Genomic DNA, 72,089 nt, shown 5'->3' with positions numbered 1-72,089 from the left:
CCAGCTCCTTGCGACATGCCGTTCCTCAGAAGGCCCAAAACAGCAACAGGCACTTCCACAAGAACTCTGGGGAGCTGAGGGTGAAGTCTGTAGTCCCTGAGACTTCAGCAGGAGGCAAGCTCTTTTCCAAGCCCTTGGAGATCCTTCACAAGTTGAAAGCAAAGTACACAAAGTTAATTTCTCCTTCCTTTGGCAGTAAGGCCACCCCTGCAGGCCAATCCCCAAAGCAGCACTTCAGCTTGGGAATAGTCTCTCCTCAGTTTCTTCAGGTTCCTCTCCTTAGTAAAGGTTTTTTCTTGTAGTCCAAAGTGATCTAATTTCATGGGATCAGGGTCCCAATATTTATAACCCAAAATCCTTTGTTCTCTGAGGGGAGAGAGGCCTCTGCCCAGTCCAAACCAGTTCTGAAGCACTCTGTTTACCAGACTTCTCCTTTCCTTTCATAGTACAGGGCATGCACATCAGACGCCCCACAGGAGGATGAGCCAGCATTGTGGAAGGCAAGTACAGTCCTGGAGCACTTTGTTTACAGGACTCCTTCTCTTCTTTCAGTGTGCAGGGCAGAGACATCAGCCGCTCCCCAGGAGGTGGAGTCAGCATTGTGGAAGGCAGGCACAGCCCTATTCAGAGTTCAGGTGCAATTCTTCCCTCCCATCTAGATGCAGATCTCTCTATTCACCACTCAGTGACTCATCCTGTCTCTCGGAATCCCCCAGCCCTGTCACTCACAAAATAAGACAAAGGAATACACAACCTAGGAGAGGCAGGCTTGAAAGGTTAGGCAAGCAAATACCTACTTTCTAAAAGTGGTATTTGCAAACACAGAATATTAAAACCAACTTCACTAAAAGATGTATTTTTATTATTCTGAGTTCAGGCATACTAAACTCGAATTTCTACCATGTTCTCCATTCTGGCCTATGGAAAACAGGTAGCCTTGCAATAGTGATAAAACAAAAATGGCTGTAATTCACTATTAGGACATGCCACACACATCAGGGCTTGTCCTACCATATACTGACAATGCACCCTGCCTACCATAGGGGTGTCTGATATGAAGAAAGGGGAAGGTTTAGGGACTGGCAAGTAGGTGCACTTGCCCAGTCAGCATGACAGTACCACACTGCACACAGGCTCTGCAATGGCAGACCTTAGACACATTTTACAAGGCCGCTTCTGTGGGTGGCACAACCAGTGCTGCAAGCCCAACAGCAGCATTTGGAATTACATGCCCAGGGCACACTTAGTACACTAGACTAGGGTCTGATAAGTACACCAAATAGCCAAACATGGAACCACTGATTAATACATTAATTTATAATAGGGAGATAATATGCACTTTAGCACTGATCAGCAGTGGTAAAGTGCCCAGAGTCATTAAACCAATAAAAACAAGTCAGAAAAAATACAGGAGGAAGGCAAAAAGTTCAGGGATGACCCTGCAAAAAGGACTAAGTCCAACAATCTCTAATGGGACTCTTTCTTCCATCCGTGTCAATGCGAGACAAGGCATCTACCTTTCCATTATTTCTTCGCGGCCGATAATTATTACAAAGTCATAATTGGCGAAATACAGGGACCCTCTAAGTTGGCATGGTGTGAGGGTTCTGGCAGACTTCAGAAACTGAAGATTCCGGTGATCGGTGAATACCGTCACCACATGTTTTGCTCTGAGAAGGTAATGTCGTCATTCTTGGAAGTCTCTTTGAAAGCGAGGAGTTCTTTTTTCCGAAATAGTATCAGTTATTTCCGCTGGTTGCAATTCTCTAGAGTAATATGCCACCGGATGCAACTGTTCGGTCTCTTAGTGTCTCTGTGAAAGTACCCCTCCGACGGCCTGTTCTGAAGCATCAGTCTCCAGGTAAAACGGTTGCGTAGGATCCGCATGCAGCAGAATTGGCGCAGCGGACAAACTCTTCTTCAGGAACTGGAAAGCATCTTCTGCCTCGGCAGACCATTAAAAAAGTACTCCTTTCTGTAGCAATTTAGTAATTGGAGGTACCTTCAGGGAAAATTCTTGAATGAATCTGCGATAGAAATCTGCAAACCAGATGAAGCTCTGTATTTCATTGACAGAGGTTGGAGGAGGCCGATTTAAGAACGCCTCATTCATTTTAGCATCCATGGTAAGACCTTGTGGAGCAATTACAAATCCCAAGAAATCCACAGGTTTCACTCCAAAAGTGCATTTTTCAAGTTTTACGTAAAGCTCGCTTTCCTTCGGGCAATGCAAAACTCTTTTGTCCTGTTGCTGATCTTCTTCTGATGAGGAATAAATCAAAATGTTTTCGATGTAAACAATCGTGCATTGATCAATGAGCCCCCTCAGTACATCATTAATGAAGTACTGGAACGCTGCAGGAGCGTTGCTCATACTGTAGGGCATCACTTGGTAGTCATATAATCCATACTTTGTTCTGAATGCTGTTTTCCATTCGTCTCCACTTCTCACACAAATTAAATGGCAAGCCCCCTGTAAGTCTAACTTCATGAAGATTTTGGCATCTTTCAGTTGATCTAGAAGAACTGAATCAGGGGAAGAGGATAATGAGTCTTCATTGTAATGTTGTTCAAGGCACAATGATCTATACACCTTTTCAGATCTCCGTCATGTCTCGGAACGAAAAATAACAGTGAAGAAACGGGGGACTGTGATGGTCGTATGAACCCGTTTTCTAAGTATTTCTGAATGTAATCTTTAAGATGCCGGTTTTCAGCTTCAGTAAGCGCAGTGCTGCATTAGGTAAACCCAAACATGAAGTCAGCTGATGCCGATAAGGAGTTTGACTCCCTGGAGTAGCCTTTTATGATCGAGACGTTTAGATGGCTTGGTATGTCAGGGAGTTTGAGATCACGTATGAAGCTGCTGGACACACAGCCTATGGCCTGCATTTACGTAAATGGGCTCAACTCAGACGCCATTCAGATCGCTTGGGGCACTGGGCTTAGTGTTATCATTTCTGATGTCTTCGTCTCAAACTGGAGGGTCGCTAATTTGAATCCTGGTTGGTGCACTAGGGAATAGTGACTTGTATATTTTTACAGTGCTGTGACGTCCCTGCCCGTGAGAGGCAGTACTTTGAATAGGAAAGCCAATAGTTTAAAGAAAGAATTAAACAAAATATAAAATAGGCTATACAAATTATAGCACGGGCTGTACAGAGTATAAGATCAGTCAAGCATAATTTGCAAAAAGAGAGAACATGTAAATTCGTACTGTGCTATCAGATGTTGCATTTTTAGTAACCACAATCATACTGTAGCTAGTGTTAACCTTGTTTTAAGGTTTCCATGAAAATACTGCATTAAAATAGTACTGGTAACACCCTCACAGTAATCTTAAAAAGAATTACTCTTTGTCACCATGAACCTCCAGGTTTGTTGCGCCCTCTGGTGGTCTGCTCCTTTGCCCGCACTCATCTAGTGCAGCTCGGTGATGCCAGCACAATTGGAACAACCTGGCAGGGCGCACACATCTCAGCTATAAAAGTCCTGCTCGTTGGGTGGCAGGAGCTGCCAGGCAGCAAGTATCCCGAAGTGAGTGTCCACATGCCAGTTTGTGGTTCGTGTTAGCAACCCAACCATATCAGCATACTACGATTCTTTACCGCCACCAAACAAGCAAACTGACCCAGGAGTTACAAATTAGCCATGTCGGCACCGGGCCATTGCTTACATTGATGGCCCCACCCAGGTCTCTGGCCCTCTGGACAGCTATCGAAACAGAGGACTTGCCCTTTTGAGAAGCTGGTAACCCCAGTGCTTTTTCGAGCAGTACTTTTATCGTGGCGCTCCATTTTACGCGGCCAACTCTCACCCCAATGGCCTTCTCAAATGATGCGATGTTTGGGTGACATTCGTTCCGCAAATTCCTGAAGCGTGCATAAAGCACAAGCCCGAAACCTATCAGCCTATATCTTCCAGGAACAACACGTAACGAGAAGAACAAACGCAGAATTCAAATGTTTTGATAGACCAATGTCATAGTCACAGTGTGATGCACTGTAGTCGTTCACCGTATTAGCAGGTCTTTTGTAATTAGGTGCTCCTACCTGGAGACGGTGGTTATGTGGTCACTATTATTAAGGGGTTATTGTCCGTCATTGCGGTACACTGTCTACCTTGATACTTCTGCTTTTCCTTAACCTTTGTGTTGTTCTAAAAGTACCCGTAACCTTTATAAGGCAAGTCGATAAGCTTTATAATGTTCTCTATCAGTTGTCGCTTTATACCCTTCTAGTAAAATATGCCAGCCAAACTTGAAATGAGTACACTTTGTTGTGAGAATAGCTATTGTTGCCGCTGATTTCTTTTATTGCAGCACAGCAATGCCTCTATTATAAATCGAACATTGATTATTCGAATAGTATTGATTTAATTCCAGAGTGACTTTTGCACCATTAAGGCGATAAATAATACCTCATTGGATCGGTTTATCCTGTTACTACTTTTCCCAAAGGTTGTTACTTGGCCACGTTACATTCTGGTAAATAGTCCATGAGAGTGGGCACTGTGTACCCCTCCCCCCCACGAGAGGCAATGTCTATGTGGTAATCAAACTCTCGTGTCATCGGTAGGCTAAGGGTAAGATTTATTCACCACTCACCCAACTGCACCAGGAACATAACTGTCGGGAACACTCCTGGCAATGCATCAACAACAACATTCCAGGGCCGCTGGAAGGAATCTTTAGTTAAAGAGGCATCACCACAGTCTGGGCCCATTTTTAAAAGCACAGCTTTAGGATGCTTGTAAATACCCCTGATCTTGGACATAAATGGGGGGAGAGGCATACATTTACTTAGAGATTCCTGAAGCGCACTATTTCACAAATTGGTAGCTCAGGGTTAAACACAGAGTCTCCTGGTTGCACAGTTTCCTAGTGCAGTAAACCACACGTGGGGTGGTGGAGATCGTGAGGGAGAGGCCGAGGGACTACAATCCCAGGATAAGGACCTGTATAGTGGCCCTGTTGAGAAGTAACATTTGGTGTCTATTTCCAGCATCTTTAGGTAAAGTGGTAAAGCCGGGATTAGATGTTATGTCTCCCCTCGGCCCCTCCTAAGATGATTGGTCTGTGTGTAAAGGCGCTTTTGTGTACTGCGTTCATGTGAGGTGCAGAGCCCATATCAGGTGTCTCCTTTGTATCTACGCAGCCTCTAAAGTTGTGTATTGTTCCATAACGTTAGTGATACTCTGCATTCTCTCCTCTCACTGCATGTCCCGTCGCTGCTTTGTAGAGTCACTCCTTTTATTGAAATTCTTTGTAAAGCAGATGACCTTTGTAGGATAATTTATAATATCTCTGACACCCCTTGGTACGTAATATCCCGTACCTGGCCCAAAAAAAAACTGACTCGGCATTATTTACTATATGGTATTACTTCCTTAAAATATTGCTAATTTTGCCCATGCTTCAGTCCATATGAAACTAGTCTTTGCCCTCCCACCCTCTTGTCCACACAGTACACTAGATCCCGCCAGCTATTACATGCTCACCTGCATCAGATTCTCCTAGTGCCTGGCATGTGTTAATGCATTGTTTGCATCAAATTCTCCTGGTGCTTGGCCTGTGTTATTGCATTGTTTGCTTCAGATTCTCGTCGTGCCTGGCCTGTGTTATTGCATTATTTGCATCAGATTCTCCTCGTGCCTGGCCTGTGTTATTGCATTGTTTGCGTCAGATTCTCCTCGTGCCTGGCCTGTGTTATTGAATTGTTTGCCCAGGATTCTCCTAGTGCCTGGCCTGTGTTATTGCATTGTTTGCATCAGATTCTCCTAGTGCCTGGCCTGTGTTATTGCATTGTTTGCATCAAATTCTCCTAGTGCCTGGCACGCGTTATTGCATTGTTTGCATCAAATTCTCCTATTGCCTGGCCTGTGTTTTTGCATTGTTTGCTTCAGAGTCTCCTCGTGCCTGGCCTGTGTTATTATATTGTTTACATCAGATTCTCATAGTGCCTGGCCTTTGTTATTGCATTATTTGCTTCAACGCTGGTGCCTGGCCCATGTTATTGCATTGTTTTTGTCAGATTCTCCTAGTCCCTGGCCTGTGTTATTCCATTGTTTGCATCCGATTCTCCTAGTGCCTGGCCTGTGTTATTGCATTGTTTGCCTCAGATTCTCCTCGTGCCTGGTCTGTGTTATTGCATTGTTTGCGTCAGATTCTCCCAGTGCCTGGCCTGTGTTATTGCATTGTTTGCATCAGATTCTACTCGTGCCTGGCCTGTGTTATTGCATTGTTTGCCCAGGATTCTCCTAGTGCCTGGCCTGTGTTATTGCATTGTTTGCATCAGATTCTCCTAGTGCCTGGCCTGTGTTATTGCATTGTTTGCATCAAATTCTCCTAGTGCCTGGCACGCGTTATTGCATTGTTTGCATCAAATTCTCCTATTGCCTGGCCTGTGTTTTTGCATTGTTTGCTTCAGAGTCTCCTCGTGCCTGGCCTGTGTTATTATATTGTTTACATCAGATTCTCAAAGTGCCTGGCCTTTGTTATTGCATTATTTGCTTCAACGCTGGTGCCTGGCCCATGTTATTGCATTGTTTTTGTCAGATTCTCCTAGTCCCTGGCCTGTGTTATTCCATTGTTTGCATCCGATTCTCCTAGTGCCTGGCCTGTGTTATTGCATTGTTTGCCTCAGATTCTCCCAGTGCCTGGCCTGTGTTATTGCATTGTTTGCATCAGATTCTCCTTGTGCCTGGCCTGTGTTATTGCATTGTTTGCCTCAGATTCTCCCAGTGCCTGGCCTGTGTTATTCCATTGTTTGCATCCGATTCTCCTAGTGCCTGGCCTGTGTTATTGCATTGTTTGCCTCAGATTCTCCCAGTGCCTGGCCTGTGTTATTGCATTGTTTGCATCAGATTCTCCTTGTGCCTGGCCTGTGTTATTGCATTGTTTGCATCAGATTCTCCTCGTGCCTGGCCTGTGTTATTGCATTGTTTGCATCAGATTCTCATAGTGCCTGGCCTGTGTTATTCCATTATTTGCATCAGATTCTCCTAGTGCCTAGCCAGTGTTATTCCATTGTTTCCATCAGATTCACCTAGTGCCTGGCCAGTGTTATTGTATCCTGCCCGCCCCATTAAAAATACATTGCATCCTGTGGCAATTATAAGGCAGACAGGATATCTGTCACGTTTTGATAATGCCTTGATGTATTTTGCAGAGTTTTACTCCGCTGAATTCCACAAAGTGCTGGGGAAACTCCGTTGCACTCTGCAGACTTCCGCTTGTGGCAGAGTTTAAGTTGCGCTGCGCTTACTGATTTTTAGTGCCAGGAGTTTAACCCGCACTGTAAAATCAGCACGAACAGCACTACGCATCACGCCAGAGGGCGCTGCTGCTTTCTGCCGCTCTAATTGATATTCTAATCAAATGGCAGCTTCATCAACGAGAATGGCAGATTTTAACACTCGAGTGGTCGCGACCTGCCGGGACTTCCCGCAAAGAGAAACCTCGCCAGGAGGAGGTCCAGCGTGCTATATTTTCTCACAAGCGCTCACCAACTTACCGTTGGCGACCCGCTTGAGAAAAGAACTCTGTTCTACATGGAGTTTTTTGGACCAGGAGTGGGCAAAACTTTGCGAGCTCGGCCGGCAGAGCGGAATTCTTCACCCACCCCTAGTTTTGAGGCAATAATCTGTTGGACAAACTCCTAACTAGGCCCTATGTCTGCAATAAGTGTTGTAGAAGTGAGATCCATGGCCTTGTGAGTATGAGGCAGTTATCTGACTTCTGATGAACCCCACAGAGTGAGTGCGCAGCCCAGGGACAGTAGGGGGGGCCGAAGGACAGGAAATTAGGTAAACTTGAATATGAGAAATATGGAAAGGTAGAAATGCCGCATCACCTGTGGATACCTGACACCTGCTCCCACTCTTCAAAATGCCCATCCAGTCACAAAGTGGCATCCTGGGCCCCAAACGGACACCGTCATGCCAGATGCCATGTAATGTTGGAAAAGGGGGAAAAAGAGTAGAAGGCACACATCTGCTGCGGGGATATGTCAGGTAAATTATTGGTTGTGATGGATTCTCTATAAGTACTAAATGACTGATATTGTTGAATATAAAATTTATATGAATCAACGTTTGTTTGCCTTATCTGCGCTTATAATGTAAAGGACGGGCCTTACAGTGAACCCCTCGCTCTGTTTTACACAAAAGCCCCAGAAGGAGCTGCATCTTACAGAACTTTATCTACTTTAGGAAGAACTAAAGACTTGCTTTTTAAAGTTGTCTTTCAGGCCAGAACCACGTGATGTAAACTGCATTAGTTTCAGGACGATGGACAGATGTTATGGCGATAGGAAACCCCCCTCAAACCACAATAATGTTCCAATCTTCCAGGTTAGAAGAAACCAGATATGCTTGATCCAAGGGAGCTGTTGAAAGTGTCAAAGGTGACCTATGAACAGCAGGTAAAGACAGGAGTTGGTATTTGAGATGATCTTAAGTGAATAGGAAAAGAATGAGAAGAAGTGTGTGACTGGAGTTACTTTTGTTGTATACTTCGTAAAAAGAGTTACTGGAAATTTTACAGCCCAGCCTGATCCATCTCTTTTTCTATACTCTACTGTTGTTTAAATGAAATCTTGACCATATGCGTCTATCTTAAGCTATACCTCAAGCACTTGGGTGCCCCGTGAGTTACTTTGCTCAGTTACTCTGTAAACATTGGTAAATCCCCTCCTTTTCAGACATTAATAAGATGTCACGTGATCAAATGAACTTTTAGTTAAATATCTGTGTATGATGAAATATTCCTTGCTAAGTTTCAAAAGTGATAAAGAAGAAGGGGGAGATTTACTAAGATTTTGCACTGTGTTTACGTCACAAAAGAGGCACAAAATGGCGCAAAATCTTTTTTCCTAATTTACTTTCCAGCGCTAAACGTGTTTAGCGCTGGAAATAACGTTAAAGTAATGTGACATAGCATTGTTTGGCATTACTTTGTGCCATGGGGGTCTGCCAAGGTTGGTGCATGAACAACAAAAAAGCCAAATTCTGGAATAATTTATACAGGATGGAAGCTTAAGTACAACATTGTTTCGCAAACCTTCTGACAGGAATAAGGCATTACATTTTTCCAGCAACCACCCTCGCAGTTTGAAACAGAACTTGCCCTTTGGGCAATTTCTGAGAATACACAGAAACTGTTCCACGAAGGAAGAATATTTCAAACACGCAGAACTTCTAAAAGATCGTCTTATTCAGAGAGGGTACCCAAAAAAACTTTTAAAAAATTCCCTCAAACGGGCATGGTGGACTCCTCGTGAGACATTGCTGGTCAAAAGGAGTAAACCAGACGTTAAAAGGATGGTATGTGTTACCACCTTCTGTCCAGCGTCAAATTTACACAGGAAGCTCATCACGTCCAACTGGCATCGGCTAAAGAACTTGCATGAAGATTTCTCAGTGCCACCACTTTTTGCGTATAAAAAGGACAAAAGTGTGGCCAATTACGTTGTCAGGGCGGCACTACCAACTACTAAGGCACCGACATTACAAAGTCTGTTCGGATTACCTCCGGCCAAAGGACACCATAAGTGCGGTACATGCACCTGCTGTGCAGAGACTATTGCGGACTCAGTTTTCACGTTCGATGATATCCATTGGAAACATGACACCTTTACTAATTGCAAGTCCAAGAACGTTGTATACGCCATTGTGTGCCCATGCCCTCTAGTCTACATTGGAAAAACAACGCAAGAAATCAGGAGTAGGATCACGCAACATAAATCGCGTATCCGCAGGGGAGTGGAGAATGCCCCTTTGGTCAATCATTGGGCGAAGTGTAATCACGCAAATACTGACCTCCGCTGGACCGTGCTGTCCAAAATTGAAAAAAATCCGAGGGGCGGCGATTTGGATGCCCAACTGTCTCAACGAGAGGCAATGCTTATAATGAGGTTTAACACCGCCACGCGGGGGTTAAACGAAATTTCGGAAATCTACAAGCCCACAGTCTAAGGTTACTATTATGACATCCATTCCAGGCCTGGTTTTGCTCCACCCTGCTGGTAGACTGACTTTGGGACTACATATCCCAGAAACCCCTGAGACCTGGTAACAATCAGGAAGTACAGGAACCACACTTCCACTCGAGGACTCGAGGACTCCAGCGGTTTCAATCAGTCAAGCCGCCTAAGGAGAAGGATTCATGCCTTGTTGCTCACACTGGTACGTGACCCCGCATTGCGGTTTGATCACAACAGAGGCGTTCAGCGCGCCAGACATCTAACGCGCATCTCGCTCCATTTTTGCAGGAAAGGAGCAGACGCATAACACAATTATTTGCGAGCAGCCAGCTGCACCACTGCGGGTAAGTACTAATGCTCCCCACATCGGCCCGCGTGTGTACAGAATGAAAGTTTGGGTAAAGTGTGACACACCAGTAATTGTTGTCGCGTTTTTTCTGCACAGCGGCTGTAATCACGTTTGTTGGGAAATACCACACCTTTGGGATACTTCACTGCCTGTTATCGATTGCGCTGTGACTATTGGATTAAGGTAGGAGGCTCCAGTGGAACACAGGGAGTTGATCCCTTCTTGTAGTTAGCTGTCTATGTTCTAGACACACGCGCTAAATTCAGCAATCTTTATTGTTTCAGAACCATTCGGTCCTGAGGAGAACCCCACCCTAATGATAGGGGTTTGAAACGCGTCGACCACCTTTCAGTCCAACGTCTGGTTACCCCTAATCTTGTTTTGTATTGATTTGGCTTCACGAGAGTGCTTGTGACTATCACAAACTGCAACAAATCGTCAAAATATGAAAAGAAATATTTAGGACTGATTTATTAACCGATGTTTGGACGCATTGTTTTTGTATTTCTTATTTCTCATTATTGTTTTCACTGTTTTGTAAGGAGTGTGCATGAATGAATGGCTAAGTATGCTTGAAATTGTATATTCTTGTATATATTGTATATAAAGACAGTTGTGCATTTTGTATGTTGTATTTTCCAAGCACGACAAATAGTGTGCTAATATGAAAAATGATCATGTTATAATTATGAATAAACCTTTATGGTGTTAATGACAAACAAGTTGTTTTTGCTTCAATCAAAGCAGCGCCCTTTGTATAAATTATTCCAGAATTTGGCTTTTTTGTTGTTTATTTAGTCTGGTTGGACTCAGCCTTTCTGAGTAAGGAGTCAAGGCCCTTTTTGATTCTTATAAGGTTGGTGCATGGGCGTTCCCGTGCAACCAGAAAACTAGGTGCAAGGAAGGAGAAATGCTTTCATTTCTTCTTCCTTTTCTGACTTTGCATGTGTGCTGCACTGTGCAACACGTATACAAAATGGTAAAAGCTTTCCCTCGTGTCGTGTAGTAATTTGTACAGGAAGGGTGTCCTTCCTGTACAAAACCCATGCTGCACTCACAGACACACACACGCTAGTGCTCTGGTGCTAAGGTGTGTGCATGGCGCAGGCCCCCTGTAATCAGTGCCGGCGCAAGGGAAAGTAAAGGAGAGAGCCATATCTCTGAAAATATGGTGCTCTCCTGTTCCCACTCGCGTAGCTAGGGGGGGGTGAGGGGGGCGCTCCGCCCCAGGCGACACCATTTTTGAGGCGGCAGCCGTCCCGTGGCACTGGAGGCCCGTTGCGCTGAGGCGGCCTTTAAAATGTATTTGGGATTCTTGGAACTAAGGAAGGAACACAGTGTCCCATAAATTATTAAGGCGGCCACGGCCGCAACGGGCCTCCAGTGCCGCGGCCGTGCTGGGGTAGAGTGCGTCTGACGTCACGTGACGTCCGGAGGGAGAGAGAGGAAGTAGGCAAGCGGCAGCGGGGGAATCTGAGGCTATGTGCTGCACGAGACTCAAGTGAGTCTCTCTCTCAATGGCACAGCCTCCCGACACGATGCGATCATCCGGCGATTATCATGGCGCAAAACAGATACTGCAGGCAGCTGGCGGGCTAAGTCAGCAGGGTGGCCAGCCAGGCCAGCGTGGCGCCCGAGGGCCGCCCGGGACGAGGGGCCCACATCAGCAGGCGCAGCCTGGAAGAACTGGGCTGCAGCAGAGAGAGAGTCCTCCAAGAACTGTAAAAGTAAGTGAGTGATTTAGTCGACTAAGTCGGTGACAGTAACAGGTGGTGCAACTGACATCATGCATGCAAAAAAATATTGGTAGCAAGATAAAGTGGCATTAAATGTATGTGGAAAATAACCCTGTGGTAATGAGGTAGCGCTTATGCAGTAATTTCATTCTTTTCAGGACGATGACGTAAGCAGAGAAACAGAAGGGGGTTCCCCACAGGGATTTGGATGGTCGGCAGGTTAAGGGGTTAAACAGAGCAAAAGATCAGCAATAAGAACCCTGCCGAATTACAATACGTGAGGTAAGCAGCACTGAACGACACTTACATTATCAACCTTCATTGTCTGACACGCCAAGTTTATCCAGCAAGACAAAAGCGTGCACTTTCTTAAAGGATATGTTCAAGTGCCATCAGGTAATTTGGGTCATCTGAAGAACTATTACGTGCTTGAACTTGTTCCAAACACGGATATAGACAAACTAGAAAAGCAGATTGTTTTGTCGCATTTAATAGTTTACTCCAAAATATGACGTTTCCTGAATACTTTCCTCTTAATACATTAACAATCTATACAAACTAAAATTGGGAGTTGTCGATTAAATAAAATTAACAATGTAAGAATTTCAGTTGCGCTGTGCAATAGGGATTAAACACTTAGACATGTTTAATTAAAGTAATCAGAAGCGTAATAGTTGCAACACACTGACAATATTTGAAAAGACACATGTTAAAATTGGGGTGCAACAGAGTAGTGTGAGATTTTCGGTAAAAGCAAAACTGACCAGATTCCAGCTTTGGCTGCCAATATTTTTTCAAACTCAAAAACGGAGCCTGCTGATGAGAGACCAGAGAATTCATGAAATGCTTGTAGATCCAACTTCGTTTGCTATGTTTGCCATACATGTATGTGCATGTAACTTGCATGATCGAGGTAACTATTAGCAGCAATACTACGTGTCTCTCGGACATCTTTCAAGTGCTCACCGTCCTTCCCCCCCCGGGCGCCACAAGCTCTAGCTACGCCCCTGCCTGTTCCCTTCCTGTCGCGCCACGCAGCGTAGCCTCGCAGGGGGAGGGCTGCGATGCATTGTGTGGAGTGTCGTTTACAAACAGTTAAACATTGTGAATTCTCATTCCATTATGTTTCAATTTAGTAATGCTAAATATCTTTACATCCAACAGAAAACAAGCCTTGAATGTATGAAATGACCATCAATAATGAAGCGAATGCGGTAAATCTTCAATAACAGCAGAATAAATGAGCTACGGTATTCAGGAAGTCATCAGCGCTGTCGGCGACAGAGGAACCTGCACACAAACTGACAGATCCCGGATGAAGCATCAAGGGCAGTTCAGTGATTGTATGAGTCTAAGCTGTGCACCTTCACGCCACAAGACGGAGAAATGACCTTCGGAAAATTAAGGCAACAACAATAACAAACCGCCTCCTGTATAAACAAGTGTCCAATATCATGGGATCGGTATGATGTGATTACCGCAGAGCTCTGTTTTCTAATATGTTGACAAGCCATCATTCCGTGCTCTAGGTGTATTGTAATCTCTTTCTGGCCAAACCACAGTAACCAGAGAAAAGCACAACAGAGCGGAGCCAAACAACTGACGGGTAAAGGAAAGAGGAGTTCTTCTATCTGAAATACAACAGACTGTCCCTATTTGCACCGGCCAGAAGGAAGATACATCTTTACCCGCAAGCAAGCATAGCCATAATCCAATCTAAAGGCACAATCGCCTACAAAGACACCTTCTACTTATTAGGAGTGTGGCAAATATTTGGTGGCTATCGCATTTTATTGTTAAAACAGAACAAACATGGAAAATACTGCACACATATAAAGTGTGTGAGGAAAACACAAGTGCTTTATCAGCCATGTCGGCCCATCAGGAAATGCAGTCATGGGATGTAGACAAATATATACCCGACCCGCAGACACTATCCAAGAAAGAAGAATCACGCACATACAGCAAGAGCTTTAGTTTGTCATCACTACTCAAGCTTCATCAGCAAACCTACACAGGAGAAAAACCATTCAAGTGCAATGAATGTGGGAAGAGCTTTAGTCACTTATCAAGCCTTCAAAGCCATCAGCGAACACACACGGGGGAAAAACCATTCAAGTGCAGTGAATGTGGGAAATGCTTTAGTCACTTATCAAGCCTTCAAAGGCATCAGCGAACACACACGGGGGAAAAACCATTCAAGTGCAGTGAATGTGGGAAGTGCTTTAGTCACTTATCAAGCCTTCAAAGGCATCAGCGAACACACACGGGGGAAAAACCATTCAAGTGCAGTGAATGTGGGAAGAGCTTTAGTAGGTTATCATACCTAAAATGTCATCAGCGAACACACACAGGAGAAAAAACATTCAAGTGCAGTGAATGTGCAAAGTGCTTTAGTCATTTATCAAACCTCCAAAGACATCAGCAAATACACCCAAGGGAAAAGCCATTCAAGTGCAGTGAATGTGTCAAGAGCTTTAGTCAGTTATCACACCTTCAAACACATCAGCGAACACACACAGGAGAAAAACCATTCAAGTGCAGTGAATGTGCAAAGTGCTTTAGTCAATTATCATACCTACAAAGCCATCTGCGAACACACATAGGGGAAAAACCTTATCATTGCAGCGAATGTGGAAGTAGTTTTCATGACTCTTCAGCATTAAGGATTCACCTGCGGATTCACACCGGGGAAAAACCATTCAAGTGCAGTGAATGTGTGAAGAGTTTTACTCAGTTATCAATGCTGCAAAGTCATCAGCGAACACACACGGGGGAAAAACCATTCAAGTGCAGTGAATGTGTGAAGTGCTTTAGTCAGTTATCACACCTTCAAAGTCATCAGCGAACACACACGGGGGAAAAACCATTCAAGTGCAGTGAATGTGGGAAGAGCTTTAGTAGGTTATCATACCTAAAATGTCATCAGCGAACACACACAGGAGAAAAACCATTCAAGTGCAGTGAATGTGCAAAGTGCTTTAGTCATTTATCAAACCTCCAAAGACATCAGCAAATACACCCAAGGGAAAAGCCATTCAAGTGCAGTGAATGTGTCAAGAGCTTTAGTCAGTTATCACACCTTCAAACACATCAGCGAACACACACAGGAGAAAAAACATTCAAGTGCAGTGAATGTGCAAAGTGCTTTAGTCAATTATCATACCTACAAAGCCATCTGCGAACACACACAGGGGAAAAACCTTATCATTGCAGCGAATGTGGAAGTAGTTTTCATGACTCTTCAGCATTAAGGATTCACCTGCGGATTCACACCGGGGAAAAACCATTCAAGTGCAGTGAATGTGTGAAGAGTTTTACTCAGTTATCAATGCTGCAAAGTCATCAGCGAACACACACAGGGGAAAAACCTTATCATTGCAGTGAATGCGGAAGTAGTTTTAGTAACTCCTCGAACCTAAGGATGCATCAGACAACGCACACGGGGGAAAAGCCATACAAGTGCACTGAATGCGTGAAGGCCTTTAGTCGATTATCAATTCTACACCGCCATAAGCAAAAACACACCGTCATTGATCACACGTTGAAATAATCCTCGAGGATGCATCAGAGAACGCACACGGGGGAAAAGCCATACAAGTGCACTGAATGCATGAAGGCCTTTAGTCGATTATCAATCCTACACCGCCATAAGCAAAAACACACCTTCATTGATCACACATGCAAATAATCCTCGAGGTACAGGGAATTCATCAAGATTTTAAGTACATTAACAATGATACTGATGCATCTGTGGAAATACAAAGGAGCAAACAAGTGCAGTTATTGGGAGATTAATGAATTACAGAAAATTATAACATTATAATTATTTGGAACATTCAAATACCAGATGATGTAAAGTAGATGATAGAAGACCCGGCTAGCAGGAAAGAAGAAAAACATAGATACTTGTAGAATTCTGAAAGTGTTTATTGTCAGCGATTGTTCATTTCTCTACAGGTAGGAAGAAACATGAAGCACCAGGAAACACTTTGGGAGACGAGCATAGTGTGGACTAATAGAAAAGAAAGGTTAGTTTTTATTGAGTGAAACAGAGTTATAAAGCACAACATCCAAGCACACCAGATCACACGACTGGTAAAAGCAACAGAATGAACAATGCTTGGTTTGACAGGAGTATTTTCAGCAAGATTTAGGGATTAGTGATAAAACCCGTAAATACATAACCCCAAAACATATGCACTCCCATGGTTTGTTCAACCAAAAAACAAACGCTGTTGTTAACACCTTCCATGCGGCCGCGATTTTGCAGAAGTGCGGCACTTCCTCAAAACAGGCGAGACAGTGCTGCCGTCGGCCAATGGCCGACGGTAGCATGGAAGGGGTTAAGAGTGAGCAGTGAAACTATACAAGTCACCCAATCAGAAGGATGGCAAAGAGGCTTTACTCCGGGGGAGTGACAAGCATTAGAAGAGCCAAGACAAGCTGACACGCAACATGCAAAATAAGCAAGCAACATTTGTCCAAAAATATCCTAGAATAAAAGTAGATATGAGCATAGTGGTTGTTCTCTACACTAAATAATACAAACAACTACTTATTTAGTACATGCCGTTCACTCATTTGTCCCTTCAAAGAAGAGTTCTGTTATTTTATTTTATTTTACAAAACATAAATGCAAGAAAGGCGGAGTCAGTCATACCGAGCTGTCTCTGGTGTTCCGCCAGTTCATATTTCTATAAACCTTACCTTAAAGAAGGAAGGAATAACACTATTACTCTACAAACGCTAAACTCACAAATCACTTTTAGGGGGAAGCAGTAACTTGGGTTACTTGCAAGTAATAGGATGCTCTGGGACATATCTCTGCAGCTTTCGTTTAATCATTGGCGTGAAAGACTATGGAATCCTTGTAGTTAGCCTGTGTACCTTTGAATGTTTAACAAACATATAATGATATTTACACTTCGGATTACATTGTGCTTTTGATGCAGCAGCTCCTTGTTTCCTACCAGTGTTTATGAATTAATTAGTTAATGTTAAAATACATTTTTGACATTGATGTATTCTTCTGAACTATAGATGTGTTGGTTTCATGGAATATACATTCATTCTAAAATAAATCTTAAGTGAATAATCACTCGCATTTTCATCGGGAGGTCTGAGGGGCCTGATGAAACACTATTGGTCAACAAAACTTCAATTGGAAACTACAGACACTCACAGCCAGAGGATTTCAGTCTGTTGACCACCACTTACTCATCCTCGCTGATCGAAATAAATGTAGTAGATCTGGCCCCCTACTACCATGTCCAGATGGACGGCTAGCGCGCTGAGTTCATCACAATTTGAAAATCAAGATTTCACGGTGTAAACTATAATTGCAAGACAATCATGTAAGTATTAAAACTGAGGGGGGAATGCCAAGTCCTGTGTGAACATGGCAATTACGCACCTCAAACAGGAGTGCAAACATTTATCACTTCAACTACATTGCACACACCCTCTCACCGGTGCTTCCATTTTACGATCCAAACCAGGCCATCAAAAATCATGCTTTATCCTACATTTAGTGGCGGCACTCCCAGATGACATGAGTGGGCAGTTTCTAAACTTCTTTGTTTAACCCCTTCCACGCTCATGAGTCACGCCTGTCGTACGGTCATGACGAGCTGAGCTCGTCATGAACCGCAGCTTTTTGCAAAAGTCAGCGCACAGCGGGAAAACCCGCAGCGCGCATGGGGTTAAAGCAATCAGGAGGAATCAACTTCTCTCCTCCTATCAACAAAGTATTCTCTGTAGATAATTCATTTGCCACATTACATTAAGGTTGCTACATATTTTCAACTGACTTCTATTTCACCCAACCTGTGGTCACCAATTTCACAACAAATCAATAAAACGTCTCCTCTGAGAGCATCACACCATGCATCCATGTCAGAAAAAATGAAACAATCTTCCACACTAGCAATGATACATTCCTCAACCTCATCCTGAACCTCCTTCTCGCTTGACTCTTCAATGAAATGGTATCTTGGCAAAAAATCTGCTCTTACGTTTTTTCCTTCGCAATAAGAATAACCGTGCAATGAAATTCTTGAATTTTTGTTGCTAGTCAGGCCAATCGTGTAGTTATTTCTTTTTTTGTAAAATTTTTGTGTAGTTATTTTTTTATGTTATTTCCCTAAATACATTTTTGACATTGATGTATTCTTCTGTACTTTAGATGTGTTGGTTTCATGGAATATACATTAATTCTAAAATAAATCTTAAGTGAATATTCACTCCCATTTTGTAATCTCTTTGTGATTTTCTTATTTCCCTAAGTAATATCTCCCAGGGGCTCGTGGTCAGTTCTTAAGTAAAACCTCCTTCCTCATAAGTATGGTTTGACCTTTATATGCCCCGCACACAACCCGACATTTCTTTCTTTATTACTGAATATCTTGCCTCCATGTCTCTCATTCTCCTTGAAGCAAAACCAATGGTGATTTCTTTTCCTCCATCTGCTTGTGACAACACAGCACCTGTACCATAGGCACTGACATCACTTGTTAGTAACGTTTCACACCTTTCATCGTATGCTTGAAGCGCTGCGGCTTCCTCTAGGCATCTCTTAATTAATTCAAAATTCTCCTGACATGTTGATGTTCATGCAAATTCCGCTCCCTGTTTTAACAATACCTTAAAGAATTCCATAAGCTCTGAACAATTCTTAATGTATTTGAAGAAAAACACGCATAGTCCAATAAATGAATGTCACAGCTCTTTGTCACTAGGATAAGGTGCACAGACAATGCCATCAACAGAACTGGGTTTACGTTCTACACCTTCACCTGACAGCACATGACCCGGATATGTGATCTTATTCACACAAAATGTGCATTTGTCCTCTTTATGTGACCCCATTTGCAAAACAGATAAAGCACGATCCACAGCTCTATCACATGTCTCAATTGTATATGTATGAATTAGAAGACCATCCTGAAAAACAAATACATGATTATTTCAGCAAACATCCGAGACATAACCATCTGAAAAACAGAGGGCAGTCCAAGTGGCATGCAGCAGAACTGAAACATTCCATAAGGTTTGACGAAAGAAGTGAGATGACATGATTGTTCATCCAAGACCCCTTGATGGTAACCCGCGCTAAGATATAATTTCGTAAACCATTTGGACTGACCAACAGCCATGATAAGATCTTCAATACATGGTGTAGGATAATTTTCAATCCAGATGGATTTCTTTTTAATAATACATTGTATTGGTTTTGTAAGCAACAACGTAGAACAGTGCCTCACTGCGACATACGATACAATTGGAGAAGTGTGGCTCAATGGTTAGAGCGGCAGACCCTGATGCAGAGGTCTAGCCCGGGACCAGGGTTCGATTCCCGCCTCGGCGGCTCTTGGATTCAATTTCCTCGGACCTGATAATTCTCGCCTCGGTGCCTATTCCAATCATGGAGTCCCACTCTGCGACTCTGGGCAATAGCCTGCTTAATCTCCACAACGGCCCCAACAGCGCTTGGATGCCTGGCCTCCACCTTGGCGGTGCCCAGGAGTGGACACCTCACAGGGAAAGCCAGGATGGGTTCCATAGCGATAGACGGACAGCGCCGGGACACTTCCGTTGGAGGTAGCTGTGCGCTTTACAAATGCTGGCATTTACATTTACATTTACAATTAATCACATTACCAGAATTGTCCCCCACAAGGCATATACTCGGATTGAACCCATATTACACCTCAGGACCTCCAACCCTCGCCGGTGTACCGTCAGTTCAACAAGCCCAACCATTTGCCTCATATGCGTTTGTATTTGGCCGGGCAGCCCCTTGCCTCGTACACTGATTTTTCTTGGATGGCGCTCCAGTCTACTCCTTTACGCCAATTCACAATGGATGGAGAAGAAGAGTCCTTCCAGGCAGCTGCGGTGTCGCTTTTGGCCAGTGATGGCCTTCCCTTGGAACAGTTTATATGCTTCGGGAGACGTCCATCCCCTCCATCACCCCTAGGAGAAGGGAAGGAGGACTAAGGGGGATCGTCCAGCCCAGCGCCTCACTCAGTACGGCTACTATCGAAACCCAGTACTTGGAGAGGGAGGCACAGGACCAGACCATGTGATAGAGGTCCACGGGTTCGCCTCACAACGGTGGCATCTTGGGGTCAGGAGTAAGCCCACTCGGTGCAGTAGAACAGGGGTGAGGTATGCGCAGTGGAGATAGTACATTTGAGTTAGACGAAGCCTGATATGGTTAGTGTCCTAGGGGCCGTCAATACATTTCTCCAATCCTTCTCCTCCAGGGGCCCAAGCCAATGTTCCCAGTGAGTCTTGAGGGAGTCTAGGGTGGATGGGGAGTTGTTTATCAGAGACTAGTAGATTTGAGACACTCCCCCCTTTCCCCAGGTTGCCCATGAGTAGCTTGGCTTCCAACGGACTGAACTCTGGTATTGCAGTATTGTGAGGAATGTGAAGAGCAATGGTGTGTTGGAGGTACTGAGTAGAGTGTAGGGAGTATGCTTGCTGCAGGTCATGGAAGGAGTACAGGTGTCCCCCCTTCCATACATCCCCTAAGTGAGTGATTCCTATTGAGTCCCATTTCCGTAATCCCGCCAAAGTCCCAACTCCTTTCAGCCAAGTACCATGCCGGAGGGGCGTCTGTAATGTGATTTTGGCCTCCCAGTGAGTGTGCTGCAGCGCTGAACACCACACCAGAAAGGCCGTTCGACTTACTGCCGATAAAGGATGAGGAACCGGGGCCCCATGGAGCATGGCTTGGATCCGGGGAAATCTGAGGCGCTCTAATTCCAGCCGGTAGGTCGGACCAGACCATCCGCCGTTGAACCAGCCGTGGATCACCAGAAGGCGGGTGGCTAAATAGTACAAGACAGGGTTCGTCATCCCCATCCATTCATCATATGGGCCCTCTGACAATGCATAAAGGCCAGCTGTGACCTCAAACCACCCAGAGGAAGGTTGTGATCATACCATCTAGCCCGCTGAACCAACTACGGGGAAGATGGAGTGGGAGGTTTGGATCACATATAAGAGGCAGGGGAGCACCATCTTTTTGAATAGAGCGATCCTACCGAAGGGGTGAGGGGAAGAGATTGCCATCGACGGACGTTGTCCTTAGTACGTTTGAGCAATGGGTGGACATTAAGGGACCAGGTCAACTCCGGGTGAAGCGCCACCCAGATACTGAGATAGTTGAAGGAGAGTCGCTGTAGATTTGTCAATCTACACATTGTCATGGAACGTGAAGGGGCACCAAGGTTGACTCGATCAGGTTAATGCGTAAGCCCGCCACTCCTTCGAAGGATTGAAAGATCTGGAGGCATCTCGGGCCGGAGTGCGCTGGGTCGGAAAGGAAGAGCAGGACATCATCCACATACAAAGCGATTTGGTCTTCATGCAGGCCCTGCCAGTGCCAACCCTGTATCTGCTCGTCCGCCCGAATAAGACCAGCAAAGGGCTCAATTGATAGAGTGAAGAAGAGGGGAGAGAGAGGGCACACCTGCCGGGTTCCTCTCCTGATAGGAAATATCTCTGAGAGTGCCCCGTTAATGAGGGCCGTGTCTAAAGACGGGTAGCGAGAATGGTTGCATACATTTTAATCTCAGTATTTATAAGCGAGATCAGGCAATAATTAGAGCATGAGGTTAAGGGTGATCTGTTTTAGATATAACCACGACCGTGGCCATGTCAGTTTCGCAAGGAAAGGCGCCTCTCTCCAGAACCTCCTCAAATAGGGCGTGGAGTCGTGGATCAGGGTTTCTCGGAATGTCGCATAGTACTCCGCTGGGAGACCATCCAGACCGGTAGTCTTACGAGTAGCGATTGATGAGCTCACCTCACCAATTTCTTCGCGTGTGATGGAGTCATCCAAGGCCTGGAATTCCCCCTCTGAGGGCCTTTGAAGGGGGATACCCTGCAGAAAGAGAGAGCTAGAAACTAGTGTCTGCAAGTGGTCTGCTTAGTAGAGCTCTGCATAGTTTGTGCAATTGCAGCGGGATGTAAAAAATGTGACCTTGAGTATCTCAAATTCCTGGAGCTATCTGGTTGGCCAGTGGTGGGAAGAAAGCCAGTGAAGCTGCTTACCATTCCTGTCTCCCCAGCCGTAAACCCAGGCAGTCGAGGACCTCCATAACATTTTAGCAGATTCAAGGGCTTAATCTCTTCCCTTACCAAGTCGAGCTGTCGGCGTTCCGCCTCTTCACCTGCCATAGCCACAGCCTGTTCTGGATGGAGGGCCCGGGCCTCTAACTGGGAGAGATGGCGATCTTGAACTAGCCATTTTTAAGGAACCCTTTAGCGTACCCTCAGATTGTAGCCTTATCCGCCTCCCATAACGTGACCTGAGATTGCACTGTTCCCTCATTGGTGTGAAAGTATTGTTTAAGTTTACTCTCAATCATCCTCTTAAACTCCTGGGACCTCATTTATGAGGCCTTGCGTCAGTTTTGCGCTTCCGATGCGTCACTTTTTGTGACACATCGGCGGCGTAAAACATGTCTCCTGTTGCGCACTATTTACAAAGTGACGCATCTAAGCAGATGCGTCACTTTGTAAACCCCTGCGCTACATTATACCTGCGTCAGGTGTAATGTATGCAAAGGGGGCGCTCTCCCGCAAAAAGCCTCTTAATAGTGACGCAGTGAAATCTATGAGATTTCACTGCGTCACTTTTAGGATGCTGTTGCGTCAACATCTTGTGCCTGTCTCACAGCAGGCGTAAGACTGACGCAGGCCCTTTCACATGGGGCTTTCCCCATGTGAAAGGACGCATTGCTGGAGTTGCGTCACTTTTGTGACACACCCCAGCAATGCGCGACTTTTGCGCTTACAGATACGTCAGAAATAGTGACGTATCTGTAACTCCTTGCGACATGATGCGTCATACTGTAAATATGAAGCATCATTGGTGTCGCAAGGAGGGTGCAGTGAAAAGTGAAGCATCTCTGTTTTCACGCAGCGATGCACCACTTTTCATAAATGAGGCCCTAGGTCTTGAAGGAACCAGGCATTCAGCCTCCATACAGAACGTGGAGCGCCTGTGGGGCCCCCTAGCTTGAGGAGGAGTGGGGAGTGATCTGATATGCCTTGTGCTAGGATTTGAGCATCAGTGACTGTCCTGCAGTCAGGGGCAAGCATGAAGATGAGGTCAATTTGGAAATGGGTATGATTTGCAGCAAATGAATGTGTATACTGGAGTGTTCTAAGGTTCCATGTACCCCAGACGTCGCAGCGGCCCAGTTTGGATGCCTAATTGACAAGTTGTTTAGCGCCCAGCTTTCTATGGGAAGATGGTGTCCCCGTGGCATCTTTAGCAGGTTCTAGGACAGCATTAAAGCCCCTCAATTACTCTAAGACCCTGGGGGAGGGAGGATATTACATCTAGGATGACTTGGGGGGTGGGTTCCAGGTTTGCCGGAAGGATTTAGAGCGACATCAGATTAGCAGTGGCTTTCCCTAGGGTAACTGTAAGGGTTTCAAACTGGCCATGAGGATCACTGGTTGTTTGAACCTGTGTGAAGGAGAGGGAGGTTTGCAGAAAGATCGCCGTTCCTCAGGCCCCCTTAGAGAATTCCAAGTGCCAGATCCTGTCAAATCCATGACATGCTAAAAAGGAACGATTCCCCATCAGGTGCATCTCCTGTAATAGAAGGACATCCGGGGTAACCCTCCGTGCATACTTTAAGATCGCTGCTCATTTGACTTTATCTAGGAGTCCATTGGCGTTCCACGAGAGGACTCTGAGCAGTTCACCCTCTCTGTAAGGCTGTGGCATTATGGCGAGGTGGCAATGTGTGGGGCAAAGGGTCTGAGTAAACTTTTTTTTTTTAAACATTATTTAGCATTTTCTTAAAGGGTCTGAGTAACCTTATGGCTCTGAGTGACTAGACCCTGGGAGCAGCTGGGTGCATTCAGTCATACTATGTGGGCTGCCTGGGAAAGCATCATGACCATTATTCACAATATTTCAGCTAAACTAAGCAATACAAACAAGAGCTGGGATAACAGCCTCTACCCAACCAACCCCCCTATACTTCCCCAATGGAACCATCTGTCGCCCGATGAACTAACACTTAGAATGTAAAAAGAACTAGCTTATAAAGCGTAGTGCGGGGACATCGTGTTGGACTCCGCTCCACTTTTCGGTCCTCTAGTTCAAAGTTGTTGACAGTAGTGCTTTGAAATTAGATTTGGGGGCTTCGTGAAAGGTCTGCACCATCAGATCATGGCTGTGAAGAGTCAAGAGAGCTCTCTGTGGGTGCCCCTTCCTGCTTGTCAAAGATCTCTAGGAATTTTGGCGGATCCTGGGATACAGGTGATCCCCTCGCCTTGACTCTATGAGTGTTGCACTCCTTCCGGGACTGAGTGCACCACCTGCAGGAGCCAGCTTGCGACGCTGTCTGAGGACCAGGCGGAGGGGCACCCATCCTTGGGTGGATCGGGCACTCCTCACTTACCCAGGTCCATGCTGCCTCTGGAGTATCGAAGAAATTAGTCTTATTTTGAAAGATCACTTTGAGGCGAGTTGGAAAGAGGAGTCTGTAGGGCAGGTTAAGGGCTCATTGCTTCTGCTTTACATTTCAGACCCTTCGGGTCTGCACTTGCTTTGTATAGTCCGGGAAGGTCGTTAGTTTAGCACCTTCGTAGAACAGAGCGGGTCAAGGCGCGAGCCTCTTGCAGGATGACTTCGCAATCCCTGAAATTTAGGATCTCAGCAATGATTGGCCGGTGCGGGGCTCCCTGTGGTGGCCTGGGTGCGAGCGCACGATGGGCGTGCTCCACCACAAACCAAGTTGACAGTGTGCTTGGAGGCATCCATGATTTGATCCAGTCCTCAATGAAAGTGAGCATTTGTAAAGGTTCCGCCCCCTCAGGAAGGCCCACCAGGCGGAGATTATTCTGACGTGATCGGTTTTCAGCGTCTTTGGCCTGCCTATGGAGGTCAGTTGTGTGGGATAGAAGCTGCTTGACTTGCGCTTTTAAAGTTGAAACATCATCTTCAACTTCTGGCAATCGGGACTCTGCCCAAACTTCCCCAATCCTAGTCTTCACTGACTACTGGGATGTTTTTTATGGGTTGCAGGATGGTAGCTAGGTCTCCCACCAGGTGGTTGCCCGCAATTGATGCAGTCTCTCCATGGCTGGGACCACTGATAGCATACTGCTCCACACGGGTCTGGGTTGGCGGAGGCTTCACCCCTCTGTCTTTATCCCATGGCTGCATGGTGTCAGGGGGGAGGTATGAATCTAGAGAGTGTATCCTTGTCCATATTCCCTGATCCTAGAATGCCCTTGGTAGTGTAGATGGCCTTGCCGCTCTTGTCAATACTGCCCCCCGCCCCACCTCCTGGGAGACCACTATCAGGAGCTTCCTCAAGGTGGGGCTCAGAGGGACCACGTCTGTACGCTGGAGACGTCTCAATGGGGTGTTTGAGCCTTTTGATTCTTGCTCAAAGGTTGTTTTGGACTGGCAAGAATGTCTTGTACCTCTGTCAGACCCTGATTGTGCCGATCTGACTCGGGTAGTGATGCTACCAGAGCTAAGGCAACGTGGGCCCGACCCTCGAAACGGTAACTTCTTGGACCAAATGGGGACCCCTCTCCGAAGGGCCTCCGGAGCATCCCCACAATTCTCCAGGGCCCCAGTGGTGGGACTGCAGAAGGCCAGTCTTCACCCTCCTCTAAGTCACAGGCTCGTTGTAGCAGGGCTCCTGGATCTTTGAGCCAGCCGCTTCTGTCTGCACCCCTCTGGTAGAACCTCCACCGAGGCGGCAGACCTGGCCTCCAGGCCCAGAGAGCTAAGATGGGCCCGGACCCCTCCTTGCGCAGTGGCCGCCTTGTCAGATTACCAGTCACACATGTTGAACTCCATAAGCCTAGGGAGTGGAATGCGTGGGAGAAGTGGCTCCAGTCCAGAGGGTGTCAGACAGACATCGCACTTCATGCACTCAGAAGAGGTGTAAGGGACCCCGGCTAATTGCTGCAATCATCACCCAGTCTCATGATCTCTCAACATGAGACCGCCCTTCCACTCAGTGGTTTGTACCTTGGCTCAGTCGGGGTCCTGAAAAACTCACTCATTCCACCTAGGACCCCACTCCCCTGATACTATCTGTGTCCTGCCAGGTCTGTGTAGGATGAGGGGGAGGGCACACTCCTGTGTCGAGCTTCAGTCAATGAGGAGCTTAATGCCTCACGGATCCTTTGTTATGGAATGACTTTTGACACCCGCAGGTCTTAGGCTCCGACCTGGGGATCCTATGTCTTCGGTGGCAGCCTCTCTGCCTCTCCAATCCTACACGGGCCCGCAGTCCCACCGACTGGGGACCAAATGGCGTTATCATAATCCCACACTGGATCAGGAGGCAGCTGGGTCCGCCAGCCCATGGCACTTAGCGGGACTACTCCACCCTTTGTGGATGGGGCATCAGGCCAGTTCCAGCCTCGGATCAAGAGCCCCCCGAGCCGCCCATGTCGGTCCACCCATCCCCTCTGGGCCTTCTCCTCAGAAGAGAGGGGAAACCAGGTGTGGATGCATCCTCCTGCCGATCGCAGGTGGCACAGCATTACAGTAGCCTTTTTGCTGGACCACAAGGAAGCTGGGTCCACTTGGAGACAGAACTCAGCAAGTGCACAGCCTCCTACGAGCAATGCTCCCGGTCGGGTCCCTTGCCTCTCCTCTGCCAGCCGCCCTTCAGAGTTGTCCTGCCGGCCAGCCTTCAGAGATGTCCTGCAGACCACAGGCTGAGGGTCTTCCCTGCCTCCTCCAACAAGGGACAGATAGAAGTGGGAGGGCTGCCACCGCACCGCACCGCTGGGTGGTCTAGTGGTCCCCGCCGGCATCACACCCCACATCGGGGACATCTTCTGCTAGACCTGTACCCCTCACTTACCAGTCGCCATCCTGTCCGACCAGAGCGCATGCTCACAGCACTTCGTGTGTCCAGAGTGCCCATGGGGCTACAGGCACCGTCAGCAACGTGCGACTGGACCATAGGGCCTCCACGACTCCTGGCAGTCACCTTGAGCAGAGGCTTACTATGCCTCACTAGCCGCAATCAGCAAGCCCTTCAGACTTGGGCTATGCCGTCAACATTTTGCTGCAGTTCAGATCTCTATGTGGGGATCAGTACTGACAGCGTCTAGAGTCTCGCCCGGGGTATCTTTCGGGGCCAGGCACACAGTAAACCTGGGCGGCCCCTCATCTGGGGTGTTGTGCCGAGGTGGACTTCATTGGAGGAGTAGTAGGGTGTGAACGGATGATAGAGTAGTCCAGAGCACTCTTAGAATGCTACCGCCATCTTGACGCTCGAAACCACGCCCCACAAGATTTATTAAGAAACCCTAAAAACTACACACAGACGCAAGTCACCAGATTTTTTCTTTGCTAAAACAATAATCGGTAAAAGCCAACGAATGCCATCAACAGGTTCAATAACCCCATCATCTTGCATTTCCTCAGGAGGTTTTGTTAATTAACGTCATACACTATGTGGTACATTACAAAGTTTATATTTGACGAGAAAAACACTTTACTTAATAGTATGCGCAACATTTTTGATTTTGAGCACCTTATTTTTAAAAATATCTGTAAACCTTTCTCTCCATACATGGTTAAAAACAGAGCCAACTGGAGAAAATGGGGGGCAGATTTACAAGCCCCTTGTGCCTAATTTACGCCGCTGTTGCGTCACTTTTGTGACACAGCCGCGGCGCAAAACCTGCGCCATGGTGCGGGGTACTTACAACGTGACGCATCTGGGAGATGCAGAAATAGAGAAAAGCACCCTGCCAAAATGGATACTCAATGGTCCTCCAAGGGATCCAGTTCTGTTAAAGAAGGAGCAACATTACCAGGTATCAGAGCCAGAGATTCAACTCATATTTTTTTATTGATTTTTATGCACATATTTATAAAAACGCAGTCAATGTGATATTTCATATCAAGTCAGGAGGGAAACATCATCATACAGTTCAGTGTTCCAGGTACTCCGGGGCACTTTAGGGGGATTCAACAGACACTCACACCTTCAAGGGATCATTCAGACTCATACACATTCAGACCGTTCAACCAGGTGAATTTCACAAAGCCTGCAACAAATAGGTGGACTTATGGTTGCATGGACAGGGGTGCAATAGTGGGAGGGCAAATTAGATGGAATAATATTGCCGTCCTTGGTGGTAGCGCCGACGCGCGTTTCGGTGTAAGGCACCTTCGTCAGGGCAGACGGATGTAGCCGGGGAGGGGAACACACAAGCTGAAATTTAAACATACTTTCTTGTATTAGGTTGTGCAAAAGGTTTCGTACATTTTTATCTACATATTTATCAACATGATTGTTCTACATACAATTTATTAGTTTAGATAATACATTTGAAAACATAAGATGTTGTGGCTCTAATACCAGTAATAGCTCCTAAGATACAGCCCCCCATGATCGGGGACTAGAGGCCAAACAAGGGATAAAGGCCTTGGTGAAGACAGAAAATATAACTATCCAGGTTCATTCAGTCATGCATTCTTGAACATCTATTAGTACATTCATTTCGATTCTTACAATTGCACCTCCGGTAGTTTCTCCAGTTAAGTTGGTCTCAGGGGTGGCAGCATCGAGGATACTGTCACCCACACAACCAAGTTAAGAAGCGTCCAGATAGTCAGAAAGGGGTCATATTTAGATGTAAAAGAGGGATTTCAGAAATTTCATATCTTTTTGTTTGTAATTTTTCAGATCCCTCAGATATATCTATCATGGATAGGTGGAGACACATGTGTGGCACAAGAGGTGTTTACCTGTAATCCACGGGGCTTCAAAGTGTTATCAGGTTTAGAAGGGCCCGTATTTTTCACATGGGGTAGGTAAGGAGGATCTTAACCAATAGAAGGGAAGTTCTATTTTCCTTTCCTGTTAGAATCCAAGAAAGGAAAGAGTTTTAGAGACTAAATACCTATTTTACAGATGTCGCGGGTAGCAAGGCTTCCTGTTCAGTGTATCTATATTAAAAAAAGTTTGGTACATTTAGCAGTATATATTGTACGGACAATCCCCTACCTTCTAGTGACCGTAGAAGATACACAGTGATACAATTCCTTCCTCAGGGGTTCTGGTTTGCCTGTAACAACGGGTCAAGAGTTGCAATCATGAACTGCAAAATAAAAAAGAGCAGTGCTCAGGTGTTATCTGATCGTTCTAGGATCTCCATGGGTCTATCTAGGTAGTCGGATCTTAATTCCTGGGCGGATATCCGGTTGTGAAGGGTAATGTATATTCCTAATTTTGGGGCCCCGGGACCCCTGATGGTGACAGTAAGGCTCGCAGTATAGTTTCGAGGGCACGATGTTTATGACTCTGGGGACTTGTCTGGGGTCTTCAGGACTGAAAAGGGGTAAGTGAGTATGCTCACCTTATGATACTTGATATATGCAGGCCACGTCTAGTCGTCAAGAGGAAGCAGGGAAAGGTGGTTCACGGCTATCTCTTCCTTCCAAGAAAAGCCACAGAGACACGTCCCTGTGGGGGGAGGTTAAGTACATTAAGGATCTAAGACGTGCTATATTTCATGCAATAGACTCGAGAGAACAGGGTTGTCGGGTAAAAAAATACCTCTCTAAAGTAGATAACGAGAGACGAATTCACTATCTGCGAGAAGCTTATCAGTATGGCAGGACTTAATGCACTGACCTGATAATTGTGGGGGTACGTTGGCCGCGTCTGGGTAGCAACAGGTAACTGGAAGGGCCATTCTTGGCATGTTTATTGTTCCATATTGTCCACCAATCCTTTAATCGATACTCCTTCTCACTCGGAAGACTGATTAGGGAAATGATGGATCCCTAAAGAAAAGGAGCGAAGTCAGTTAATAAGGTAGAGTTACGCTGGGTACTCAGAGAAGAGCGGGGGAGGCGAGTAGGTGCACGGTTTACCTGGTTAGAAGATGAATCAAGGCGCTTCCAGACAGCGGGGGCTTTTGTCCATATCCATTCCGTCCCGTGGCGACGTGGAGCCGGAGGCGAATATGGGTCTCAACAGAGGGCGCGATTTTATACACGTCACGATAGAACTAGACGCAGCTGAGCCTTGAATGCATTACAACAGAGGACGGACTAGCGCTATCAATAGGAGTCGCCATTTTAGACTGGTTACCCTCACAATACTGGTAGCCCCTTCGCCGTCCTGAATATAGAGTGCCATCTAAGAATGGAGTCGTATTATGGGAAGATGATATATTTGAACCACATCACGGAGGTTCTTCATTCAGACTTGTCTTTTTTGGGTCAGGGGAAATTTTCTAAATATGAGTTTGATGAAACTATCGAACTTAGTTGATGTTCCGAAAGTGAATAACACATTGCGGAAAACTTGACAAAGCTGTGCCCCGGGTGCATCATATCCGAAAACGGACTGGCGCTTTCATTCAGTACCGCCATCTTGGGATGCATCACGTTGTAAAGCCCTGCACCACATGTAGGCGTTCCTGCGCAGGGGGGGCGTGCCGGTGCAGGAATGCCTCCTAAAAGTAGCTGAGTGAAATCTACAAGATTTCACTCAGTCACTCTTAGGTCCATGCTGCGTCAAAACCCTGCGCCTGCCTGAAGCAGGCGTAAGGATTGACGCAGCATGTTAAGGATAGGGACCCCCAGAGCATTGCTGGAGCTGCGTCGCGCTTGCGACGCAACTCCAGCAATGCGCCGCTTTTACGGCACAGATGCGTCATGCATCTGTGCCGTTTTTGCCCCATGGTGCGCCACATTGTAAATGCGGCGCATCCATGATGGCAGAGCTGGGTGCACAATAACTGGCGCATCCCTGCTGATATGCAGGCATGCGCCAGTTTTTGTAAATCTGCCCCTGGATATTTCTGACCAGACCCAATGATCATGCCAAAATCCACTTGATGCCACCTCTCTAGAACATTAATACCTTTGTCTGCTACATACTCCTTTCCTTCGATAGTTTTACTCTCAAAAGAAATGTCAGTCCAGAAATATCTCACCAAGTCAATTCTACTTCCTTCAAAAGCAGTAGTCTGACATCTGGTAATAATCCTTTACTGGACCAACATTCCATAAACTTTGTAATGGAAATAACAGTGATAATTGCAATCAAATATATAATCAGAGGCATATCAATACCATCTATTTTTACTACAACTAGAGGGTCGCTATATTTACTTTAGTTAGATACACTATTAATTTTCGTACATTCCTCAGATAGAACCAGTTCCTCTACTCTTCTGTCCAAGTCCTCTGCATCACTGCAAGATCTTTTTTTCTTGGACACTTCATACAGGTAGTCCGGATCCCCTAACGACATCTGCCCCCCCCCCACATCTTCTCGGAAATCGGTCAGACTATCCCTCAGGGTATTCTACCCCTACTAAATAAATCACTGACCCAGGGCAGGGTACCTACAGGCTTTAAACACGCTCTGCTAATCCCTCTAATTAAAAAACCAGGTCTGGACCCTCAGGACTCATCAAATTATCGTCCTATATCCCTGCTGCCGTTCCTATCCAAGATATTGGAGGCTCACGTCTCCAATTGCCTTTCCAACTTTGTGGAAACCACTGGATTTCTGGAGCCAAATCAAGCTGGGTTCCGTCCAGGCCATTCGACCGAGACGGTAACCCTGGCAGTCCAGAATACACTTCGGTGTAACGCAGACAGGGATGTCCACCAGGCACTGGTGCTTCTTGACCTGTCTGCTGCATTCGACACGGTCGACCACACTATTTTGGTCGGCCGTGTCGAGCAGGCAGGCCTCAGAGGTGCTGCCCTGAGCTGGGTGGAATCATTTTTGTCCGACCGGACTCAAGCAGTGAGATTGGGCACCTTCACAGCCCCTAGAATTAAGAACGATTGCGGGGTCCCTCAAGGCTCATTCCTGTCCCCCCTTTTATTTAATTTATACTTGCGACCCCTTTTGTACTCCTTGAGGAAATTCAAAGTGTGGATCTTTAACTACGCAGATGATCTGCAATTGGTTTTCCCCCTGGGGTCGCTGGATGCTGTCACTGAGTTTAGGGAGGTCATGGCTCATATCCAGAGATGGATGGGCCTTAACCACCTAAAATTTAACCCAGGCAAGACTGAATTGATCTTGCCTGGGAAGAGCGAACTCAGCTGGGGACCTCAATTTTGGCCTCCGGAGATGGGAAACCCCCCCTCCAAATCCCGCACAGTTAAGAGCCTTGGAGTCACCTTTAGTGAAGACCTCTCCCTGAAAAGTCAGGTAGGGTCAGTGGTTTCCGCTTGCTTCTTTCAGCTGTGTAAGATCAGAAAGATTGCCCATTTCCTAACCCATTCTGCCCTGATACAGGTGACCATCGCCCTTGTGCTGTCTAGGCTGGACTACTCGAATAGTTTATATTTGGGCATTCCAGCCGGGCAGCTCAAGAGGCTGCAGCTGGTTCAAAATCAGGCGGCCAGGCTGATCTGTGGGCTTCCTAAATGGCAGTCCATCAGGCCAGGCCTGGCAGACCTGCACTGGCTGCCGGTAGCCCAGAGGGTGGCTTTTAAAACCGGCTGCATTATCTTTAGGGCATTACAAAGTAAAGGCCCCAAATTCATCATCAATCTGCTTGCCAGATACACCCCCTCCCGCAACCTCCGCTCTGGTCACAAAAATTTGCTCATGGTGCCGGTTGTTAGGAAACAACGTCAGGGCGGCAGCTCTTTTCATTTTCTTTCTGCCTCCCTCTGGAACTCCTTGCCAGCTTCTTTAAGGTCACACAAGGATATTCTAGCCTTTAGACTAGCCTTTAAGACCTGCCTTTTTAGAGAAGCTTATCCTTAGACGTTCTAAGTTGTCCTCCTGTTGTTGTGTTATGCTCTGAAAACTTCCTACAGCGCCATGAAGCCTACGGGCGTACGTGCGCTTTATAAGCTAAATTTAACATAACATAACATAACATAACAGGTATGTGTTTACCACCCTTGCAGACTTTGCCAAAACGACCCACCTTTTTAAATGTTCAGCCTTCTTGTGCAATTGCAGGACAATTTTGAAAATTTGACATATGGGTGCTAGAACCACACCAATAATACATTTGTTCAGTTGTTACATGTCTTTAATTTCTATCCTTAGTTATCAGGAGTTAAAGATTTACTTTGCATTTCCCCGTTGAGCATTGATCTTTGTTACTGACATATGTGACCCTTCCAATTCTAATTGTTTTTCATCCTGCTGAGAACATTCCATTCTTTTGCCATAACAAATGTCTGAGGCAATTAATATGACTTAATACTTAAAGTCTAAGGACGTGCACCGCCTCTTTTTGTTCAACTTATTTATTTGTCTTTTAGCCGTGCTACCAGGGTATCACTCCCCGCCTGGAGTGTAGTCAATGAATCAAGGTAGCAGTCATATAACCGTATATAACTGTCCCCCTAGGCACTGGGTTTGGTGCTGATAAACATTCAGCTTTGTTTTTTAAATAAAGTACTTAGTCATGGTCCTTGTGTTCAATTTTATTTCATTGAATTCCACAAGTTTCTGTGTGTTAAATTCATTTGTTTTCAAATTTTATCCAAACATTGATTCAAATCCAATGCATTTCGATGGTTAAACCATCTTCATCAGGGATCCATCTGTAAATGACAAACAATAATCTCTAAGCATACTCATACTTTTTAAGCCTTTAACACTCAAGTCGTTAATGAATATTAAAATCACATCTATATTAGATTTTAATCACCTCGTACATTTTACATCCCAGTGTTTGGTGCTAGTAACTATACTGGTTCTAAACCCTCACTAACCGTCTTTTCAGTGTGTATGTATTTCCCCTTACAGTATGGTAAATCGAATAATTACATCTTGCTTACTAAGTTGCTGATTAATATGACAAAAGATATACAAACCTCTGAATTGAATATAGGACGGAAATCTTTTAAGAGCAGTAGCGTAAGAATCAATGGACTCATCCAGTCTTTGAATACGAGTAAAGAGTTGTATCTATGAACTGCCAGGTCCACCTTTCCCTTAAATTATGTAACAAGTTGTTTAACAGTAATCTGAAGGCCATCAAGTTCTTCATCATCTGTACAAGTGTATTCTGTTAACCACGTCGACGCTGATGACGAGCTCAGGCTAGGAGTCCTAAAGGTAGGATTCCTAACTTTTGTGAATACCGAAATGAGTAAGTGCCTTCTGTGAATACCAAAATGAGTAAGTGCATTCTGTGAATACCAAAATGGTAGTAAGTTTAGGATTTTGTCTTAAGTTAGTTCTGTGAATCGGGCCCTTTGTTATTTTCCTCGAAACCATAAAACTTTTTGTTTTCCATTGCATTGTAATACTTTATTCGATAAATATATCATAAAAGTACAGACATAGAAATACATGAGACAATTCACCAGGTATTACTACAATTTCATTAAAAGTTAAAAATCATCACTACAAACAGGTTAAAAAATAGAGGGAGGTCTACACAAAGTTTACACTCTTGGTGTAAGTCTGATCAAACATTGCATAACAACCTTGATTGGATGAACCAAGCACTGGCAAGGTACTTGGCGACCCCATAAACAATGTACATAGAGGTAGTGTTAGTTAAAATAATATGCAGAGCTGATCTATAATCCCTAACTCCCAACTCCCTACACACAGGTTTTAACCCTTTTGCTCTAACCTGCTTATAGGCTTTGCATGCGAACAAAAAATGGCCAAGACATTCTTCCAGACATGAGCAACCTGGGCAATTTAAGTCATGCACCCTCCTAACCTTCCACCCTTCCGTAAAAATTTTAATGGGGAGGGTACCGTATCTTAGTTTCAGGAACAAAGTTCTATCTCCAGGGGTCTGGATGTAGTCCAAGAATGGTTCTAGTTTTCTGGAGGGTTTATGTTCAAGAAAGTTATTCGTCAAAGGTCCCCGACTTATATTATTGAGGTCCTTGGCCTCTACCCAATCCCAGTATAATTTTTTTACAATTTGTTTAGCAGGTGGGGGACTGTGAGACCCAGAACTCAGCCAAACTTATAGAGGCAACAAAGTATCAGGATTAGGAGTCTTACAATGGTGTAAAATTACATGTGGGCTTACAGACACAATTCATGAGTCAGTCAAGCATTGTTAAAATGTTGCGTCTTTGTCCTATTCAACAATAATTCCACAGAGTGAGGTACATAGACATGTACAGTATGTCCCATAACCAAAGTCTCCACTTGTTGAAGGGAGACTGCAGCTTCTGCGATTGCCCTTAGACACGGTGGAAGGGCCTGAGCTTCCATGTCTAGTGCTGCAGAAAATATAGGCACATGGGCGCTTGTGATCACCCTGCTGTTGGGTGAGGATGGACAACACACAACCATTCTTTTCGTGTACAAACAGGTGAAAGTAGATTTCGTAGTCTGGCAAACCCAAAGCCGGTGCACTACATAATATGTCCTTCAGAGTCCGGAAACTAGCAGCATGCTCCTGGGCTCCTGAACGTCTATTCTCATCAGTCTTAAGAAACGTTTTGCAATGATTGAGAAATGAGGTATCCAATATCCATAATAGCTGGCCATGCCCAAGAAGGTATGCACCTGCTGCTTGTTGGTGGGCTGAGGTATCACAAGGGTGGGCTGTACTCTTGTAGGTTCCAGGCACCACTCGTCTTGCCACAAGAGGGGGCCCAGATACACCTCCTCAGTTTGAAAAAACTGTATTTTGTGTGGGGAAGCCTTACGACTGTGAGTAGCTAAAAAATTCAACAGTCTGACTCTATCTGTTACGCATGTGTCTTTACCCTCTCCTGCAACAGTAAGTCGTCTGCATAAGGGAGCTAGAAAAAGAAGCATTCTTTAAATCGATCACAGAAAAATAGGATTTTTCAGGGGGCAACGTAGATAGTATATTAGCAACATTAGGCACGACAGGTAATTGGGGTACAACTATCTTGTTAATCTCTCCTAGGTCAACTATGAACCACTACCGATCTCCTTTCTTCTTAGTGTCCCCCCTTTTCAAGACCGGGAGTATGGGGCTGTTACGGGAGCTTCCTGATATTTCTTTCACTATGTCCTCTTTTGCTAAATCCCCGACTATATTCTGCAATCCCTTCAAACTCTCCATTGATATTCTGTATTGCAGTATCCTGGGAAATCATGCGTTGTCTTTTACTGTAATATGTAAATAGTCTGTATTAATTCCTCCCTAGTTTTCATCTTCCCCATCTTAATGATTGTAGCATGGTATTTTATGCATCATGACCGATGTCATTCGGGCTTGTGGTTGTCGCATGGTGTTAAAGTAATTATTATTCTGCCTAGGGCCATTTTCACTTTGTTGCATATGACCGGAAACCGGAGTTAGTATCTACCCCTGCCCCTACTCCTATGTGGCCTTCTCAGTATGCGGGTGTATAGACAATCTCAAACCCAATGGTCAGGACTGCCGCAGTTATGTATGTACCTGGAGCAAACGGGTTCCCTAGTCGGGAGGGGCTGAACTGGTCCTCATCTGAGCCCTCTCCCTCTCTTCCTCCTCCCCTATTGCTCTGTTATATTAATACTTTAGGCCAGATGTAGGAGCCTAAATACCGGTCGTTAACGGCCAATTTTGGCCTTTACCGACCGGTATTTAAGAATTGGCATGTAGGGGGCCAATTTTACCGATTCTGTAAATTTACCGAATCGGTAAATTTACCGAATCGGTAAAATACCGAATCTGTAATTTTACAGATTCGGTAATTTCGGGATGTAGGTGGGACTCTTCAGAGTCCCTAAGGGCTTACAGATTCGGTATTTTACCACCCAATCCAATTGGGTGGTAAAATACCGAATCCAGGTGTGCAGGCACATGTGTGCATGCACACCTATGCCATGTGGCAGACAGACATGCCCTAAGGGCATGTCTGTCTGCCACATGGCACACATGCCAGTATTTGGGGTGCTAGAGGGTGTCAAAGTGACACCCCTGCACCCTTGCTGGAATCGGTATTTACCGGTATTTACCGAATGGGCATTGAAGCCCATAGGAATCAATGGGCATTACCGAATCGGTATTTACCAATTCGGTAAATACCGATTGTTACAGAATCGGTAATTCAATTCGCGATTTTTCCTACATCTCCCCCCTTCTATTTTACCAATTCATAAATACCGAATCGGTAAAATTCGGTATTTATGAATCGGTAAAATAGATTTACCTACATCTGGCCCTTTATGTTTTAACTTCCTATGTTTCTTCTCCTTCATCTTATCCTCCTGCTCTTGTTTCTAACAAACATCTGTTCTATATCATCCAATCTCATGGAAGGGACCCGCAATGTGCATTCTGGATGGGAATACCATCCCTACTTGTTTCTCGTATATCGGGGTACTAAGTGGCAAAAGTTACTTCCTTGCATGACCATGGGACATATACATACATCGTTGGATTTGTCACTTCCAGAGCATGGTCCTTCTAGAAGTGGCAGGGCTTTACTGCTCATAACGCACAAGGGAGTTGCTGTCTGTTCTACATTTGCTTGGGAGGACCATTGTTCCTTATTGTTTTGTTGTTTCAACGCCCAGGTATGGCTCTGCATTCATCTATGTAGTCCAATATCTTGTCTACAGTTTGGTAAACGTCAATAAATAAGCCGTCTGGGATCGAGAGGGGTAAATAAGTATCTTTAAAACGTTCCTCAATGTCTTTAGCATCTTGGAGAGGGGATAATTGAGGTTAACCCTGACTTGGGGGGGGGGGAGGGGTAAGTTTTAACCAATCCTTACATATATAATAGATTTGGTCAGAGACCATTCGCAGTGGGTGGTGCTTCATCCTAAAGTTAAAATTGGCGGAGAACTTATCACCATAGGCCTTTGAACCCTCTTTCATTATGGCATGATGTATGTGTTCTAGCCTGTCCTGTTCTTCTTTGGTTATTGGAGTGTGTTAGAAATGGGATCTCCGGCTGGCCAGGGCTTGCGCCAAAGTCAGTCAGAGACCACCACTCCTAAGTCAGGGCAAGGGAGTTACACGCCAAGATAACCCCTGCTCACCCTCTAGGTAACGTGGCGCGAGCAGCCAGGCTAATCTCGGAGGCGATGTGCGTTAAGTATTTGCGCACGCACCCCCAGCAACAACACCCAGGACCCACCACAAAGGAAACTCCACACAAGGTTATATGTAAAAATAGCCTTCGTATTACACCAAAACACATTAGATAAAAACACACACTTTACAATGTGCCAAGAGGCACGGGCAGAATTTACAAGGGATATGTACAAGACAGGGCCACCTGGACCACTGTCAGGAATAGACACTTTTAGAACTTAGCACTTGGTAGAATTAGCACTTAGAACATAGAATATAAAACACTTTAGCACACAATAGCACACAACCAGTAACTACTGGTAAACGTTAAGTACCACCTACGCAACCCTAACCACCTTAGGAAAAGGTCACGCAGGGAACCAGGACCTCACTAGCACCACCTGCACTAGGAGAAAAACAACCACCTTAGTATCACAATACCTGTAGGGGTATAAGCACATAACACCTGATGCATAAACAACACATTCAGAGGTGCAGGGAAGGAAAACACATGATGCCTAAAAACATTCAGAGGTGTATCAAAGAACATAATTGCGCAAATATCACATTAGCCACAACCTGTGGCAGTCCCTAGGCCAACTGGCCTCTCTAGGGCTAGGACGCCCTGTGTCCCCAATGTCAGGGTCCTAACCGTGGCAGCTGCCCACGAAGTGCTGGGCAGCTGTAACAACAATGATGGGGCCAAAGGCGATGGGGGAGCCTCGCAGGCTCTGGACAACTGACTCTCCCCTCTTGGAGCCTCGCTGGGCTCTCAACACAGCACTGCCCCTGAGCCTCACTGGGCTCTAAAACAACTGATTGCCCCCTAGAGCCTCCGTGGCTCTGACGAAACAACTGTGGCACCTTCTTGAGCCTCTCTGGGCTCTCAGAAATAAATGTGCCCCAACGAGCCTTTCTGGGCCCCTAAAACAAATGAAGGCCACCACGAGCCTTCTCTCAGGGCTCAAGAACAAATTGGGGTGTCGTTGGAGTCCCTCCCTGGGGGACTCGATTTCACTGGGTGCCCTTGGAGCCCTCATGGCTCAGTAAAGAAAGAAGGCCCCCTTTAGTAAGTGTGCCCGTCTGGACTTACCAGGCCGCGGTTCGGTCGCAGGGGACTCCACCGCCGGGCTCTCCTCAATGCCTGGGAGGCCCGCTGCCAGACAGGTTGCTTCTGGACCCGGCCAGCACTTCTCTTTGGCACCGGAGACTCCTCCCTTGTCCTCGGTATCTACCTTGGCGCCGGGACTTCCTTCAGGCATCGCGGGGCTCCTCTTCCACACCGGAGCCCCGCCTGCACTCCCAGCCGCTCTCCCTACAAGTCGGGGCTCTCCTCTCACTGGGGGAGCATCCTGGGCAGACGCCGTAGGTTCTTCTCGCTCCGCGGCTGCGGGGGCGGGACTTCCGGTCCTTCTCCCGGGGCCGTGATTGGCCGTCCAGCAAGCTGCTTCCAGGTCGCCGTAGGCAGAGCGGCGGCCCGAGGGAAGGCTTCACGGCAGGAATCTGGGGCAGATGCCGGGTGGCACCAGCTCCTTGGCAATAATCAATAAATCGAGGTGGGCACTCGATGTGGAAGGACAACGGCGGCAATCTGGGGCAAATGCTGAGTGGGCACCGGCTTGGCAATTTACAGCGCTCTCCAGCGCTGAAGGTCCAGAAAAAGCGCCTTCAAGCGCTAGACGTAAAACAAAGCGCTCCCAAGCACTAAAGGCACAAATCAAGCACTCCCAAGCGCTAGCAGGAACCAGCAGGAACCAAAAAGTCAAGGCCAAAAGGTCCTTCAGCAGAGCAAGGTAGGGGGGGCAAGGCTGGGCCAGGGGCCAGCTCACTGGGCCCTCCAGGCAGGAAGGCAGTCCCAAGTGGCAGTTCCTCCTGGCCTCCAGCAGCAGCAGCCCCCCTCAGATAGGATCCTGGAACACAACAAATTGTAAGGGGACACAGCCCCTTCTTATACTGTAAATTCCTTTGTCTCAGGGTGCAGGGTGGGGGAGAAACCAGTCGCAGCTGGTTTTGGAGCACCCTGGATGTGCTCAGCCCCTCACTCTATTCACTAGGGAGGCTAGGGTCGTTAGACGCACCACAGGGGGCGGAGCCAGCATTGTGTGGGGAAAGCCCAGCCCTATTCAGGAACCAGGTGCAGCCCTCCCTCACATCACTCATGCTAATCTCTCCACTCACCACTGGGCAGACCCATCCAGACTTTCTGGAGCCAGGCTTGCCAGCCAGCTCCAGCCAATCACAGTCCAGCACCCTCACTGCACACACACACACCAATGTCTAGAAGTGGCAGTTCCACACTAGACACATATACGCCGCATACATCATCTCGCAGCATTCAATCACACGAGTCCGCACATACCAGACTCGAGCCTGTACACCCAACGCATCAGGAACTACCAGGAACACATACATTCCCCATGCATTCCTATGGGAGGGCAGGCCTACCTTACTCCACGCACTCAGAGTGCGCAGAACCCAAAAATCACTACCACCAATTCACCATTAAAAGCAAAAAGCTTAGGGGTGAACCTGCCAGAAGGGCCAAGTCCAAAAGAGTGTCTTATCTAAATCTTCTGGTTTCATCGTCATCCCCTCCTACCTCCAAAAATCGTCGATCAGTGGGTGCAGTTCTAGGGTTGGGAAGTATGAGAAGTATGTCGTTCTTGCAGCTGCACTTATCCTGCAGAGGATATTGTCAGGGGTACTCGGGACCGCTGGGAACTGAGGGGACAACTGATGAACGATCTATGTGTTTATGAAAAAAAGCTTTATAAGCCAACATTTCTGCTTCTTGTCCTAGGTATACCAGTTTTCTGTGTTCTCTTTCTTTTGAAGGCTTGTGCTTGTCTCCTTTCTGTTCTCTCCCAGTGGGCCCCGCAGTTTCTGACCCATGCATGTTCATCCCAACATTGTAAGGCTTCATATTGTAACAATCAAATCTTTCCCTGTCTTTCCCTAGCCATTAAATATTGTCGCAAATAACCCAACTTCACTTTTCAAAGGATTTTATTCCTGGCTGTTGCAAATCTAGATTGGATTTTGTTTATCCATGCCATTGTTTCCGAAATAGGCCTTCCTGGAGACTCTTATTTTATTACATACCACACCGGACTACTGGGTGGAGGTATCTGGACTGTGCCATTTCTAAATACTTATCGCTACAAAAAGTTCCTATCCAGGCACAATTTGTACTAACACAACAACCAGTGGTAAGGAGGAATAAAATCGGAACGGATATAACAAGAAATGGGGACTCAAACCACCTGTTACTAAATATGAGTCCAAATCAGGTACGGGGGTCTCGAACCACCCGCAAACAACCACTCAAGGGAACTTGAACCACCCAAAATTTTAAACTCAATGTCTCCTTACCTGGTTGTTAACTGTATTTTACTGTGTGAAGACAACAGAGGTCTGGTTCGTTGGGATTCCGCCAAGCAGGTCACTTGCTGTGAACTGCAACCGGTCTCCCCTCTCCAGGCATACACTTCAAAAACATCAGGTTCTCCTGGCCCTCCAACCATGGTAGCTACTCCAACTGGGCTCCGACTTGGTGAGTCCTGGGTTTTGGCACCGTGTGTTAAAGCAAACTACATTCTAAATAAAGCATGGACAAGCACAGTTGTAAGCAGTCAAGAAGCAAAGTTTATTTGCTGTTGCTCGAGTGAGAACAGCCAGCTGTCAGGTATATCAAAGCACTCTTACCTCCTTAGAATAGTCATCCTATTATGTTTACCTACTTTCTTAATGAACATCTAACATATTCCGAGCTGTAACATCTAAAGGTTCCTACCTGCGACCTATCAAGGTATGCTTCGCGTCCTGGGAGTCGTTGAGAGCGAAGTCTGGTCAGCAGGGTTGTTGTTTTATGGAGGTGTTGTTTTTAGAGGCTTGACTCAGTTGAATTTCGCCCCTTGGAACATGCGTTGAATAATGTTGTTAACATTCTATGCATCACTTCCTTACTCAGCTTTTTAACTTCACTGAACCTTACTTAATTAAACGTACTTAGTAATCTCCTGCTTGATGCTCTGCACGACTTCTCTCTAATAAACTAAAAGAAAATAAGCAAAACACTCAAAACATTATAACACTTTTGCTGTAGCTGTACACCTTGGAATAGTCCAATCATATTTAGCTGACTGTAGGTTTTTCAATTGTTCCTCTTTAAATTAAAGAGTGTCCAAAAATTGTTCTTACTTCAAAAGGTTCAAAAGGTAAAGTCTTTGCTAGCGGTGGGCACCTTTTAAAAGAGGGGTTTTACTTAGCTTTCTTTCTTTCCTTTTGCAGAAACATCATGGATGCCAGATAAGACTCGAAGACTCAGACAGCGATGCAGAACCGAAGACTCTGAACAACTTGGAGCTCTGGAAAATCTCTGAGGACCTCAGGTGAGTGTTTGCAGGCAAACGCGATGGTCCCTCGAAGCAAGCTAGAAGGCTAAGCACCTTCTGGAAGTCCGGGTATGGCTTTTATACCCAGCCACACCCTAGGACGTCCGTTCTGCCGTATGAGTCATCCTTGCTTTCAAGCTGTGTTCCGAACTTCACACAGCGCGAGAGCATTGCTGACATGAACTCGTCCTGGAAGTTCCTCTAAATCTAGTTTTCTCAAAGAAAGAGGCATTGTTTCAAAAAGCGGTTTGATAGACAAACCTTCCGCATTTACTCTCACTAAATCAAAAGAAACCCTTGGTGATGAGTTGGTGATAGTACAAAAAGCATTGATAAACACAATCATCAATACGTTCATTAACCCCTTCTACGCTCGTCATGAGTTACGCCTGTCGTACGCTCATGACGAGCTCAGCTCGTCATGTAATGCGGGTTTCAGCAAACTGCCGTGCACAGCGGGAAAACCGCTAGCGCGCAAGGGGTTAACATGCACTATCCACACTTAATTATAAACACCAGGAGTGCAGGATGCACGGGACAGGGGCGGGTTTCTAAAGAGGTCATTAGATCTCCTTAGCAGCCGCTTAGGAGGTCCTCTGAGTTAGACCTCGGCAGTGATAGGTCCAGGAACAGCGGGATCATGACACCAGCTACCAACTGCACTGTTCTGCCTTGGGTTACAATCAGCAGCCTAGCAGACATTTTGAGCCACGTAGGAGAGCATTACACTGAAGACAGTTGACAAACAATAAATCATTATGATCAGGCAATAATCCGGAGGCGCACACAGGGTGCACCGAAACTGCCTGCAAGCATATTCCAAGAAAGTCCACAAGATTAAAACATCCTGCACCTGGTGTTGGCACACCATCAACAGAACGTACACAGTTGCAGTCTCTTCACAGACAGGAGCAATAGAGCAATGCAATAACATGAACTGCAAAGTGAAATACAACCTATACAAGGGTTAACGGTAATTTACGTAATATATCTTCTTTCACACAATGTGCCTTGCATTCCCTTTTGTATGTACTTCCTGAAGAGTTACCTTTGTTATGCACTTCCTGAAACTGAAGAAACTACAGCTCATCCTGAGTCCTCTTTTTCTACAATCTGTTCTTGTTTTAATGAAATCTTAACCATATGCATCTACCTAAACCTGTACCTGTAGCATGTGGGCGCTCCTTGATCGCAGTTTCTTTATTGAGTTACTTTTACGTTGTAAACACTGACAAATCACCTCCTTTTCTGAAGTAAATAAGATGTGACTTCTTCGATAGAGCTTTTAGTTAAATATCCGCATATGATGAAAAATCCCTCTGTAACGTTCAAAGATGGTAAAGAAGAAATGTCTTGTAACACAATTTAAACATTATGTATTTAATTCCTTCATGTTTGCATTTAGTAATTTAACATCTGTTTACATCCAACAGGAAACAAGCCTTGAATACATGAAATGATAAGGGATTTAGAAGATACTACTGTAAATCAGCAAAGACAATGAAAAGTTGAGCTCTAGTATTCAAGGCGGCCTCAGCAATGTCATATTGACGAACCTGAACTTTAACTGACGGATCCTGGAAGAAGCTGTCAAGGGCAATTCAGTGAATTTAAGAGTCTGAGCCCTGCACCTCCACTCCACAAAACTAAGAAATTACCACTGGAAAATTAAGGCAACAACACTGACAAAGCAACTCTCTTGTAAACAGGTGTCCAACACCAACTTTGATCCTGGGATTGGAATGATGTGTTTACAGCAGTGCTCTGCCTTCTTAAAATGTTGACAGACCACCATTCAGTGCGCTCGGTGTATGGTAAACTCTTTCTAGCCAAACTACAGGAACCAGAGAAAAGAACAATGGTGTGGAGCCAGACAATTGAAGTGTAAAAGAAAGACGAGTTCTGCTATCTGAAATACAAGTTTATGTCCCAGTTTGTGCCAACCAGAAGGAAGATGGATCATTATCCCTAACTGTGCAAAGTATTTACCCATTCCAAAGACACTATCGCCCACAAAGAAGCCTTGCACTCTTTATGAGTGTGACAGTTTTTTGGTGACCTTGAGTGTGGCCGGTGTTTCGTGACATTTGCACTTTATTAAATCAGAAAGCAAATGTGCAAAATATCATACATACAGGGAATGTGAGAATAACACAAGTGCGTTATCAGCCATGTTTGCCCTTCAGGAAACACAGTCATGGGATGCAGGCAAATATATACCAGACTCAGAGACATTAACCAAGAAAGAAGAACCTTACACATGCAACAAGAACTTTAGTTTGTCATCGGAACTAAATCACCATCAGCAAACACACACAGGTGAAAAACCATTCGAGTGCACTGAATGTGGGAGCAGTTTTAGTTACTCTTCAGCATTAAGGAATCATCAGCGTGCACACACAGGGGAAAAACCATTCAAATGCAGTGAATGTGAGAAGAGCTTTAGTGATGTATCAATCCTACAAAGACATCAGCGAACACACACTGGGGAAAAACCATACCATTGCAATGATTGTGGAGAAAGCTTTAGACATTCCTTAACATTAAGGAATCATCAGCGAATACACACGGGGGAAAAGCCATTCAAGTGCAGTGAGTGTGTGAAGAGCTTTAGTCGGTTACCATATCTGCAAACGCATCAGCGAACACACACAGGGGAAAAACCATTCAAGTGCAGTGAATGTGGGAAGAGCTTTAGTCAGTCATCCGTCTTACACAGGCATCAGCGAACACACATAGGGGAAAAACCATACCATTGTAGTGAGTGTCGAAAGAGCTTTAGTCTCTTATCACACCTCACAACCCACCGGCGAACACACACAGGAGAAAAACCATACCATTGCAGTGAATGTGAGAAGAGCTTTAGTCAATTATCATACCTACAAAGCCATCAGCGAACACACACAGGGGAAAAACCATACCATTGTAGTGAATGTGGAAGTAGTTTTCATGACTCGTCGGCATTAAGGATTCATCTGCGAATTCACACCGGGGAAAAGCCATTCAAGTGCAGTGAATGTGTGAAGAGTTTTACTCAGTTATCAATCCTGCAAAGCCATCAGCGAACACACACCGGGGAAAAACCTTATCATTGCAGCGAATGCGTAAGTAGTTTTAGTAACTCCTCAAACCTAAGGATGCATCAGAGAACGCACACGGGGGAAAAGCCATACAAGTGCACTGAATGCGTGAAGGCCTTTAGTCGATTATCAGTTCTACACCGACATAAGCAAAAACACACCGTCATTGATCACACGTCGAAATAATCCTCGAGCTGCAGGGAATTCGTCAAGATTTTAAGTACATTAACAATAATACTGACACATCTGTTGAAATACAAAGGAGCAAACAAGTGCAGATATTGGGAGATTAAGGAATTACAGAATATTTTAACATTATAATTATTTGGAACATTCAAATACGAGATGATGAAAAGTAGATGATCCGGCTAGCAGGAAAGAAGTAAAACATAGATACTTGTAGAATTATGAAAGCGTTTATTGTCAGCGATTGTTCATTTCTCTACAAGTAGGAAGAAACAAGAAGCACCAGGAAACACTTTGGGAGACGAGCATAATGTGGATTAATAGAAAAGAAAGGCTAGTTTTTATTGAGTGAAACAGAGTTATAAAGAACAACATCCGAGCACACCGGATCACACGACTGGTAAAAGTAACAGAATGCAGGACTGACAAGAGTATTTTCAGCAAAATTTAGGGATTAGTGATAAAACCCGTAAATCCATAACCCCAAAACACATGCACTCCCATGGAGTGTTCAACCAAAAAACAAACGCAGTTCCTAAGAGTGAGCAGTGAAACTATACAAGTTGCCCAATCAGAAGGATGGCAAAGAGGCTTTACTCCGGTGGAGTGACACTCATTAGAAGAGCCAAGACAAGCTGACACGCAACATGCAAAATAAGCAAGCTTCTAACAACATTTGTCCAAAAATATCCTAGAATAAAAGCTAGATAGGAGCATAGTGGTTGTTCTCTACACTAAATAATACAAACAACCACTTATTTAGTATATGCCGTTCACTCATTTGTCTCTTCAATTACAAGTTCTGTTTTCACTGAATTTATTGATGCTCATTTTACCAAACAAAAATGCAAGAAAGGCGGTGTCAGTCAAACCGAGCTGTCTCTGGTGTTCTGCTTGTTCATACTTCTATAAACCCTGCCTTGAAGAAGGCAAGAATAACACTGTTACTCTATAAACGCTGAAATACCAAATCACTTTTAGGCGGAAGCAGCAGCTTGGGTTACTTGCAAGTAATAGGATGCTCTGGGACATATCTCTGCAGCTTTCGTTTAATCATTGGTGTGAAAGTCTATGGAATCCTTGTAGTTAGCCTGTGTATCTTTGAATGTTTAACAAACATATAATGATTTTTAGATGTGGGATCACATTATGCTTTTGATGCAGCAGCTCGTCCTTTCCTATCAGTGTTCATGAATTGATTAGTTTATTGTGGAGTGGTGTGGCTCACTGGTTAGAGGCGGCAGACCCGGAAGCAGAGGACGGCCCAGGACCAGGGTTCAATTCCCGACACGGCATGGTCGTGGACCAGGGTCAGCAGACTCGATAATTCTCGCCTCGGTGCCTACTCTAACCAGGGATCACACTCTGCAACTCTGGGCATTAGCTTGCCTCATCTCCACAACGGCCCCCCACAGGCGCCGGGGATGCCTGGTTTCACCTTGGAGATACCCAGAAAGGGACCATCTCACAGGGAAAGGCAGGACGGGTTCCCCAGCGGTCTACAGCGTGGAGATACCCCATGTGGGGTGATTCCTGCGCTTTACAAGACACCATTACATTACATTACATTACATTACAATGTTAAAATACATTTTTGACATTGATGTATTCTTCTGTACTATAGATGTGTTGATTTTATGGAATATACATTAATTCTAAAATAAATCTTAAGTGAATAATCACTCGCATTTTCATCGGGAGGTCTGAGGGGCCTGACATAACACTGTTGGTCAATCAAAACTTTAATTGGAAACTACAGACACTCACAGCCAGAGGATTTCAATCTGTTGAGCACCACTTACTCATCCTCGCTGAAGTAAGTGTAGTAGATCAGGTCCCCTCCTCCCATGTCCAGATGGACGGCTAGCGTGCTGAGTGCAGCACAATTTGAAAATCAAGATTTCATGGTGTAAACTATAATTGCAAGACAGTCATGTAAGTATTAAAACTAAGGAGGAGGCGGAAAGGCCAAGTCCTGTGTGAACATGGCAATTATGCACCTCAAACAGGAGAGCAAACATTTATCACTTTAACAACATTGCACACACCCTCTCACGGGTACTTCCACTTTACGATCCAAACCAGGCCATCAAAAATCATGCCTTATCCTACATTTAATGGCTGACACTCCTAGATGACATGAGTGGGCAGTTTCCAAGCTTCCAACTCATGAGTTACGCCTTTCGTACGCTCATGACGAGCTGAGCTCGTCATGAACCGCGGCTTTTCGCAAAAGTCAGCGCACAGCGGGAAAACCCGCATCGCGCATGGTGTTACAGCAATTAGGAGGAGTCAACTTCTCTCCTCCTATCAACAAAGTATTCTCTGTAGATAATTCATTTGCCACATTACAATAAGGTTGCAACATATATTCAACTGACTTCCATTTCACCCAACCTGTGGTCGCCAATTTCACAACAAATCAATAAAACGTCTTCTCTGAGAGCCTCACACCATGCATCCATGCCAGAAAAATTGAAACTATCTGCCACACTAGCAATGATACATTCCTCAACCTCATCCTGAACGTCCTTCTCGCTTGACTCTTCAATGAAATGGTATCTTGGCAAAAAATCTGCTCTTACGTTTTTTCCTTCGCAATAAGAATAACCGTGCAATGAAATTCTTGAATTTTTGTTGCTAGTCAGGCCAATCGTGTAGTTATTTCTTTTTTTGTAAAATTTTTGTGTAGTTATTTTTTAATGTTATTTCCCTAAATACATTTTTGACATTGATGTATTCTTCTGTACTTTAGATGTGTTGGTTTCATGGAATATACATTAATTCTAAAATAAATCTTAAGTGAATATTCACTCCCATTTTGTAAGCTCTTTGTGATTTTCTTATTTCCCTAAATAATATCTACCTGGGGCCCGTGGTCAGTCCTTAAGTAAAACCTCCTTCCTCATAAGTACGGTTAGAACTATTATATGCCCCTCACACAACCCGACATTTCTTTCTGTATTACTGAATATCTTGCCTCCATGTCTCTCATTCTCCTTGAAGCAAAACCAGTGGTGATTTCTTTTACTCCATCTGCTTGTGACAACACAGCACCTGTACCATAGGCACTGGCATCACTTGTTAGTAACGTTTCACACCCTTCATCGTGTGCTTGAAGTGCTGGGGCTTCCACTAGGCTTCTCTTAATTAATTCAAAATTCTCCTGACATGTTAATGTTGATACAAAACTTGAAAAAGTGGAGCCGTCTTCGCGTTCCTTGCACGGGCGCACAGCATGTTATTTATTTAATTCTTCATGATCAGATGTCAAAAAATTACTCCACGTATTCCAGAATGTTGTATTGTAGAGATTTCATTTATTAACAGATGCGAAATTGCACGTGATCCAAGCCACAAAACACGGAAACACATCTTCATAAGTGAATAACCATACCCAATGCATTTGGAGCTCAAAACCCTCACGCTACATACCCGTGAGGGTCTCAAGGCGCTGGGGGGTGAGGGGGGGCCGCTACTGATCGAAGAGACAGGTCTTGAGAAGTCTTCTGAAGGCCAGCAGGTCCTGAGTCTGTCGTAGGCTGGTAGGGAAGGAGAAGGATCTGCCGCCGGCGCTGGTTTTCCGGATACGAGGAACTGTGACGAGGGCGAGATTGGCTGAGCAGAGGCCATCAACAGAACTGGGTTTGGGTTCCATACCTTCACCTGACAGCACATGACCCGGATATGTGATATTATTCACACAAAATGTGCATTTGTCCTCTTTAAGTGACCCCATTGGTTTGTAAAACAGATAAAGCACGTTCCACAGCTCTGTCACATGTCTCAATTGTATCTGTATGAATTAGAAGATCATCCTTGAAAACAAATACATGATTATTTCCGCAAACTTCTGAGATATAACCTTCTGAAAAACACAGGCCAGTCCAAATGGCATGCAGCAGAACTGAAACATTCCATAAGATTTGACAAAAGAAGTGAGATGACATGATTGTTCATCCAAGACCCCTATATGGTAACCCGCGCTAAGATATAATTTTATATTGGACTGACCAACAGCCACGATAAGATCTTCAATACATGGTGAAGGATAATTTTCAATCCAGATGGATTTTTTTATTTTTAATAATATATTTTATTGGTTTTGTAAGCAACAACATAGAACAGTGCCTCACTGTGACATAAGATACAATTAATCACATTGCCAGAATTTCCCCCCGCAAGGCATATACTCGGATTGAACCCATATTACACCTCAGGACCTCCAACCCTCGCCGGTGTACCATCAGTTCAACAAGCCCAACCATTTGTCCTATATGCGTTTGTATTTTTCCGGGCAGCCCCTTGCCTCGTACACTGATTTCTCATGGATGGCGCTCCAGTCTACTCCTTTACGCCATTTCGCAATGGATGGAGATGAAGTGTCCTTCCAGGCAGCTGCAGTGTCTCTTTTGGCCACCGTGATGGTCTTCCCTAGGGACAGTTTATCTGCTCGGGAGCCGTCCATCCCCTCCATCACCCCTAGGAGAAGGGAAGAGGACTAAGGGGGTTCATCCAGCCCAATGCCTCACTCAGTTCGGCCACTATCGAAACCCAGTACTTGGAGAGGGAGGCACAGGACCAGACCATGTGATAGAAGTCCACGGGTTCCGACTCACAACGGCGGCATCTTGGGGTCGGGAGGAAGCCTGCTCGGTGCAATCGAACAGGGGTGAGGTATGCGCAGTGGAGATAGTACATTTGAGTTAGACGAAGCCTGGCCGATATGGTTAGTATCCTAGGGGCCGTCAATGCATTTCTCCAATCCTCCTCCTCCAGGGGGCCAAGGCGATGTTCCCAGTGGGTCTTGAGGGAGTCTAGGGTGGATGGGGAGTTGTTTATCAGAGACCAGTAGATTTGAGACACTCCCCCCTTTCCCCAGGTTGCCCATGAGTAGCTTGGCTTCCAACGGACTGAACTCTGGCATTGCAGTATTGTCAGGAATGTAAAGAGCAATGGTGTGTCGGAGTTGGAGGTACTTGCAGAAATGAGTAGCGTGTAGGGAGTACGCTTGCTGCAAGTCATGTAAATGTAAATGTCATGGTACTTATAGAGCGCACTGTCACCAGACGGTCACCTTGCGGTGTCGCTTATTCGGCTTCCTGGCGCTGATACTCATACCGCTGTGGAACCCCTCCTGGTTTTCCCTCTGAAGTGTCCACTCCTGGGCACCCCCAGGGTGAAGCCAGGCATCCTTAGCGCTGTTGGGGCCGGTGTGGAGATTAAGCAAGCTATTGCCCAGAGTTGCAGCGTGGGGCCCGTGATTAGAATAGGCACCGAGGCGAGAATTAACAGGTCCGAGGAAATTCAGCCCGAGACCCCGCCGAGGCGGGAATCGAACCTTGGTCCCTGACCAGAACTCTGCATCAGGGTCTGCCGCTCTAACCATTGAGCCACACTCCTCCAAGTCATGGAAGGAGTCCTCCCTTCCATACATCCCCTAAGTGAGTATTCCTATCCAGTCCCATTTCCGTAATCCCGCCAAAGTCCCAACTTCTTTCAGCCAAGTACCATGCCGGAGGGGCGTCTGTAATGTGATTTTGGCCTCCCAGTGAGTGTGCTGCAGTGCTGAAGACCACACCAGAAGGGCCGTTCGAGTTACTGCCGGTATAGTATGAGGAACCGGGGCCCCATAGAGCATGGCTTGGTTCCGTGGAAATCTGATGCACTCTAATTCCAACCCGTAGGCCTGATCGGACCATCTGCCGTTGAACCAGCTGTGGATCACCAAAAGACAGGTGGCTAAATAGTACAGGAAAGGATTCCTCATCCCCATTTCTCCATCATGTGGGGCCCCTGGCAAAATGCATAAGGGCCAGCTGCGACCTCGAACCACCCCAGAGGAAGGTCGTGATCATACCATCTAGCCCGCTGAACCAACTACGGGAAAGATGGAGTGGGAGGTTTTGGATCACATATAAGAGGTGGGGAGCACCATCATTTTGAATAGAGCGATCCTACCGAAGGGGTGAGGGGAAGAGATTGCCATCGACGGAAGTCGTCCTTAGTGTGTTTGAGTAATGGGTGGACATTAAGGGACCAGGTCAACTCCGGGTGAATCGCCACCCAGATACTGAGATATTTGAAGGAGAGTTGCCATAGGGGAATGGTTATTTGCCAATCTACACATTGTCATGAAACGTGAAGGGGCATCAAGGTTGACTTGATTGGTTTAAGGCGTACTCCCGCCGCTCCTTCAAAGGATCGAAAGATCTGGAGGCATCTAGGGCCGGAGTGCGCTGGGTCGGCAAGGAAGAGCAGGACATCGTCCACATATAAAGCATTTGGTCTTCATGCAGGCTCTGCCAGTGCCAACCCTGTATCTACTCGTCTGCCCGAATGAGACGGGCAAAGGGCTCAATTGATAGAGTGAAGAAGCGGGGAGAGAGAGGGTACCCCTGCCGGGTTCCTCTCCTGATAAGAAATATCTCTGAGAGTACCCAGTAAATGAGGGCCCTGGCTGATGGGTTTGAGTAGAGGACCCTTACCAGCTTCCGATATTAAGGGCCAAAGCCTGGTCTCTTAAGCACATTTCCTAGGTATCGCCAGTCGGCCGTGTCAAAGGCCTTTTCAAAGTCGAGTAGTAGTCGAGCCAAATATAGGGAGAGGAGGTGGCGGTGAACGAGGGCCACATGAGGCATCTCAAGCAGTGTCTTGTGCTGTGATGCAGCATGAAGCCACATTGATCAGGGTGTATGAGAGTATAAAGTACCCGCTTAAGACGAGGAGCGAGAATGGTTGCATACATTTTAATCTCAGTATTTATAAGCGAGATGAGGCGATAATTAGAGCATGAGGTCGAGGGAGGGTCAGTTTTAGGTATAACCACCACCGTGTCCATGTCTGTTTCGTGGAGAAAAGTGCCTCTCTCCAGAACCTCCTCAAATACTGCGTGGAGTCGGGGATCATGGTTTCTTGGAATGCCGCATAGTACTCCGCTGGGAGACCATCCGGACCGGGAGACTTAAGTGTAGCGATTGATGAGATCGCCTCACCAATTTCTTCGCCCAGGGCCTGTACTTCCCTCTACGAGGGCCTCGAAAGGGGGATACCCTGCAGAGAGAGAGAGCTAGAAACTAGCCTCTGTGAGTGGTCTGCCGAGTAGAGCTCCGTGTAGTATTTCGAAATGTTTGTGAAAATGTGACCTTGAGTATCTCGAATTCCTCAAACTATCTGGTTGGCAAGGGGGTGGGAAGCAAGCCAGTGAAGCAGCTTGCCATTCTTGTCCCCTCAGCCATAAACCAAGGTAGTCGAGGACCTCCATAACATTTTAGCAGATTCAAGGAATATGTGCTTAATGTCTTCCCTTAACAAGTGGAGCTGTCGGCCTTTCGCCTCTCCATCTTCCCTAGCCGAGGCATACTGCTCTATACGGGTCTGGGTTGGCGGAGGCTTTGCCCCTCTGTCTTTTCCCATGGCTGCACGGTGTCAGGGGGAGGTATTAATCTAGAGAGTGTTTCCTTGTTCAAACTCCCTGATCCTTGAATGTCCTTGGTAGTGTAGATGGCCTTGCCGCCTGTGTCACTACTGTGCCCCCCCCAGGAGACCTCTACCAGAAGCTTCATCAAGGTGGGGCTCAGAGGGGCCACGTCTGTACACTGGAGACGTCTCAATGGGGCGGGTGAGTCTTTTGGTTCTTGCTCAAAAGTTGTGTTGGACTGGCGAGAATGTCTTGTACCTCTGTCAGACCCTGATTGTGCCGAACTGTCTAGACTAGTGATGCTGCGAGAGCTAAGGCAAGGTGGGCTGACCCTTGAAATGGTATCCTCTTGGATCAAACCAGGACCCCTCTCCGGAGGGCATCCGGAGCATCCCTACAATTTTCCTGGGCCCCAGACGTAGATAGGAGTTGCTGTTAGCCCAATTCTGGGATCACCTCCGCAGATAGCGGGATATCCATCCTCCGTCTGGTGTCCAGTGACTGCGCCACGGCTGTACACACCCAGTGGTGGGACTTCAGAATCCCAGTTACCACCCCCTTCTAGACCGCAGGCTTATTGTAGCAGGGCTCCTGGATCTTTGAGCCAGCCGCTTCTGTTTGCACCCCTCTGGTAGAACCTCCACTGAGGTGTCAGAACCGGCCTCCAAGCCCAGAGAGCTGAGATGGGCCCGGACACCTCCCCGTGCAGTGGCCGCCTTGTCAGATTACCAGTCACACGTGTTGACCTCCATGAGCCTGAGGAGTGGAATGCGTGGGAGAAGTGGCTCCAGTCCAGAGGGTGTCAGACATCGCACCTAATGCACTCAGAGGAGTGGGAAGGGACCCCAGCTCATTGCTGCAATCATCACCCAGTCTCATGATCCCTCAAGCTCAGGCTTCCCATCCACTCAGGGGTTCGTACCTTGGCTAGGTCCGGGGTCCTGAAGAACTCACTCATTCCACCTAGGACGCCACTCCCCTGATACTATCTGTGTCCTGCCGGGTCTGTGGAGGATGAGGGGGAGGGCGCACTCCTGTGTTGAGCTTCAGTCAATGAGGCGCTTAATGCCATTAGGATCCTTTGTTGTGGAATGAGTTTGACACCTGCGGGTCTCAGGCTCTGACCCGGGGCCCGTGTCTTCGGTGTCAACCCCTCTGCCTCTCGAAGCCTACACAGGCACGCAGTCCCGCCGATTGGGGACCAAATGGCGTTATCACCATCCCACACTGGATCGGGAGACAGCTGGGTCCACCAGCCCATGGCGCTTAGCGGGACTCCTCCACCCTTTGTGGATGGGGCGTCAGGCCTGTTCCAGCCTCGGATCAAGGGCACCCGAAGCCGCCCATATCGGTCCACCCATCCCCTCTGGACCTTCTCCTCAGAAGAGAGGGGAAACCAGGTGCGGGTTCATCTTCCTGCCAATCGCAGGTCACACAGCGTTACCGCAGCCTTTTTCCCGGATGGCAAGGAAGCTGGGTCCACTTGGAGACAGAACTCAGCAAGTGCACAGTCTCCTACGAGCAATGCTCCTGGTCGGGTCCCTTGCCTCTCCTCTGCCAGCCGCCCTTCAGAGAGGTCCTGCCGACTGCAGGCTGAGGGTCTTCCCTGCCTCCTCCAACAAGGGACAGATAGAAGTGGGAGGGCTGCCACCGCACCGCACCGCTGGGTGGTCTAGTGGTCCCCGCCGGCATCACACCCCACGTCGGGGATATCTTCTGCTAGGCCTGCACCCCTCACTTACCAGTCGCCATCCTGTCCGACCAGAGCTTAGGCTTGCTTGCAGCACTTCGTGTCGTCCAGAGTACCCATGGGGCTACAGGCACCGTCAGCAACGGAGACTGGACCATAGGGCCTCCACGACTCCTGCCAGTCACCTTGATCAGAGGCTTACTGTGCCTCACTATCCGCAATCAGCAAGCCCTTCAGACTTGAGCTATGCCGTCACCATTTTGCTTCAGTTCAGATCTCTATGTGTGGATCGGCACTGACAGCGTCTAGAGTCTCGCCCGGGGTATCTTTCGGGGCCAGGCACACAGTAGACCTGGGCGGCCCCTCATCTGGGGTGTTGTGCCGAGGTGGACTTCAGTGGAGGAGTAGTAGGGTGTGAACGGATGATAGAGTGGTCCAGAGCACTCTTAGAATGCGACCGTCATCTTGACGCTCGAAACCACGCCCCACAATATAGAATTATTAAGGAACCTAAAAACTACACACAGACGCAAGTCACCAGATTTTTTCTTTGCCAAAACAATCGGTAAAAGCCAACGAATGCCATCAACAGGTTCAATAACCCCATCATCTTGCATTTCCTTAGGAGGTTTTGTTAATTAACGTCATACACTATGTGGTACATTACAAAGTTTATGTTTGACAGGAAAAAAACCTTCCTTAATAGTATGCGCAACATTTTTGATTTTGAGCACCTTATTTTTAAAAACATCTGTAAACTTTTCTGTCCATACATGGTTAAAAACAGAGTCAACTGGAGAAACTGGATATTTTCTGACCAGGCCTAATGACCATGCCAAAATCCGCTTGATGCCACCACCCTAGAATATTAATACCTTTGTCTGCTACATACTCCTTTCCTTCGATAGTGTTGTATAACTCCTATATATCCCTATATCGTGTTAAGTTAGCATAGGTACGTTTGAGATTTAAACGCCATTTTTCCTTTCTTGCAACTTCTGCACACGACCCTCATTTGTTGACTTAGCTTTCAACCTAGTAGTTTGCCGTGGTGAATGTGAGAATAATATGTTATTGCTCTGATATCTGCTTTGTTTAATAAAACATGTCTGCACGGAGAGTGCTGAAGTTTCAGGAGCAACACGATATGGAATTGTTATGAGGTCTGATCTCCACGCCTTCATAGTCATAACACAAGTGCAGCCTTTGCCAACTTGGGCTTGAGGCGGGATTGATATTGCTTTGCACGAGAATTGTTAACACACTTGATGCGGTGCACATGCAGAGAGAGCTGGTGTATGCTGATGTGATTCCTTCATGCTAGGACACTAAGGTATGGGCCCGCCCTAAAACAACCCAAAGAGACCTTCTTAGCTAATAATATAATATATGTGTTAGGGAGGGTGAGATATAAGTGTTGTTAACTCTTATTCATTACAGCATGTTAACATGCTGTCACCATTCGCTTTTTATGTCTTAGTAACTATGCTGATAATTTTGCTACTGATAATAAGTATACTTGTATTATCTAAGATACTGCGCCTGAGAAGACGGCATTAGTAAATAAACATTTCAAATGCACATGTGTCTTCTTTACTCCATGTTCTGGTTTGTAATGATAATATAACGAAAGAGTATTCATGAGTCCCACGTACCCTGAGGTACTGTAAGTTCATGTTCTGGTTTGTCTAAACATTGGGTGTTTGATATGTCCAATGAGACACTGTAGCTAGCTCGGTAAGGGGTGAGTTGGTTGCTAAGGTAAGTTTTGGGACACCCTAATTTGCCGAGGTTCCACTCCTCTGTGCACAGTTCTGTGTGAGTACAGAAACCCTGCAACATGGCGCCCAACGGTTTCGGTGGTCTTATATCATGACACTCGAGTAGTTTATCATTCATGCCTTAACCCCTTCACATCCGTTTCCGGAAAACGGGGTGTTGGTGAAACCTACCTATTTTTTGAAATAGGTCTTTATTCAAGCTTGATTCTTACTCAAACGGTTTCTTTGAATTACTACCCAGTTGTGCTACAAAGTATTCTTTGTGTTTTCTTGTTTCCAATTCTGTAATGGCGGCAGCGGTGGCTATTGCGCAGCATAGTCGCGTAGCGGTACGCAACCATCTTCAGACGTACCAAGTCCCAGTAGATGGGATGGCTGTGATTTTCGTGGTAAGTGCAGATCCGGCGTTTCCTTACGAGTTGTTTTACTCTTGGGTTACGTTTCCGGCTGTGGACGCTAATTCTGGTTTGTACCACTCCTACACCGCCTCGGATGTCCCGGCTGAATATACGCCATACAGGGCATTGGAAATACCTATTGATCATTGGCAGCATCGAGTTTGGTTTGATGGCGCCCTCCCCCACTCTTTGTCCCGTGCGAGGTTAGGTCCACTCTCAATTCCAGGTACTAATTGTCCTGCGCTGGGTGGCTTTACCCCGCACCCGAATCACGGGGCTTGTACCCTGGCAGAAATTCGCAGGCTGCATGTAGTTTCCATTTCCGTGATTCGTGCTTTAGTGCAATACATCGGTCGACATCTTCCTGGTGGTCCCCAGGGGGGTGCGGCCGCTCCCATGGAACGAGGCGGAATGCGTCTCAATCCTGTTATGGTAAATTCGGTTTTTGGTGCGCGTCCTGTTGACAACGATGACTTCCCATTCTGGCTAGCAGAGAAGTTTGATCAACTGGAAGCGGTTTTTCCGAATTCCACTCCTGCTGATAAACATAGAATGTTGACGATTACTCTCCCGAAGGATATTACTCCTGAACTTGCTGACTGTGACAGCTGGGGAAAAACATTTGCGGCAGTTTATACAAGGTGCTTCGGCACCCCGTCTATGACTGCCCTGCCTGAAATCGTTCGACGTGTTCAGAATGATCACGGTCCAGAGGCAGCGGTTGAATTGGGTATGCGCCTGTGTGGTTCTTTTGAGATTGTAAGTGATCTCATTCTCTCCAATGTTAAAGGAGATGCAGTTAACTTTCAGGTGTCGAATGCTTTGGCTGCTCTGCCCGATGCCGACAAACCCCGCCAGTTAGCAAAGATTGTGGTGGCCGCTTATAAAACGATTGGCCGCACAAGTAGAGGTCTGAAATATTTTCCAGTGAAGGAGAAAAAACAACCACTGGTACAATCTGCAGTGACAGATGCCCAGCCCAAGTCCAAGAAACAAAATTGGCCTAAGAAACAGACACAGGGGAAGCAGACAATGCAGACTCAGGGTTCTTTTCCTGCAATACAAGCTCCTGCGCCATCCGAAAAAGTTTATGATTTGCGCGACCGCGCGATGATTAAATCACCTGATCGTTTTCAGGGTTCTGATCAACGCTCTCCTCGTTCCTTTCAGGACACATCGGCCCAGAAAACCGGTGGAGGAGGAGGGGGTGGACGTGGACGTGGTGGCCAACAAGGACGTGGTCAGTCCCGCCAGACGGACGGCGCAGTGAAGCAGGAGGATTCTACGCCTAGGCGTCCGCAGTTTGCGAAAAAGAAAGTCGCAGCCTTAACAGCGCATCGATATGCCACAGATAGTGAGAACGCGGCTTCGGAATCTGACGTGGGCTCTGACCTTGCTGGACAGCGCGGCGGAGATAACAATAGTCAGAGAGGCGCTGCGTCCACTACTGAGGGTGACAGCGACTGAAGTCTACGTTGTGATAGAAACAGCGGATACGAGACTTGCTCCCCCTGAAAGACTATATGAAATTGTCCTGTTAATTGAAGGTGACATACAGCGTACCGTTAAAGGTGTATTTTGGGAGAATCTGTCTTCTACATATGATATTTTACTTTCGGAGGCTGACTGGCCCCCACCTTTTGTGCTCGCGGCGCCGCGAGGGGAGGAGGTAATCCTACCCAGTTTCGCGAACACTGTCTCGAAAGAGCATGCGCAGCATTTTGCAGAAGAGTGGGCTCGGGCTCTCGCGCCGGCTCTGTACCGTAACCAATGTGGTTGGGATAAATTGTCGCCTTGCCACGAAATTCCGTTGCGGTCTCAGCCGCAGCCTCAACCTCAATATCCCATTCGGCGTGAAGCAAAATCTTCCGTCGCAGAAATCCTTGAACAATTGGAATATCAGGGAGTTATTGAAACGTGTGTGTCACCGATGAATAATCCCCTTTTTACTGTGAATAAACCTGACGGATCATATCATTTGGTTTTGGATTACCGGCATTTGAACTCGCATTGCCGTAACTGTGCAGTACAGAATACCCACGGCTCTGCCCTAGTGGATAGTCTAGTGCGTAAGCGTTTCAAGACAACGCTTGACATATCCAATGGTTTTTATGCCCACAGACTGGACAGCTTTAGCTCCCAATGGACCAGTTTTACAAGCGCTGGAGTCCAAAAGCAATTCCGGCGTCTTCCAATGGGCTACAAGAATAGTCCTGGTGTATTTACCGCTCGAATTGTCTCTATTCTGGAGGCACTCGACCCGGATGCTTTTTCGTATGTGGATGACATATATCTCACAGACGACGATATCTGGGAGCATCTGTGTCGTGTAAATTCTCTTGTTTGCAACTTCGCAGACATGGGTTACAAATTCAACTTTGCAAAATCGCACATTGCTGAACACACAGTGTTGTTTTTGGGCTATGAGCTCAACAATGAAGGTAGAGGTTTGGCTCCTCACTTCTTGGAGAAGTGCGCACAATTGCGCGCACCGACAACACTGAAGAAATTACAATCCTTACTGGGCTTTTTGAATTTCGGCAGAACTTACATTCCGGAATATGCCCAGCGTGTCAAGCCTCTGTATGCTTTGATACAACCAACTTTCTCAAAATCATGCTGGCTGCCTGAGCATTCAGCCATTTTGCAATCCTTGCAGGCTGATCTGCTCGCTTCTAAATATTTACTGACTCGTGATAACCACACCAACCTGGTAATAAGAATAATTCCTGGGACGGTGGGTTTCACCTACCTCACTTTTAATGAAGGTGACACAGTACCTATTGCTTACAAGTCACACTTGTACACCTCGGCTGAGATGCGGTTTCCCACCATAGAAAAGGTTTTAACTGCTGTACAGATGGCAATTCTAAAAGAACGCGCTCTGTCACAGGGGAAACGCATGCTAGTGGTAACACCCTGTCCTCATTTAGAGGCAGTCACGAAAGCCAGTGTACCAAATTCAAAGGCTTTGCACCCTCGGTGGATTCAGTGGGCTGCGTCATTGTCATCCGCAGATGTCATGTTTATTTTTGACGCCTCCTTACGGTCACAGGAGTACTTGCAGTATGAATTCGTTCATCCTGCTCCTCTGGCGATGCGACCTTTGGAGGACTTCCATTGCATCATTTACACTGATGGGTCGGCGCAGGTTGCGCATGGCTCTAAACATGCCTACGTTTCCGCATGCGCCATTGTGGTCGGTGCTATGTTGAATGACGAGTTCATTTCCAGGGAGGTACACACGTTGCCCCTGGGCGATTGCACTGCACAATTGGCAGAGCTTCGTGCTCTATTACTAGCTTTGGAGTACGCAGATCCAAGTGTTACTACTCTAATTGTAAGTGATTCTTACTACTGTGTCCAGTCTTACAATGAAAACTTGTTCTTTTGGATTCAAAATGACTTTCGTGATTCCAAGGGTAGCACAATAAAACATAAAATGATCTGGGTTCGAGTGGCAGAGCTTAAGGCTATGTTGCCACTCGTTTATGTGATTCATACTCTCGGTCATCAGCGCGTGGGAGTACACGCTCTTGGCAATTCGCTTGCTGATGAAGCGGCGAAATCAGCAGTATCTACATACTTAGTTGCAGCAGTTACTAGGTCTAAAACCAAGATTGATAGCGACATCTTGGCAGCGGTTGCTGCATCTGAGAAGGGAAGTAAACATCCTTCGGGATTCCCTTCGAAGTATAAATACCACTTAAGTCCCGAAAAGGTTCCTTTTGTGACAATTCCTGATGTTGGGGAACGGCTGATTCCCAACACGGATCGCAGAGCAGACTTGATTACAGCGGCTCATGAGGGTGTGGCGTCTGCGCATGCGGGCGTCTCGGCCACTGTAACTCAATTACAATTACGTTTCTGGTGGCGGGGACTGTACAAACAGACGCGTGATTATGTCCTTCTGTGTGACATATGCCAGCAGATTAAACCTTCAACTGCTACGCGTCCGCCTCAGACACAGTTGTACATTTCTAATAAACCACTAGGCTGTGTTTATTTAGATCACTGCGGTCCATTTTCATCTGATACTGCGTATAAATACATCTTAGTAGCAGTTGACTCATGCACACGCTTTGTGTGGTTATGGCCACATCGCAGCGCTGATTCCCGGACTGTCATCAGAGATTTGCGTATCTTTATAGGGATTTTTGCCTGTGGTACCTTCCATTCGGATCAGGGTCCGGCTTTCGCCTCTAAGGCGTATAAGGATGCCATGACTTCGATGGGGGTCCAAGTCAAGTTTTCGTCACCCTACAGACCCGAGGGTAATAGTGTAGTTGAACGAATGAACCGTGATTTAAAGCAATCTTTGACAGCCCGAGTTATAGGCACTGGCAGAAACTGGCTGGCTCACCTATATGGCGTGCAGCGTGCTCTTAATAATCTCCCTAGAAGGTCTCTGGGTGGGCGGACCCCATACGAAATGCTCTTTGGCATCAAGATGTTCGTCCCTGACCTTGACGGTCTAGACTCGGTGGTTCGCGCCACTTCCTTTGACGCAGATGAACATTGCAATGTTTTACAGAATCTACAAAAGACGAGAGACACTCTTGCAAAGGAACATTTGCCCTCCACATCGGATGATGCGTTGCAGATCCCGGTAGTTGGCTGGCTACCCCAAGTTGGAGAACTGGTTCGAGAGAAGATCGACAACAAGAAAGAGTTTGGTCCCTCCTATCGAGCTCCGGTCCCAGTGCTTGGAGTGAAGGGCACAAGAACAGTCATTTTACCACCACTTCCGGGTCGTAAGGAAAACAGGTTTATTTCTATTGACAATGTCAAGATACACAGAGTGGCCGATTCTTCTTAGCATGACACCGGCTGTTTCCTGTCCTTCCATTGTGAGAAATTCAATTATGCCCACTGCTTCTAATAATGAACCTGAGGTGGCCATCGAATTACCTGCTGTTTCCAGTCCATTATTGAATAATTTACCAGGAACTAACCTTGATGAGACAGACTATACATACCCCACTGATTTGTCCATGCCTGACCTGCAAGCTCGTTTAGCCACGGAATCCAGATTTTCATTTGACTCTGCTTCCCTTGCCTCGAATAAACCCTCTAAAATTGCAGTATATGCTAGCCTGTTTAAAAAACATTTTTTGATACCTCCTTGGATATACATTTGGCTGGTCCTTTTTTCGCTGTACCTTTTTATGTCAATTGGTTTTGTGTTTTATTTTTTCCGAATTATGAATGGACACTATGTCGAGGAGAGAACTTGCATTACTCATTTAAATGGAACTTTGGCCCCACTTTCCTCTTCACATTCTACACATAGATTAAAAAGAGACTTGACTTTGGTTAACATCACAGCGTGGCCTGTTCTGGATGGAATCGCGTGGGATGCAGTTCGTTTTCAGATTCATGGCCCAACGGAAGTCGTTAATGTCCCTAATGTACTAAGAGTTAATATGGGGGATGTGGTGAAACAAAACATTCGTTCTGATGATTGGGATGTTAATGCTGTGGAGAGTTTGTTTTCTGATTTGAAATATTATGCTGCTTTTGATGCTGAGGATTTATATTTAGAATCTGCTAATTATGGTGAATTGTTCTGTTACCAACATTATGGCAATCACTTCTTACACAAGACATCTTCCCGAAGGGATGCGGTTAATTTTACTCAGTGGGAACATTGCCCAGCACCAACACAAGGGAGTTCAGAAACGTTTCTTAAAAAGTATACTTATTTCACTGACTTTAATCAGTCCAATCCCGAGTCCTTTTATTTTAAATTTCACAAACAGCCACAGTCCAAGGTTCGACTTACAAATACAAAATTGTTATATTCAAAAGCCTTCCTGGATCAATTAGTTACTGGAGGGTATGAGTTATGGAAGGATACCATAGACCTTAAATCAGTTTGGGGCTCAAGGGCCTGGCAGGTACAAGGCACTGAGGCTTTGCACCGTGCATGTCTCATCCCAAATCATATGTGGTTTTTAAATGATACCATTTCCCAGACCACATGCTTTGGATTGGCTACATCTAAAAGGTTGAACACCCCGTCTTTCCCGGAGTTGGAGGAATATGAGAATTGGAGTAATTTTACTAAATTGTCCATTAGAGAAATACAGGCTCTGCTTCTGAATTCCTCCTTTAACATTTCCAGTATGAATCCCAAGGGTTGGCTGCTTTGGCACCGTAGTGCTGATTCTTGCCAAAAAAGATTTTTAAATATAACTGACGGTTTTAGGACTGTTAGATCTGATCCCCGTTTTGATTTGAGTCATACTGTCACCTCTTACTCTGTTGGCAAGTTGTGTCAAGCTTGGCTGAAACATTCAACTTTACCTGCGGTTAAGTATCACCTTTCCAAACTGAATGCAGACGTGGATTTGAATGATTTCATTAAGGGCCCAGCTAGTGGCAGGTCGAAAAGGTGGTTATATGGTGTTTACAATGAAATTTGGAAACTCTCACAGATTGAGGCTGCTTCACGCCTTAGGGCTATTGATCAGGCAAATCTTGAGAAAGTGCTTGCAGTGGTTGACAATAGCATTAACGTGCTTTCCTCTAGAATTTACACATTAGATAATATTGTGTCGTCTGTTGTTGATATTGTGCATGATGAAGTGTCTGTATTATACCATGGTCAAAATCAATTACGTTCAATCATGCAGTTTGCATGGACACTACAGACTCTAAAAATGGGTAAAGTTCCCTGGGGATACATGAACGTTTCTTCTTTATTTGCACCGTTTAATTTGACAGACAAACAACGCTTGCTTTCAATGCGTGATGCTTCCTTTTCTATGCTACATATTGAAAGGTTGGAATCTTTACCTTTTTCTGTGGCAGAATCCACTGCTGCGACGTGGCTTATCCACGGTTTAATAACACTGCCTTTTGCTTTATATAAGTTTTCAAATTGTATGAAATATGTGCCAATAGGTCGTTTTGAACCCTTAGGTAGCGGTTTTCTTCATGAGGTCTGGTCACTCCCATACACATACAGATGTTTCAAGGATGACCAAGAGGTTTATCTAACAGGGGATGAGTGTACTGAGACTCCAGATCATTCTTTAATGTGCAGACACATACAATTACACGGTTCATGTAACAAGGACCGCCCGAATATGGCTTGCGTTTTACAGGGCACGCCAGTTCCTGCTATCATCCCCACGTTTAAATTGTTAGAGAATGGTAGTTATTTAATGCTCAATAATGAAAACTGTTGTGGTTTAATTAAAGGTATAGCTTTCATAGTAACAGTTAGTGAGCGAGTTATTTGCTGCAGAAATGTTCTTTATCCTCCCACACGTGAACATAGGGAGTCTTCCATTTGGCCACAGATACCGACCTTGGGAGCAGAATTCAGCGGCATGGCTAGAATAAGAGCTCTATTGTCCCAGAAAGAGGTGGCCTTGAGCTCGGCCCGTGAAACTTTCGTGCTTCACATTGCTAACACCCGCACGGAGGTTCAGGCTCTTTTAAACACTGATTTGCCCTTGCATTTCGGAGCCATGGTCCGTTCTATCTTTAACGCATCCTCCACAACGGGCCTAGCACATTTTTTTAAAGTTGTTAGCGGTGGTCTCGTGACTTCCTTTGAGAAGATTTTTGGAGTCATCCCTGCTTTCTTCCATTCTATTTTTTCATCCTTATTTGGAGGGTTCCCGTTTTTACTTGCTTTAGCGGCTGGCGCATTGGTGGTTTTCTGCCTTTTTAAATATGGATGCCCTTCCTGTGCAAGTCCACGCACAGCTACTACTGACGCGGTTTCGCAACCGCATGCTTGATTATTATGGCACACTGCCGTTGGCGACTCTAAGCACGGCTTTTGGATTATCTTTTCGGTTCTCCTATTTCACCTGTGTCCAGCCTGTATTTCGCTGCCTGACCTGTGATTTCCTTTGGGCCATTGATTTGTGTCTCTGCGGACCAATATCTGCTGACGTCGATTTTGATCAACTGATGAGTCCTATCATTGCTCACGAGTTGGTTTGTTCTGACGAAAGGATTATGGCCTTGGCGGTGGCACATGGACTAATGGGTCCCTGGGATGTGTTGTCGGCAGCGCAAAGTTTCTTGGAACGAAGTTTTCTTGAAAACCCACCGAGCTGTCCTCTGATGGTTATAGAGGATCCGGTGCTGGAAGATCACGTATGTTCCTTTCATCTTTTAAATTGGATGGCTGAACTGTTTTCGGATGAGGACAGTGACTTCCTCCTGGAGGCTGTTGCAGCTTACTTTTCATATACAGTCTTATCATAGACACTGCCTCAAATTGGCATGCTGATTGATAGCATTTCCTTGATTTTATTGACTTTTGGTCAAGACATTTTATTTTTGCTTGCCTATTGGCTTGAGCCACATTATATTTGTGGGCTATTTTTTAGCATTAGTTTTTATTATTGAATCTTTATTCATGCTCGTTTATAAATGGATTCTGCTCTCATGTGATGGCACTTCTGTTACCTTATTTAGTCCGTTCTCGGATCATGGGGGGGTGTTGTATAACTCCTATATATCCCTATATCGTGTTAAGTTAGCATAGGTACGTTTGAGATTTAAACGCCATTTTTCCTTTCTTGCAACTTCTGCACACGACCCTCATTTGTTGACTTAGCTTTCAACCTAGTAGTTTGCCGTGGTGAATGTGAGAATAATATGTTATTGCTCTGATATCTGCTTTGTTTAATAAAACATGTCTGCACGGAGAGTGCTGAAGTTTCAGGAGCAACACGATATGGAATTGTTATGAGGTCTGATCTCCACGCCTTCATAGTCATAACACAAGTGCAGCCTTTGCCAACTTGGGCTTGAGGCGGGATTGATATTGCTTTGCACGAGAATTGTTAACACACTTGATGCGGTGCACATGCAGAGAGAGCTGGTGTATGCTGATGTGATTCCTTCATGCTAGGACACTAAGGTATGGGCCCGCCCTAAAACAACCCAAAGAGACCTTCTTAGCTAATAATATAATATATGTGTTAGGGAGGGTGAGATATAAGTGTTGTTAACTCTTATTCATTACAGCATGTTAACATGCTGTCACCATTCGCTTTTTATGTCTTAGTAACTATGCTGATAATTTTGCTACTGATAATAAGTATACTTGTATTATCTAAGATACTGCGCCTGAGAAGACGGCATTAGTAAATAAACATTTCAAATGCACATGTGTCTTCTTTACTCCATGTTCTGGTTTGTAATGATAATATAACGAAAGAGTGTTCATGAGTCCCACGTACCCTGAGGTACTGTAAGTTCATGTTCTGGTTTGTCTAAACATTGGGTGTTTGATATGTCCAATGAGACACTGTAGCTAGCTCGGTAAGGGGTGAGTTGGTTGCTAAGGTAAGTTTTGGGACACCCTAATTTGCCGAGGTTCCACTCCTCTGTGCACAGTTCTGTGTGAGTACAGAAACCCTGCAACAATAGTTTTACACTCAAAAGAAATGTCATCTAGAAATATCTCACCAAGTCAATTCTACTTCCTTCAAAAGCAGTAGTCTGACATCTGGTAATAATCCTTTACTGGACCAACATTCCATAAACTTTGTAATGGAAATAATAGTGATAATTGCAATCAAATATATAATCAGAGGCATATCAATACCATCTATTTTTACTACAACTAGAGGGTCGCTATATTTACTTTCGTTAGATACACTATTAATTTTCGTACATTCCTCAGATAGAATCAGTTCCTCTACTCTTCTGTCCAAGTCCTCTGCATCACTGCAAGATCCTTTTTCTTCGACACTTCTTACAGGTATGTGTTTACCACCCTTGCAGACTTTGCCAAAACGACCCACCTTTTTAAATGTTCAGCCTTCTTGTGCAATTGCAGGACAATTTTGAAAATGTGACATATGGGTGCTAGAACCACACCAATAATATATTTGTTTAGTTGTTACACGTCTTTAATTTCTACCCTTAGTTATCAGGAGTAAGAGATTTACTTTGCATTTCCCCATTGAGCATTGATCTTTGTTACTGACATATGTGACCCTTCAGATTCTAATTCTTTTTCATCCTGCTGAGAAAATTTCATTATTTTGCCATATTAATTGTCTTAGGCAATTAATATGACAAAAGATGTACAAACCTCTGAATTGACAATAGGACGGAAATCTTTTAAGAGCTGTTTAAATTTAATTTTTTTTTTTTATATATATATATTAATATAAAAAATATAAAAAATAAAAATAAAAAAAAAAGCATATACATTTTTTAAAATCATCTGTACAAGTGTACTCTGTTAACCACGTCGACGCTGATGACGAGCTCAGCTCGTCATGAGGTACAGCTCTCGTACGCTCATGACGAGCTGAGCTCGTCATGAACCGCGGGTTTTTTAAATCTTCAGCGCACAGCGGGAAAATGCGCCGCACGCATGCGGTTAAATGATCGAACACATTTTGCCTTTCAACACCTTGATAATAATAGAGTAGATTTTGTTTTTGGATCTGCTCTATATTTTTAAACCATCTATAGCACCTTAGTTTGCGTTGAATGATCTGAACCTCAGACGTCATTTATTTCAAAGGTGGATCTCCTGGTTCTAGAAGAAATGGGCTAGGTGGTGTGACTGGTTGCATTTTACTTCTGTGTACTAGACACAATATGAACTTGTAAAACAAATGATTAGAAGTATGAATGTATAATCAAGCAATGCATGAAGAAATACACACTCCTTAAAATGTAGGTATACCCTGCAAATAAAAAAAATTAAGATTAGGTTCACTATCGGTTCATTTAAAGCATGCTGTCGCTGCCACCAAACTTGTTATACTTCTCTTTATATCATCGTCATAGCATGCCAGTCGCTGTCAATACTGCCACAGAAAATCTTTGTTAACATGGCCACACTTATTTTTATTTTTTTATTTTTAAAGCAGGACATTTGTTGTCACTGACACAAAAACCTCCCTGGTGTCCTTGTTAAAGCATGTCATGAATTGTAAATAAGCAGTACCCAAATGTAACCAGAAGATGGTGCTGTAGAAAAGATCAGGAAGCTGAGGGCATTCTGGTCCAATATAGAGAACTCACTGAACCAGAAACTATGATTCAATATGCTCCCTGCAGACTCTCGCAAGTAGACTGTCAATGTCCTCCCTGTAGACTCTCACAAGCAGAGATGTGCCAATAGTAAAGTAAATGCCTACTAAATGTTTCTCCACTTTTCATGCAACTTGTGTGCATGGCTTCGCAATCCCCCTAATGATTGTGCACAATCCTAGCACCGAGAAAATAAGAGGGCGTGTGGTCCGTGAGCTACTTGCAACCGGTGAGAGATCCCACTGCTTGCATTGATGTAGAAAGGAGAATCCAGCACTCGCGCATCACAGGCTCATCGTGCACCACCACTAGGCCCACAAGCTCCCACCTCCACATTTGGAACAAAGTGACAGAGACTCAGTAGACGGACACCCTCAACACCACCCAGCTTGACACTGCGCCCAACCTGGAACAGGCCGTCCAGAACTTCTCCTCCTGGATCACCAACTGTGCTGACAGTCACCCCCATGAAGCCAGACAAAACAGCAGATCCACTAAACAAGCCAGTTGGTATTCATCAGAACTCCGGACCATCAAACGCAACTGCAATCAACTAGAAAGACCCCACAAACTGCCACCTTCGAGTCAGCCCTCTACAAATACCACCAACACCTCAAGGACACAAAAAGAGACGCCTTGACTGACCTAATCGAAGTAATTGGCAACCACACAAATCAACACTTCAGCTTCATCAGGGAGTTCTCCTGCCCTTCAGTCACCGAGAAAATGGTAAGCCCTTTCCAACAACTCTGGGACACACTGGCAAACTACTTCCATGACAAGAAATCCACCATCTACAGCAACTTCGATCCTCAACCCACCAACATCTACTGCATCCTCACATCAATGGACACCAGCCACAGCCCCCGATCACCGCCTAGAATCTACTCACCACTTGGAACACCATGGCCATCATGACCACCATCTACTCCAGAGCACCCACAGGACCATACCCACACCGCTTCTTCAAACTTGGACACAAAGAAATCAGCAGTGAACTCACCTCAATTCTCAACGCATCCATCACCCTAGCCACCTTTCCCAGGGGTCAGATCCCTCCTGTAGAAAATCTCCTCCGACCCCAGTGAACTCAAAAACTACTATCCCATCTTGCTGCTCTTATTCCCCACTACAGTCCTTGCGAAGGCCATCAATTACCTACTCCTCAAACACCTATAAGGAAACAACCTGCGTCAGGCCTCACAATTCAGCTTCCACTCAAACCATAGCACCAAGACTACCCTGATCGCCCCCTTGAACGACATCAGAACCCTCTTCTACCAGGATGAAACAGCGGACCTCGTCCTTCTCGACCTCTCTGTGGCATTCAGCACATATCCCACCACATCCTCATCAGAAGACTCCACCACCTTGACATCCAGGGAGACACCCTCAGATGGATCGCCTCCTTCCTCACAGGACACACCCAGAGGATACGCCTTCCACTCTTCACCTCACAGCCCAAAAGCATCATCTGCAGTGTTCACCAACGCTCATCCCTCAGCTCCACAGTTTTTAACATCTACATGACGTCCCTGGTCGACATCGTCAGAACCCATGAACTCAACATCATATCCTATACAGGCAACGCCCAACTCATCCTCTTAATCACAGAACACCTCGACACCACCAGAACAAACTTCCGCAACGCCATGACGAGTGTCGCCGACTGGATGAGGACCAACTGCCTGAAGCTCAACACGGACAAAGACAGAAGTGCTGATCTTTGGGAAAAACACCTCCCAATGGAAGGACACCTGGTGGCCCCCAGAACTCAGACCTCTTCCTACCCCGACTGACCATGCCACCAGCCTCTACACCATCCTGGACAGCAAACGCACCTTGAATTGCCAGGTCACTGCAGCCTCCATCACCTGCTTCCACACCCTCCGCATGCTCTGAGAAATCTTCAGATGGTTCCAGGGCAACACCAAACAAGCCCTCGTCAGCAACTGGCTGGACTACGGCAACACCCTCTATGCCAGAATCACCACCCAACTCCTCAACAGACTCCATATTATACAGAATACAGCGGCCTGACTCATCCTCAACTTCCCCAAATGGACCCTCATTCCTTCCCCCCACCTCAGGAACCTCCACTGGCTACTCATCCAGACGAGAAGTCATTTCAAGATGCTCACGCATGCCTACAGGGCACTCCACGTACAGGTGCAGCATAAATCAACCACTGCCTCAAATTCCGCCAACCCGCCGGACAACTGTACTCCACCTCCTCGCACACTCCCCACATTCGCTGAAGCTACAGTGGAGGTCGTTCCTTCTCCTACCTCTGCGTCAAGTCCTGGAACAACCTTCCTCTGCACCTGCAAACATCACCCTCTCTCTTGGATTTCAGAAAGGGATTCAAGACCTGGCTTTTCGACTGAGCCCAGTGAAACAATAGCGCCTGGATAGCCACGGTTGAATTGATTACCATTAATAGAAGACATTTGTGGTTATTGTGGTTACCTCCTACAGGAAATAAGGAAACTCCTATTGCTGTAGGTTTGTCAAACATTACTTTTAAGAGGTTAGTCCCATATCTGTCGGCTTTCTGTGTCTTTTGGATCAAAAAGTTTCGTAATTCGTTTTATAAAGATATGAGGTCCTATTACAAAAGGAGTAATTTACTTACAGGCAGTGACACAACATCTCATGAATTGAGATGTCCCAGAAAGAGGAGGAGCAGTTACCTTTGTAGTAGCTGCTCACGCAGCGTATGCATTTGAAACATTTTACTCATGGGTGGTGTTCGAGGCTACAGCCGAAGCCTTGGGGCAATTTCCGTCTTAAAAAGCTGCAGCATAAGCTGCGCTTTATAGAGCATAGTAGGATTTGGAAATCCCTTTGACTTACCAAGAACACCAAAATTGCATCACTGGTGAATTACCGCATACACAGAGGAAGTCAGATCGGGTATCCTGAGTAACGAAGGGGCTACATGGCCAGTTTTAGCTGTTTATACACCATTTCCATATCCTGGGACCCTTTAAATCGCAGAAGTGGTAGGCATTCTGAATTATACAGTCCTCATATACAGGACGCTGATTCAATATGTGCTTTGAATGTGCCTAGCCCATAAGTTCTGGACCTACCCTAGAATCACAATCCGATGGTTCTTTTTAGTAGCAATGTAAGCATACAGGGGAGAAAGTTGTTTCTATTGTCAATCAATTCTACAGCAATTTCTCTGGACACATATTAACCACAGACAACTGCGTAAGGTTAGGTAGTTTATTACAAAGTCAAAAATAACTGGACATAAAGAACCCTCAAGATGAGAAAGTAGAAATACTTCGGAACCAGCGTAAAGGCAAACCTGCGCATCCAGTTCAAATGGTGCATCACAAACAAAACAATTAATTCAAGAAGCGTTATACAGACGATCAGAAAGCATGAGTCCAAGTTTCCCTGCATTGCTGGTTGATGAATATAAAGCATTAAACTATCCCTAGACTAACGCAATAATGACATCCCTACTTAAGCATCTTGAGGGAAAGGAAATAAAGGTTTCAGCAAGTGGAGTCTTCCTAAGATGGATGGATGGATGGATGGATAGGTTTTTATATAGCGCAATATCACCGTCAGGTCTCAAAGCGCTTTGCATTGGGAACCCGTCCTGGTTTTTCCCTGTGAGATAGCCCCTACTGGGTATCCCCAAGGTGAAAGCCAGGCATCCCGCAGCGGGGGGCCGTAGTGGAGATTAAGCAAGCTAATGCCCAGAGTTGCAGAGTGTGAACCTGCGATTCGAGTAGGCACCGAAGCGAGAATTACCGAGTCCGTGGACATTTTGGGCTCAAGACCCTGCTGCGTCGGGAATTGAACCCTGGTCCCGGGTCTGATCTCAGCATCCGGGTCTGCCTCCTCTAACCAGTGAGCCACACTTCTCCACAAGAAGTCTCTCCACCATCGATGGGCTAAATAACATAAAGCTATTGAGACAGAGGTCCTTCTGAGGTGCTCTGTCTCGGCAGGCAGGAGAAGTGGGCACTTTCCCTACGCCCATCGAAGGCAGGAGAAGTGGGCGCTTTCCTTACTCCCAACAGCAC

At 45.8% G+C, this 72,089-nt stretch overlaps 1 protein-coding gene across 1 annotated transcript; it reads left to right on the top strand.

The window, feature by feature from the left end:
• The first annotated feature begins 13,938 nt into the window (after positions 1–13,938).
• Positions 13,939–46,001, top strand: LOC144805478 (uncharacterized). The gene is given in 2 exon segments (XM_078672025.1): positions 13,939–15,687; positions 44,725–46,001. Coding segments are annotated over 2 exon segments (2,745 nt in total). The 3' UTR covers positions 45,721–46,001.
• Positions 46,002–72,089: the final 26,088 nt, after the last annotated feature.

This window comes from Lissotriton helveticus (genome assembly GCF_964261635.1).
Source record: "Lissotriton helveticus chromosome 1_1 unlocalized genomic scaffold, aLisHel1.1 SUPER_1_unloc_11, whole genome shotgun sequence".
Lineage (NCBI taxonomy): Eukaryota > Metazoa > Chordata > Amphibia > Caudata > Salamandridae > Lissotriton > Lissotriton helveticus.
The sequence above is the reverse complement of the archived record's forward strand: the minus strand, read 5'-3'. Positions and strand labels throughout refer to the sequence as shown.